The sequence below is a fragment of the Somniosus microcephalus genome, chromosome 3 (genome assembly GCF_052327205.1).
Source record: "Somniosus microcephalus isolate GS21.2 chromosome 3, FLI_Smic_1.0, whole genome shotgun sequence".
Classification (NCBI taxonomy): domain Eukaryota; kingdom Metazoa; phylum Chordata; class Chondrichthyes; order Squaliformes; family Somniosidae; genus Somniosus; species Somniosus microcephalus.
The window spans coordinates 275617491-275689579 of NC_140989.1; positions in this window are offsets into that span (position 1 = coordinate 275617491).

Genomic DNA, 72089 nt, shown 5'->3' on the forward strand with positions numbered 1-72089 from the left:
ATACCCCCTCCAACCCCCAATAAGCCCTACCTGCCAGCTGTGTTATGCAGAATCTGGCCGATTTTCCATCGCACCAGTCAGGTGAGCTTCAGCGGAGTGCCCGTTTGCCACTTGCAGCTCGCTGGTAAAATTTAAACGGGGCCCGAAGCTGAAAATGGTTTAGACCTCTCGACTGTGACCTTGGGCGGTTGCTGTGGGCACACTGCCAAAATCGTGTCCATTTTGGGCTTGACTTGAGAATCTCTCCAATATATCTTTAAGCATATCCTAATTCCTAAAAATATCACAACATTGTAGCACATTAAGTAGATAAGATTTTAGCGTGGGCCAAGAATTCACGTTATGTGGTTAAAATTGTTTACAGATGCTAGTGTAGATTTGAACTTAGACCGCCTGACGTAAGCGGGGCAGTAGCGGCCTGGAAATGGCTGTTTATGCAGGCGCTCCGGCACCCTGAAAGCGGCCATCCAAGGCGCTTGGAGTGCCCACCTGTTTCAGGTGGTATATCCTTTCAATATGCAAATTGGGGACCTATGCAGCATGTAGGACCCCGATTGCAGTGTTGATGGACAACTGGGTGTGCATGTGGTGTGCAGCTCCACCCAGGATTACCAGTTGGCACCGCAGAAGTGGCTCCACAAGAACACTGTGGGCCGCTCCCGCCCCGGGCTCCCATCACCCCACGATCACTCACGCACCCCCCACCCCACCAAGACCAACCTCCCTGCCAGTCGGATCAGCCTACGGGCTGCCTGTTATTGCGCAGGCCTGGAGTCAGCAAGTTACAGCGGGGCTAATGGGCAAATGGGTGTCCATTTGGTGGCCAGATCACCGGCAGCACAGTAATGAGGCCCGGCTCTCAAAGTAGACCAGGCCTCCCATTGGCACGGTTAGATGGCCGGCCAGCACGCTCTGCCAGTCAGCCGCCTGATAGTTAAAATCTACCCCCCCCCCCGCAAGAATTGTGCATTAAATTATATCCTGAACAAAGCACATAATAAATAATGACATCTGTTGAAATGATGCGAGTACTTTATACGATTGTTGTCAATTAAGACAACCGAATGCTACATTTCACAGGCAACTAATGAATCACACAGCAGTTAAAATACTACTCAGTCTGGCATTATACAGCCACACCAAAGTAACCAGATTTTATTTAAACCCCTTGATTATTCAATTTCCTTTGTAGTTGTCGTATTAAGGCACTTTCAATTATTTTTCTGTAATTTAACATCCTGAGCAATTAGGTTACAAACGTTAATCTGATTATTATACAAGCTGATGAGGCTAGTTGAAAGTAAGGAATCAAGTAACTTTAAAAAACAAATTGCACTTTTAAAAAGCAATGTACATCGAACGTGGAAAGTGATTGGGGGTGATTTTAACTGCGGGCGCTGGTTTAAAACGGGCAATATTGAATTAGCCGCCCATTATCCCTACCATTGACTTCAATGAAAAGGAAAGTCAAGTGTGGTGTATAATGAGCGGCTAATTCCTTATCGCCCGTTTTCCACCATCGGCCAAAGTTAACAATACCCCGACTGTTAATTTCACCAATTGAAGTATTTGTCAGCTGTGGCTCAGCCTCACCTCTGAGTCAGAAGGTTGTGGGTTCAAGTCCCATTCCAAGGACTTGTGCACAAAATTCTAGGCTGACACTCCAGTGCAGTACTGTCAGAGGTGCCATCTTTTGGATGAGACATTAAATTGTTAAATCGTCTGCCCTCTCAGGTGGATGTAAAAGATCCCATGGCACTATTTCAAAGAAGAGCAAGGGAGTTATCCCTGGTGTCCTGGCCAATAATTATCCCTCAATCAACATCACTAAAAAAAATATCTGGTCATGATCACATTGCTGTTTGTAGGTGTTTGCTGTGCGCAAATTGGCTGCTGCGTTTCCTACATTGCAACAGTGACTACACTTCAAAAAGTACTTCATTGGCAGTAAAGCGCTTTGAGACGCTGGTGGACGTGAAAGGCGCTATATAACTTCAAGTCTTTCTTTCTATTATCTGAAGCAATTCCACAGTACCTACTGCATGGCATGAATTGTCTAAGTGAATGTGATTTGCACTCATCCCACTGCCACCATTGGTCAAACTTGGAATTTCCTGTGAGGGCGTAATCGGAAAGAGCCCATTTTGCCAACGGCAAATTACGCCCAAATTATCTGTGCTCCTAAGTTGACTACGCCGAAATGTAAGAATCAGTGTAAAAAACAGCGTGATTTAAACGTAACCAATTGGGCCCCAAAGAAACTTAGGCAGAGCTCTATAAAAGGGACAGGGGAATTAATCTTCAGTGGTAGGCTGGGGAGTGCAAGGTAAGTGGCAGACAGATCGCTCTCTTTAAACTTTCCTTAAATTTATTAATTCCTCAATCCAGAGAGTCTCCATTATCTCAATTTTTCCTCCTCCCCACAAATGAATGATAAAAGCGGGCTGAAGGATCCAAAGAAGAGGACCTGCAGTTTTGTGGAGGGTCCTGCATGCCCTTCTCGATGGGATACAGGGGAGATGGGTCCAGCTCCTCACCCTCCCCATGTTGCAGCTGACAGGAGGCATGCACGGAGGGAGGTGGCAATCCGAAGAATGACTTTAAGCGCAAATGAAATCAGCAAGATTCTTCGGTACTCTTGACGCGTGTCTGTATCTCAAACAATTCTATTCACTAGCCTTAGAAGGGCAGCTCCAAAATATGTCAGTGGTTCCTGGCTGTTCTCCAAAACCAGTTCCATTTTCTTCCATCTTGAAGTAAGTTTTAGGAATCTGGTGTGAGTACTATCCACACTGGGCATACCACCTAGATGATGCATTCCTCCCTCCCCAAATTGAACTAGTTATTTAAAGCCTTTGATCGACATTCCACCAGCTTTACAACCTCAAAGCAGATGGGTCCTTACTACAATAGCAAAATACTGCAGATGCTGGAAATCTGAAATAACAAAGGGTTCGACCTGAAACATTGACTCTGTTTCTCTCTCCTCGATGCTGCTTAACCTGCTGAGTGTTTCCAGCACTTTCTGTTGTTATTTTGGGTCCTTACTACAACCTGTTGGGTCAGACACTTGCTCAGTATACTGTTCTCCACACACCCTGAACATATCCTCATCAGTCATTGGCAATGGACGACAAAAACCCTTTTGACCATGATGGACATCAGAATTTAACCACCAGAAAAATGATTTAAGATCATTTTTTTGCAATTGTGCAACCTTGTGGATAAACACAACTCACTAACTTCTTTATTTCACTGATGACCATCCTGGTGTCACAACGTGTTGCATCCACCTTTGCATCAGCTCTTGGCTGGTGCAAAGAGGCTTTAACTACCATTTTAAAGGCTCTTTGTTGTCGCCTAAAGCTCTTCTTCCCTTTGCATTTCCTTTAACAGGACCCTCCTTAGTGGCTGAGTGGTTAGCATGTTCTAGCTTCAGTTTGTTTCTGACTTCAGCTGATGGAGGCATTGGCCATATAATATGTTGTTGACTCTTCCCTACCAGTAGTCATACAGACCAACAACAACAACAAAATTGCATTTATATAGCGGCTTTAACATAGTAAAATGTCCCAAGGTGCTTCACAGGAGCATTATCAAACAAAATTTGACATCGAGCCACATAAGGATATATTAGGACAGATGACCAAACGCTTGGTCAAAGAGGTAGGTTTTAAGAACATAAGAACATAAGAATTAGGAACAGGAGTAGGCCATATGGCCCTTCGAGCTTGCTTCACCATTCAATAAGATCATGGCTGATCTTCGACCTCAACTCCACTTTACCGCCCGATCCCCATATCCCTTGATTCCCTTAAAGTTTAAAAATCTATCTATCTCAGATTCACAACCCTCTGAGTGAAGAAATTCTTCCTCATCTCAGTCTTAAAAGGCCGACCCCTTATCCTGAGACAATGCCCCCGAGTTCTAGACTCTCCAGCAGGGGAAACAATCTCTCAGCATCTACCTTGTCAATCCCTCTCAGAATCTTATATATTTCAATGAGATCACTTCTCATTCTTCTAAACTCCAGAGAGTATAGGCCCAATCTACTCAATCTCTCCTCTTAGGACAACTCTCTCATCCCAGGAATCAATCTAGTGAACCTTCGTTGCACTGCTTCTAAGGCAAGTATATCCTTCCTTAGGTAAGGAGGCCAAAACTGTGCACAGTACTGCAGGTGTGGTCTCACGAAAGCCCTGTACAATTGTAGCAAGACTTCCTTACTCTTATACTCCAACCCCCTTGCAATAAAGGCCAACATGTCATTTGCCTTCCTAATTACTTGCTGTACCTGCATGCTAACTCTCTGTGTTTCCTCTACTAGGACATCTAAATCTCTCTGAACACCAACATTTAATAGTTTCTCACCATTTAAAAAATATTGGGGGAAAAATTCAGTTGGTAGCACCACCCGTTAGTGCCTTAAGAGGGCACTAAGTGGGGTGCAAACCAACTAGCGCCTGGGCGCGGCACTGCCCACGCCTCCCGCAAAATTCAGCGGGAAGTTAGTGGTGGCGCTAACCGGTAGTGCCCTGTGGCGCTGTGCCGCTGGCGATGACGTCATTAGTGTGCGCAGCACCCCACTCACGCCCCGGCCACGATCTTCGGGAGCGCCCCCTGATTTACCGCCGGACGCTATGTCCGACAGGGTCAGGGGGGCGTACCTGCGGCCGGGGAAGCGGAATTTAAAGGTGAGGTGCGGGGCAGCCATTTTTGTTGCTGGCCGCCTGCCAGCACCTGCCTGCACTCCCGTCCCCAGCCTCCTGAACCCCCTGTGGAGTGCCGGCTGCGCTCCAAGAGCCCAGCACTTCTCTTGGGTGCTGGGCTCTTTTGCCTGCACTCCCGATCCCTGGGGGCCCCAGGTCGCGCTGCACAAGGCCCCTCCCCTTTAAGAAGGGGAGGAAGGCCTGCAATACCGCGACATGCCGCAGCGCGTAGCGCCACGATATTCACTCGCAGTGCCCCAAGAGGGAGGCGGGGCGCTTCCAGTAGCACCCGCTTCCCTCTTGGGGCGCAACCACTCAATTTCTGGCGCGGGGGTGCTAATTTTTCCGGGGCGCTACTTTTAGCGCCCTGGCGAAGTTAGCGCCTCAATTGGGGCGCTACTCAATTTTTAGCCCATTCTGTTTTTCTATCCTACATACCAAAGTGAATAACTTCACATTTCCCCACACTATACTCCATCTGCCACCTTATTGCTCACTCACTTAACCTGTCTATATCCCTTTGCAGGCTCTTTGTTTCCTCCTCACAGCTTACTTTCCCACCTAACTTTGTATTGTCAGCAAACTTGGATACATTACACTCAGTCCCTTCATCTAAGTCATTAATATAGATTGTAAATAGCTGAGGCCCAAGCACTGATCTTTGCGGCACCCCACTATAGTTACAGTCTGCCAACGTGAAAATGACCCGTTTATCCCCACTCTCTGTTTTCTGTCCATTAACCAATCCTCTATCCATGCTAATACATTACCCCAAACCCCATGAGCCCTTATCTTGTGAAACAACCTTTTATATGGCACCTTATCGAATGCCTTTTGGAAATCCAAATATACTACATCCACTGGTTCCCCTTTATCTACACTGCTAGTTACATCCTCAAAAAACTCGAATAAATTTGTCAAACATGATTTCCCTTTCAGAAAACCATGTTGACTCTGCCTAATCATATTATGATTTTCTAAATGCACTGTTACCACTTCCTTAATAATGGATTCCAGCATGTCCCAACAACTGATGTCCGGCTAACTGGCCTGTAATTCCCTATTTTCTCTCTCCCTCCTTTCTTGAATAGCGGGGTTACATTTGCTACCTTCCAATCCACTGGGATCATTCCAGAATCTAGGGAATTTTGGAAAATCATAATCAATGCATCCACTATCTCCGCAACCACCTCTTTTAGAACCCTAGGAAGTAGGCCATCAGGTCCAGGGAATTTGTTGGCTTTTAGTTCCATTAGTTTCTTAAGTAATTTTTCTCAACTGATATTAATTACTTCAAGTTCCCCACTCTTATTAGCCCCTTGGTTCCCCACTATTTTTGGCATGCTTTTTGTGTCTTCTAATGTGAAGACAGATACAAAATATTTGTTTAAAGTCTGCCATTTCCTTGTTCCCCAACATAATTTCTTCTGTCTCAGCCTCTAAGGGACCAATGCTTACTTTTGCTACTCTCTTCCTTTTTATGTAATTATAGAAGCTCTTACAATCTGTTTTTATATTTCTTGCTAACTTACTCTCATTCTATTATCTCCCTTTTTATCAATTTTTTGGTCATCCTTTGCTGGTTTCTAAAGCTCTCCCACTTATCAGGCTTACTACTATTCTTTGCAACAATATAAGCCTCTTCTTTTAATCTAATGCCATGCTTAACTTCTTTAGTTAGCCACAGATGGATCACTTTTTCTGTGGATTTTAAGGAGTGTCTTAAAGGAGGAGAGAGGTAGAAAGGTGGAGAGGTTTAAGGGAGGGAATTTCAGAGCTTAGGGCCTCGGCAGCTGAAGGCATGGCTGCCAATGGTAGAGCGATTAAAATCGGGGATGCACAAGTGGCCAGACTTTGAGGAGTGCAGAGATCTTGGAGGGTTGTAGGAGGTTACAGAGATAGTGAGGGGCGAGGCCATGGAGGAATTTGAAAAAAAGGATGAGAATTTTTAAATCGAGGCATTGCCGGACTGGGAGCCAATGTAGGTCAGCGAGCTATGACTGGATAAATAGGAATGGAACCAGGCGAGGGCAGTCCCACCAAGTTGGATGACGGAGGAGAGGTGTTGCAGGAGGATGGTGTGGTCAACTGTGTCAAAGGCTGCAGGTTGGACTAAAAGGATGAGGAGGGATAGTTTACCACAATCACAGTCACATGGTATGTCATTTGTGGCTTTGATAAGGGCTGTTTCAGTGCTGTGGTGGGCGGAAACAGGATTGGATGGATTCAAATATGGAGTTGCTGGAAAGACCCGGTGTGGCTGAACACCTTAGCACGATTGCTGATTGCACAGAGCAAGCCAACCACTCTGACCTAGCAATCACTAAAGCATGTAAAATTTACTTTGGCACTCTCCCAATTTCACTAGATTTCTTTTTCCCTTATTTGGATCCAGATACAACAGTCAGTGGAGACTCGATTGACTCTCTCTGCTGCCTTCATCCATGCAGCTTGGATAACTGCTTTCAGTGGAGGATGGCCTTCTGCTCCAGAGTGCCACCCTCATTTGCTGCAGCAACCGAATTAAAAGTTACAATACTTCTTCCTGAAAAGGGGCAGTTCTCCCCTTATTGCCCCTAGGCTCCACTGCGGCTTCCACCTAAATATATCTCCAAATTCAGAAAGAGCCATTCCCCTCTTAGGGTGAGCAGCAGCCCCTTTAAGAATTGCTGCCGCACTGAAAATCCCTCCTGGCACGACCAGTCCTCATTGCCATGCCTGTTCGCCAGCCCTGAGGGCCTATTACAATCCTGGGGATGGACGAAGTTTGCAATTTCCGACAAGGTCAGCCTTCCCTGCTGCCACCGTGGGCATATCAATGCCACAGGACGGGCAGAGCACTGACATTGGCAGAAATACAATTTCAGGCCTCATTTGTTTTCTCAGGTGGTACCTAAATAGTGGCCCTGGCAAATATTAATATTTACATAAAGGCCTTACTGCCCACACCAGTAAACAGAGGGACACTCTGGTTTATCCGGCTGACGGAAAGGACTGTCCATTGGAACATCGGTGCTTGGGTCTTTTTTGAAAGGGCAAAGGAGAGAAAAAAATTGTAATTGAAAGACTTTTTTTTTAAAACAGTAAGGCCGATAAAGCCTCAGTATTTTTAATTATATAAAGTCAATTCTACCCGCTGTCTCTATTATTGACACAAACTTAGAAAGGAAGGGAATGAGGCAAATGTTTCCGTAAATTGTTTTTTTTTTACCAAATAATGAAATTGGATCAGAAGATTGTTTTTCCTCATAAAAGGATCTGCCATTGAATAGCAGTCTCTGTTGCTGGTGGTATTAACATCAGAAGGAATCACACATGACTGGAGCAGTCTAACAAGCTAATCTAATCCAGTCTATTCCGGGCAGTAGTGGCACGTCTCTCCTGTCACAGCATTAACATTATTCAAGGATTCAACATGTGAACCACAAAACTGAGCTATTTAAATAATTCACAGCAAGCTGTATCTGCAGATGTTACAACACATTCAAAATTTTCCATAAAAGTATGAAATCATTTCCCTTCTTATTTTTTTGTAATTTTTTTATAATGACATTATAGTAAAGCAAATAATCTACATTATTATCAGAACAGTGCATAAAATTCCTGTCACTTAAAGCAAATATGTGTAGGCTGCATATTATGCCATGTACCATGAAAAATATAATATTCTCTATCACCCTTCACTGAGCTTCCTTGAGACTGTAGATTGATTGCCTCAATCATCTTACTAACTAAAAGCTTCCCCATTCAAAATAAATGGCAGTTGAAGATCAGGTTTTGTATTTAAAAACTTACTGCCACCTAGGTTAACACTTTACTGTTCTAACACTTAAAGAGATACCAGCCTAGAAATCAAGAGTAAAATGGACGCTAAGCATCCAATCTTCTTCTTAGGCAGTCCCTCGGAACCGAGGATGACTTGCTTCCACACTAAAAATGAGTTTGTAGGTGACTGATGAGTCCAATGCGGGACCTACAGTCTCTGTCACAGGTGGGGCAGACGGTGGTTGAAAGGGCGGGTGGGTGGGGTGCTTGGGTTGACGTGCGCTCCTTGTGCTGCTTGCGCTTGGCTTCCGCTTGCTCCCGGCGAAGAGACTCGAGGTATTCGGCGCCTTCCCGGATGCTTCTACTCCACTTTGTGCGGTCTTGGACCAGGGATGCCCAGGTGTCGGTGGGGATGTTGCACTTTTTCAAGGAGGCTTTGAGGGTGTCCTTGAAGCGTTTCCTCTGCCCACCTGGGGCTCTTTTGCTGTGTCAGAGCTCCGAGTAGAGCGCTTGTTTTGGGAGTCTCATATCGGGCATGCGGATGATGTGACCCGTCCATCGGAGCTGATCGAGCGTGGTCAAAGCTTCGATGCTGGGGAAGTTGGCCTGAGCAAGATCACTGACGTTGGTGCGCCTATCCTGCCAATGGATTTGCAGGATCTTGCGGAGGCAGCGTTGGTGGTACCTCTCCAGTGCTTTGAGGTGCCTGCTGTACATGGTCCATGTCTCTGAGGCATACAGGAGGGCGGGATTCACTACTGCTCAGTAGACCATGAGCTTAGTGCCGGGTTTGAGGTCCTGGTCTTCAAACATTCTCTTCCTCAGGCGACTGAAGGCTACACTGGCACATTGAAGGCGGCGTTGGACTTCGTCATCGACGTCTGCCCTTGTTGACAGTAGGCTCCCGAGGTATAGAAAGTGGTCCATGTTGTCCAAGGCGTTCACATTCTGAGCCACCAGTGCGCCGCCCGCCACACTGGTATAGCCATCAAAGGAGGTGTCCAGGGCCCATGCCTGACACAGGCGTAAGGCACTTTGCGATAAGAAATAAGGGGCCTGTTTGATGCCCACTTTAACAAATTGGTTTGCCTTGAATGCAGGTGGCACCAGGCCGAGTGAGTTCAGGAAAAACAGGCCTACATGTGGCCTAACCAGCAGTTCTTAAAGAGACCGCTGCAGGCCGCCAACAAAAAGGTAGGTTTTTTAAAAGTGCTTAGCTGAATTAAAAAAAAAGTTTTATTTATTCATTTACAGGATGTAGGTGTCGTTGGCAAGGCCAGCATTTATTGCCCATCCCTAAATTGCCCTTGAGAAGGTGGTGGTGAGCTGCCTTCTTGAACCATTGCAGTCCGTGTGGTGAAGGTACTCCCACAGTGCTGTTAGGGAGGGAGTTCCAGAATTCTGACCCAGCGACAATGAAGGAACAGCGATATACTTCTAAGTCAGGATGGTGTTGACTTGGAGGGGAAATGGAGGTGGTGGTGTTCCCATGCACCTGTTGCTCTTGTCCTTCTAGGTGGAAGAGGTCGCGGGTTTGGGAGGTGCTGTCGAAGAAGTCTTGGCGAGTTGCTGCAGTGCATCTTGTAGATGGTACATACTGCAGCCATGGTATGCCGGTGGTGGAGGGAATGAATGTTTAAGGTGGTGGATGGGGTGCCAATCAAGCGGGCTGCTTTGTCCTGGATGGTGTCGAGCTTCTTGGAGCTGCACTCATCCAGACAAGTGGAGAGCATTCCATCTCACTCCTGACCTATGCCTTGCAGGACTGCAGAGCTTTGATCTGATCCATTGGTTGTGGGATCATTTAGCTCTGTATATAGCATCTATTTAGCATGCATGTAGTTCTGTGTTGTAGCTTCACCAGTTTGGCACCTCAGGTATGCCTGGTGCTGCTCCAGGCATGCTCTTTTACACTTCTCATTGAACCAGGTTTGGTCCCCTGGCTTGATGGTAATGGTAGAGTGATCGATATTCTGGGCCATGAGGTTACAGATTATGATGGAATATAATTCTCCTGATGCTGATGGCCCACAGTGCCTCATGGATGCCCAGTTTTGAGCTGCTGGATCTGTTCTGAATCTATCCCATCAGCTGAAGGAGGGCGGTCGGTGGTAATCAGCAGAAGGTTTCCTTGCCCATGTTTGACCTGATGCCATGAGACTTTATGGGGTCCGGAGTCAATTTTGAGGACTCCCGGGGCCACCCCCTCCCGACTATATACCACTGTGCTGCCACCTCTGGTGGGTCTGTCCTGCTGGTGGGACAGGACATACCCAGGGATGGTGATGGAGGAGCCTGGGACATTGGCTAATGATGCTGAATGTTCTCGCCCCCCACCCCCGCTCCCCCCCTCCCCAACAGGCTCAATGTACCGGCCGGTTACATGCAGAAACTAGCCAACTTTTGACCTTCCAAAACTCATGATTTGCAACGGAGTGTCCGTTTGGTGTCCGCAGTGCGCCAGTTAAATTTAAACATGGTATTGGGCAGGCGACGTGGACACACCACCAAACTTACGTCCATTTTGGGCCAAAGTTAATAACTACCCCCAGTCTCGCACTGCTTGAACTTTTCACCAGTTGCAGGATATATAACTCCCACACAGTGTGAGGCCACATTTAAAAAATATCCATATGGCTCTTTGGACTTCTCGTGAACTTCATCAACTTATTTTTCAATCTTTTTAATGTTAGGAGAAAGCAGAAGCTCTCACCAGCTCCCACTAACATTAAATGCGAGCCATCCAGGAGCAGAGCTCCACTCATTCATCCAAGCATCTAAAACGGTACCAATGGTATATAGTTCCCTGATATCCAAATATTTTTAAATACAATCATAAAACGGTAACACCAGAAGAAATTAGCAGAGAATCATGTAAATATAGTATTACTAAACAGTACTTAAAGTAGATGTTTATGTGTTCTGAATATTACAATTCACTGGCAGGACATGGGTTAGCCTTGAAGCATGTACCATGAATAAAACATTACCCATATCATATACTGGATATAGAATTTCCCTGGAATTCACTGCACATTATTTCAGTGTAAACTCTGTTAGTGCTGCCACAAACATCCTCAGACAGATGATTTTTTTCCATAGTAATGTCCTCTCTCCTCTCCTGAAGGTGGGCACTTTCTGGCAATCTTTCTATCCTCCTATCATGATGGCATTGAATCTGTTTCCCATGGGCGCAGGGCATTGCCCAACATGTGAGCCTTGACAGAGTGTCAGTTGGTGATTTAACTGTGATGGGTGCCCAATCCTGCCCTCAACTAACGTCCACTCAACCCAATCAGGCTCAGAGTCTGGCTGATTTCCGCCTCCATAATCCCAGGCACTGAGATCAGTAAATGCACCCCAGCTGAGATCAGCTTACTCAGCTCAGTTCAAACTTGGGGCTTTTCTAGGCTTTGTGAATTCTGTTTACCAAAGAGACCTGTAAGGGACAATCTTGCTACAAGCAGCAAATCCAATCCAATGCATTTCCTCATTTTGTTATGGCCAAGAGTAAAATGGGAATTGTCAGTATTGTTAGTTTTCAAGTTCTAATATGTATACTGTTGTGTATGTACCTTTAAGAGAATAACTGGTCTCAGACTGCAGTACCGGCAGTGACCACCCCTGTATAAAAGGCGCTAGAGAGCCTCGGTTGTTTAGTTTCGTTTATGCCTTTCACCGGTAAAGATCTGTTTGTTTTCTCTCCTGCTAGTCCGTGTCTCAATCATTCACGGACTTAACACTGGCGACGAGTTAGAAACGAACTTACCTGCAACTCAGCAGCAGCTCCGACGACGTTGTTGAAGGTCAGAGCCAGAAGAAAGAAGAAAAAAAAAAAATAGGCCATTGAAACTCGAGAAACGGGCGTCGACCGTCAATCATCGATTTCAAAACTTGCAGGAGAGACTGTCCAGAGCCAGGCTGGGTTCCTCGGTCCGTGGTTTCCCAGCTAATCGGGCTGGTGGCAGGTAGTGCTCTGATCCTTCCTGGGCTGCGGCGGGCTGAAGCTCGATCGGGTGGCTTTTCAACGGGGCCGGGCAGCGAGTCAGGAAGCAAGGAGAGAGAGAGAGGGTGGAGCACACAGGGCGCGGCCGGTGTTTCGAAGCTGGGCAGCGTTCGGACCTCAGAAGAGGGAGGGAAGTGTCCCAGAGGGTCCGCTCCATGACAGGAAAATAATAAAAGAAAAAGAATACGCGCAAGAAACCGTGGAAAGCAGCGCTAACAACAGCAGGGAAGAAGGCAAAGCGCGGGAGGCGCCATTTTGTTAAATCGGAGAAGAAGGCAAAGCGTGGGAGGCGCCATTTTAGATTTGCAAGATGCCGAAGACTGGCTGTATCACTGCTTTTGATAATACATTAGAGGACTGGACCATGTATGTGGAAAGAGTCGAGGTATATTTCGAGGCAAACGATATAGCGGAGGGGAAAAAGGCATCGATATTGTTAAACTTAATGGGCGCTAGAACGTACGGCCTATTGCGGGACCTGATTACTCCAGCCAAACCGAAGGCGAAGAGTTTTAACGAAATTGTTGCTGTTCTACAGGAGCACTTAAACCCTGCACCGCTGTTGATAGCAGAAAGATTTAAATTCCACAGGAGAACTCAGCATAAAAATGAGAGCAATGCTGATTACCTTACGGAACTACGCAAGCTATCAAAGCACTGCCAGTTCGGAGCAGGACTGGCAGATACCCTACAGGACAAATTTGTCTGTGGACTCCTGAGTGAAGGAACACAGAAAAAGTTACTCGCAGAAAAAGAGCTGACGCTAGATAAGGCTTTCAGCGTGGCAGTATCGTATGAAGCAGCAGCCAGGGGAGCTGCAGAAATTCAACAAAAACCACAGGAATACGGCACCCACGAAATGACACGGGGATTTGCAAAATGTTATCACTGCGGCAGAACTAACCATGACCAGAAGGACTGCTGGTCCAAAGACAAAATATGCAGACAATGCGGGAAGATTGGACACATTGCACGAGTTTGTAGGTCTGGGAAGAAGACCAGCGACAACAAAAAGGCTACTAAGGAACCGTACAAGAAAGTACAAAAGATGACAGACAGTAGTTCCAAAGACCAGATGAGCGATAGTGAATCCGGAAACAGGAGACTAAGCTGTCTCAAACTTCACAATGTAATCGCAAAAGAGGATCACCGAACCATTTGGGTCACTCTCACGATAGCAGGGTCCCAAGTTAAAATGGAATTGGATACAGGATCAGCGCTAACCGTCATGAATTGACGAGACTACGAGCGGCTATTTTCACACATACCCTTGAGAGAGACATCCATCGTCTTGACAACGTATACGGGGCAAAAAGTATACCCCAGAGGAAAAATAAGGGTGCCTGTCGAATACAATGGCAAGAAAATACGGAAATTGTATCTCTACATACTGCCAAATGGTGGACCACCGTTATTGGGACGGGAATGGATCAGGAAGATAAACTTAGATTGGCATTCCATTCATGCAATGACGGTGGACAGTAAAAAAGATGAAGACGTCATTCCTGGACGATTGTCAACAATCTTAGCTAACGCCAAAGAGGTATTTCAACAAGAACTGGGCACGCTTAAAGGCGTAACCGTCTCGTTAAAAATAGAAGAGCATGCAGTTCCCAAGTTTTTCAAAGCGAGACCGGTACCATATGCAATTCGCCCAGCCGTCGAGGCAGAGCTGGAGAATCTGGAGAAGGCGGGCGTGTTGTCTAAGGTCGACTGGAGCGAGTGGGCGACACCCATCGTTCCTGTCATGAAGAAAACGTTAAGCAATAAGTCCGGAGAGCCAAGGAAGATTCGCATCTGTGGGGATTTCAAGGTGACGGTGAACCCTGTCCTTCGCACAGTACAATATCCTCTTCCAAGGATAGAAGACATCTTCGCCTCGCTGTCTGGAGGGAAGCGTTTTACAAAAATTGACCTAGCACAAGCATATTTGCAGATGGAGGTTGAAGAGTCCTCTAGGAAGTATCTTACGATAAACACTCACAAAGGTCTTTACCAGTATCATCGATTGGTATTCGGAGTAGCATCGGCTCCGGCGATATGGCAAAGAGCGATGGAACAAGTCCTGCAAGGGATTCCGGGGACTAAGTGTTACTTGGACGACATCCTTGTAACAGGTGAAGATGACAGTGAACACCTTAACAACCTAGGACAGGTGCTCACTAGACTACGGGAACATGGGCTGCGAGCCAACCGCCCCAAGTGCGAATTTTTTAAGAAACAGATATCGTATTGTGGCCACGTGATTGATGAAGAGGGGTTACATAAGTCCCCTGACAAAATTGAAGCGGTTGTTAAGGCCCCAGCGCCTGAAAATGTGTCGCAACTGAGGTCATTCCTCGGGTTGGTGAATTACTATCATAAGTTTTTGCCGAATTTGTCAACAATTCTGCACCCACTGAACGCCCTGCTACGAACGGGGGTAACATGGAAATGGAGCGATGATTGTAAACGTGCTTTTCAGAAGAGTAAGGACTTAATCACTTCGAAGGAAGTATTGGCTCACTACAACCCAGCAGTGCCAATCAGGCTGGCGTGTGATGCGTCTCCCTACGGCATTGGAGCGGTACTGTCACATAAATTCCTTGATGGTTTGGAGAGGCCGATAGCTTTTGCGTCACGCTCGTTAACTTCTGCCAAGCGTAACTACGCCCAGATTGACAGAGAGGCCCTCAGTGAGTCGGAGCCCGGTATAAAAACCGGAGAGAGGCGAGGCCCGAGACCAGTCGGGACCAGCGGGAGCAGTGAGTCGGAGCCCGGTATAAAAACCGGAGAGCGGCGAGGCCCGAGACCAGTTCGGACCAGCGGGAGCAGTGAGTCGGAGCCCGGTATAAAAACCGGAGAGAGGCGAGGCCCGAGACCAGTCGGGACCAGCGGGAGCAGTGAGTCGGAGCCCGGTATAAAAACCGGAGAGAGGCGGCGCTTACCAACTCAGCAGCGGGGAGAGAGGTAAAAAGTAATCAGAGTGTGACGTCACCAGGGAGCAGGTAAGTGATTGGTTGGTGAGTATTTCTCTTTTTTAAACTTTAACTCTGTAGTTTATAGTTACCAGGGTCTTTCTGGTGTAGCAGGGATTGTTGGTAGACTATACAAGCGCCTTAGAGATATCTTTAATTGGTGATAGTAAATTAATTTAAATTAAGTAAAGGGAAGGTCATGCCAGGTGAGCCCAGCCCCGTGATATGCTCCTCTTGCTCTATGTGGGAATTCAGGGACCCCGGTGCCCCTGATGACCACGTGTGCCAGAGATGCATCCATCTCCAGCTACTAGCAGACCGCATTGAGGCGCTGGAGCTGCGGGTGGATGGGTTGTTGAGCATTCACGATGCTGAGAGGTTCGTGGATAGCACGTTTAGTGAGTTGGTCACACCGCAGGGAAGGGCTGCACAGGAAGACAGGAAATGGGTGACCACCAGGCGGAGCAATAGAAGCAGGCAGGTAGTGCAGGAGACCCCTGTGACCATTCCCCTCTCAAACAAGTATACCGCTTTGGATACTGTTGAGGGGGATGACTCACCAGGGGAAGGCAGCAGCAGCCAACTTCCTGGCACTGGGGGTGCTCCTGCTGCCCAGGAAGGGGGGAAAAAGAGTGGGAGAGCAATAGTGGTAGGGGATTCTATAGTAAGGGGAACAGATAGGCGTTTCTGTGGCCGTAGACGTGAATCCAGGATGGTTTGTTGCCTCCCTGGTGCCAGGGTCAAGGATATCACTGAGCGGCTGCAGGGCATTCTGGAGGGGGAGGGTGAACAGCCAGAGGTCGTGGTCCACATTGGTACCAACGACATAGGTAAAAAGAGGGATGAGGTCCTGCAGCAAGAATTTAGGGAGCTAGGTGAAGGATTAAAGAGCAGGACCTCAAAGGTTGTAATCTCTGGATTACTCCCGGTGCCACGTGCTAGTGGGTATAGGAATAGGAAGCTAGAACAGATGAATGCGTGGCTAAAGGGATGGTGCAGGGGGGAGGGCTTTAGTTTCCTGGATCACTGGGTCTGCTTCTGGGAAAGGTGGGACTTGTACAAGTTGGACGGTTTACACCTGAACCAGAGGGGAACCAATATCCTTGCGGGGAGGTTTGCTAGCACTGCTGGGGGGGGTTTAAACTAACTTGGCAGGGGGATGGGGTACAGAGTGGAGCTATAGTAGGGGGTGATTTACAGCCAAATACAGAGGAAAAAACAAGTCAGCTGGGAAGGCAGAGCAAATATGTGAAGGCAAAAGGGAATATGGCAGGGCTGGAAGGCATTTATTTTAATGCAAGGAGTCTTGCAAATAAGGTGGATGAACTGAAGTTGTTGTTGAGCACATGGGAGTATGATATTGTTGCTATCACGGAGACATGGTTGAGGGAGGGTCAGGACTGGCAGCTCAATATTCCGGGGTATAGAATCTTCAGGCGAGACAGAGGGGGGTGTAAAAGGGGAGGGGGTGTTGCAATATTAATTAAGGAGTCAATTACTGCTGTAAGGAGGGATGATATATTAGCGGGTTCCTCTAATGAGGCCTTATGGGTAGAACTTAAAAACAAAAAGGGGGCAAGCACTTTGCTGGGAGTGTACTATAGGCCCCCAAACAGTCAGGGGGAGATAGAGGAACAGATATGTAGGCAAATCTCAGAGAAGTGTGAAAATAATAGGGTAATAATAGTGGGGGATTTCAACTTCCCCAATATAAATTGGGATAGTCAGAGTGTGAAAGGCTTAGAGGGTGCAGAATTCTTAAAGTGCATCCAGGAGAGCTTTTTGAGCCAACATGTAGAAAGTCCTACAAGAGAGGGGGCGGTACTGGACCTAATTCTGGGGAATGTAGCCGGGCAAGTGGTGGAAGTATCAGTAGGAGAGCATTTTGGCGACAGTGACCATAATTCGGTGAGATTTAAGGTGGTCATGGAAAAAGACAAAGACGGCCCGGAAATAAGGGTTCTAAATTGGGGGAAGGCCGATTTTAATATGATAAGGCAGGATCTGGCCAAAGTGGACTGGGAGCAGCTACTTATAGGAAAATCCACATCAAAGCAGTGGGAGACTTTCAGAAGGGAAATAGAGAGAGTACAACGCCAACATGTTCCTGTAAAGGTCAAGGGTGGGACCAACAAGCAAAGGGAACCTTGGATGACAAGGGATATACAAAAATGCATTAGAAATAAAAGGGGGGCTTTTGGCAGTTACAAAAGACTAAAGACGGAAGAAGCCCTAGAGGAGTATAAAAAGTGCAGGGGCATACTTAAAAAAGAAATTAGGAGGGCGAGGAGGGGCCATGAAATAACACTGGCGAGCAAAATAAAGGAAAATCCTAAGATGTTTTATAAGTATATTAAGGGCAAGAGGATAACCAGGGAAAGGGTAGGGCCCATTAGGGACCAAAGTGGCAATCTGTGTGTAGAGCCAGATGATGTAGGCGGGGTTTTAAATGAATTTTTTGCATCTGTGTTCACTATGGAGAAAGACGATGCGGACATAGAAATCGGGCAAGGGGACTGTGACATACTTGAACATATTAGCATCGAGAGGGAGGAGGTGCTAGCGGTTTTAGCAGGCCAAAAAGTGGATAAATCCCCAGGCCCGGACGAGATGTATCCCAGGCTGCTGTGGGAGGCAAAGGAGGAGATTGCAGGGGCTCTGACACAAATTTTCAGAACCTCTCTGGCCACAGGGGATGTACCAGAGGACTGGAGAACAGCTAATGTAGTACCATTATACAAGAAGGGTAGCAGGGATAAACCAGGGAATTACAGGCCAGTGAGCCTAACATCTGTGGTAGGGAAATTATTGGAAAAAATTCTGAGGGACAAAATTAGTCTCCACTTGGAGAGGCAAGGATTAATCGGGGATAGTCAGCATGGCTTTGTCAAGGGTAAATCATGTCTGACAAATCTGATTGAATTTTTCGAGGGGGTGACTAGGGGGGTGGATGAGGGAAATGCTGTGGATGTGGTTTACATGGACTTCAGTAAAGCTTTTGACAAAGTCCCGCATAGGAGACTGGTCAAGAAGGAAAGAGCCCATGGGATCCAGGGTGCCTTGGCGCGTTGGATCCTAAACTGGCTGAGTGGCAGGAGGCAGAGGGTGATGGTCGAAGGTTGCTTTTGTGACTGGAAGCCTGTGTCCAGTGGGGTACCTCAGGGATCGGTGCTGGGTCCCTTGCTGTTTGTGATCTACATAAATGATTTGGATGTGAATGTAAAAGGTATGATCAGTAAGTTCGCAGATGACACGAAAATTGGTGGGGTGGTAAATTGCGAGGAGGAAAGCCTCAGGCTACAGGACGATATAAACGGGTTGGTCAGATGGGCGGAAAAGTGGCAAATGGAATTTAATCCTGAAAAGTGCGAGGTGATGCATTTTGCACGGACAAATAAGGCAAGGGAATACACAATGAGTGGTAGGACCCTAGGAAGTACAGAGGGTCAGAGGGACCTTGGTGTACATGTACATAGATCCCTGAAGGCAGCGGAACAGGTAGATAAGGTGGTTTAAAAGGCATATGGGATACTTGCCTTCATTAGCCGAGGCATAGAATATAAGAGCAGGGAGGTTATGATGGAGCTGTACAAAACGCTGGTGAGGCCACAGCTGGAGTACTGTGTGCAGTTCTGGTCACCTCACTATAGGAAGGATGTGATTGCTTTGGAGAGGGTGCAGAGAAGATTCACCAGGATGTTACCTGGGATGGAGCGCCTCAGCTATGAAGAAAGACTAAACAGGCTGGGGTTGTTTTCCTTGGAGCAAAGAAGGCTGAGGGGGGACCTGATTGAGGTGTACAAAATGATGAGGGGCATAGATAGGGTAGACAAAGAGGGACTTTTCCCCTTAGTAGGGGGGTCAATAACAAGGGGGCATAGATTCAGGGTAAGGGGCAGGAGATTTAGAGGGGATTTGAGGAGGAACTTTTTCACCCAGAGGGTGGTTGGAATGTGGAACTCAATGCCTAAAAGGGTGGTAGAGGCAGGAACCCTCACAACATTCAAGAAGCATTTGGATGAGCACTTGAAATGCCATTGCATACAAGGCTATGGACCAAATGCTGGAAAATGGGATTAGACTGGACAGGGATGGATGGGCGGCGCAGACACGATGGGCCGAAGGGCCTCTTTCTGTGCTGTAAAACTCTATGACTCTATGACTCAGCCTAGTGTGGGGGGTGAAGAAGTTCAATCACTATCTGCACGGTCAAAAATTTACTCTACTAACCGATCATCAACCTCTTGTCTCCATTTTGAACCCTCAGAAGGGCGTACCGATAATGACAGCACAACGGCTGCACAGATGGTCCCTTTTCCTAGGGGCACACCAATATGACATCGAGTACAAAGGAACTAAACAGCATGGAAATGCTGATGGATTGTCACGTCTACCGTTGCCGACGGTGGAAGAAGAAGACCTTGCAGTGGATCCAATGGAGTTATTCCACTCGACCATAGTCGAATGTCTCCCTGTGACGAATGCAAACATAGAAAAGGAAACACGGAATGACCCGACACTATCACGGGTCTATGATTTAATGGTGAAGGGATGGCCAGCACATGGCGAACCACTGCTGCCAGCATTTTCGCCAAGAAGAGAACAGCTGTCAGTGTGCAGAGGAACCTTGATGTGTGGATCCAGAGTAGTAATTCCACCTAAGTTGATGGATAGAGTGCTCAATGAGCTTCATGAGGGTCATCTGGGTGGGGTAAAAATGAAGAGCTTAGCCAGAGCGTTTGTGTGGTGGCCGGGAATCGATAGAGAAATCGAAGAGGTGACCAAGAGCTGTGCAGGATGCCAGAAGGTCCAAAACGCCCCACCACAAGCTCCTCTGCATCCATGGGAGTGGCCCTCATCTCCATGGCAAAGGGTGCACATTGATTTTGCTGGTCCCTTCATGGACTCGATGTTTTTAATTGCGGTGGATGCACATTCAAAGTGGCCAGAGGTAATAAAAATGTCCTCAACCACCACGGAAAAAACTATCACAGTTTTACGAACCATATTCGCCAGGAATGGGCTGCCTGAACAGATTTGCTCTGACAATGGCCCACAGTTTGTGTCTGAAGAGTTCCGGAGGTTCTTAAAGAACAATGGTGTTAAGCATTACACATCTGCACCATATCATCCAGCCACTAATGGATTGGCCGAGAGGTTTGTCCAAACATTCAAGAAGGCTATCAAGGCAATGTGTAATGAAGATATACCCCTACAACACAAGGTGGACAACTTCTTGTTTGCCTACCGGAATGCGACACATGCGGTTACCAACCAAACTCCAGCCATGATGTTCTTCAATCGAAGACTACGATGCCACTTGGATTTGGTTAAGCCAAACGTCCGAAGAGATGTGGGGAACAGGCAGTTTCAGAATATGAATGAAAGGCCGACCAGGAGTTTTAAGATAGGTCAACCAGTTTTGGCCCGGGACTACCGCACTGAGAAATGGCAGCCAGGAACGATTTGTACACGACAAGGACCTCTCATGTATACCGTGGACGTTGGGGAGAGCATTGTAAGACGCCATGCTGACCAGATTCTAGAGTCACTGGAAAATGTCAACTCCACACCACGATCTGATACACCTGGTAATGAAATCGACGTTCCAATTGCAGCTACCGCAGAACCGGTAATATTGGAAGCAGATGAACCAAACAACGACATTGATTCCGACTCAACATTGCCAGAAGAACCTGTTACCCCAAAGAGGCGTTATCCAGACAGAATCAGGAAGCCTCCTCAAAGACTGAACTTATAATTGCTTAAACTTAACCACTGTATCTAGTAACAGTAATTGTGATTGTAATTCGTTATCATTTAATTGTTAAATGAATGTTATGTACTGTTTATCTAAAAGGGGAGGAATTGTTGTGTATGTACCTTTAAGAAAATAACTGGTCTCAGACTGCAGTACCGGCAGTGACCACCCCTGTATAAAAGGCGCTAGAGAGCCTCGGTTGTTTAATTTTGTTTATGCCTTTCACCAGTAAAGATGTGTTTGTTTTCTCTCCTGCTAGTCCGTGTCTCAATCATTCACGGACTTAACATATGCTGAATAGCATTTCGACATTATTACCATACAATGTAGTGGCCAAGTCACCATAAATACCTGAGAGGATCGAAAGGTTTGGCTTTAACCAAAAATGTCTATCTGCTATTTACTGTCCCCCTCTCCAGGGCAATCAAACCACAACTTTTACAGAGAAGGGAGAAAAATCCAATACGTATTCACGTAAGGGTAAGAATTCCACTGTTCCATTTCTAGTGAAATTGTAAACATGTTTTAGAAAGTCTTTACAATTTCTTTACAGTAATCATAGGAAATCCTCCCATGATGTTTGTGAAGAGGATGTGCCTGATGGTTTTGCAATGTACTGACAATTTTCAACATGAATTATCCACTGCATTGGGTGTTTACAAACAAGAAAGATTTGTCAATCAAAACTGAGGAGTGATGATGGAATCCCTCTAAAAGGTTCGGTCCAATTAAACTAAATCAAGCAGTACAAGGTTAAGGTCACCAATCCTGTCACCATCACTGGCTCTATCGCAGGAACTTGGAAACCATTCAAAACGAGCAGTTTAAGCAAATAACCTTGAAAAGCATTTGCCAAGTGTTGACGTCATTATTCAAATGAATATGGAAGTGATCAGTCAAAATAAACAACAGAGAGAAGCTTAGTTAAATTATTTTTAGTCCTTGTCATTGAATTGGTCATTCAAAATGGGCATTGTTTTTATGAAAAACTGGCAATCTTTTATTTTGTTTAAAGAAAAACTTGTATTTATATACTGCCTATCATGATCTCAAGATGTCCCAAAGCCAGTCGGGGTAAAGGTTAGTTTGCGTTGCACTCATTTTTAGGGTGTAAAACAAGCACACAATGACAAAATGAGCACTGGGACGGCCCGCGCTCAATCTGCACGGGCTTTTGGGCCACTGCTAAATTCATCTGGCCCATTTGTTAGGCATCTCCACTGAAAACCTAAAACAGCATTAGGCTCCTTGCATATGTTAATGAGGGGCCTACTGTCTGTTTAAGAACCCCGCCAGGAGAAGCAAGATTGCTCCCCCTGACACCAAAGTATCCCGATTGTCCCCCCTTCTTTCACCTCATTGCTGTTTACCCCCGCTCCTCCCGGGACTTACCTTCGGGCTGTTGCCTTCGAGGCCAATGAGTGAGCTGCCTGTGGAGGCGCGACAGGTCCTGGCAGATCGCCTAATTAATTTTAATGAGGTCTGAGGCTTAATTTCGGGCCTCCCAGTTTAGGTGTTCAATGTAGCTGTATTGCAGCCTTTGTGCTCCAAAGTGGGCACTGATTAATTTCTACCCCAATTAATGACGTTTTTAAATGTAGACACTGATATTATTTAGGCAAACATGGTAGTCAGATTGAGCACAGCAAGATGTCACAAACAGCAATTGAAATGATGATCGCATAATTTTTAAGCAGAATCATCATCTAATCTGTTTTGGTGTTGCTCGTTCAGGAATGAATGTTGGCCAGGACACCAGGTGAACTTGCTCTTTGAATAGTGCCATGGGATTTTTTGCATCCACTTGCACAGGCAAATGATTTAATGCCTCGCTAGAAGACAGCACCTCTGACAATGCTACACTGCCTCAGGCTGCAAGAACTGTCAGCCCAAACTATAAGTTGACATCCTAGAGTAATGCTTGAACCTACAACTTTCTGACTCAGGCAGGACTGTTGCCACTAAATCAAACTGACACATTGCTAAACCAAGCTAACGCTTCAAAAGGAAAGAAAAGGCAGGAGAGCAGTATGTCATTAGCCATTTTTATACTGGAGCTCATTTAATTTGGATACCAGGGTGGAGAAATCCGTGTAGTGCCAGAAGCCGCCGGAATATGGGCGTCGTGACTAGAACACGCGGCCAAAGATGTTAGTGCAAGCCTCGCTGGAAATTGGGCCTCGGTCCTCATTTCCATAAAACTGCCGAGCTGTGGATGGCAATCGGGTGTCCCAGTGCAGTTCGTCAGTCAGGGCCTCAAGGCCTCAGGAGATTCAGCTGGATCCCATGCCGAGCTGGCCCGCAGGTAGATCCGGGGGGAGGGGGTAAGAGATGAAACGGAGGGGAGCAAGACCAGGATGGCAGTGGCCTGCAGTATTTTGATGCAGCCAGGAGGAGCAGCTGTAGAACCGGAAAAACTGAGCAGAACAAGAGCAGTGCATGCTCCGCACAGCTGATGACGGTTTTTGAGTGGGGTCTTAAAACAGATAGGTAGGTAATTTCAGGGACTTTGATTCAGCGCCGATGAAGGACGCTGAGTGAGCTGGAGGGGAGCTTGCAAAACAATCTTGCTGCTTTGTCCTTTATGGTGGTGGAGGTCACGGGGCTGGAAGATGCGGTTGAAGTAAGCAGAAAGTCCAAGGAAATTTAGGGCCCTTGTGGAGTTTTACTTAGCTACCTTTGGGAAGCAGGGTGAAACTCTGCAGTACTTTCCCTCAGGAGGTTAAACATCCAGGGTAAAATCTGTGATAGAACAGATTGTACAGGGTCTCTGAAAGGAGCTGAATGGCCGATTGTAATTCCATGCTATCTTATTTTCTCTTGACAACCCACAGCAGTACCACATGCAGCCATTATAGAATGAGGTCCCTAACTCCCACACTCAACTTTAGCCTTCCTTGCAGTGCGAGGTTGGGGGCATTTTGTTGGCAGATCAGAGTTAAATGCATGGCTCAAAGAGTGGTGTGGGAAGAAGTGGTTTCAATTCATGGGGCACTGGCACCAGTACTGGGGAAAGAGGGAGCTGTTCTGACGGGATGGGCTCCACTTAAACTGGGCTGCGACCAACGTCCTGGCAAATTGAATAACTAGGGCTGTAGATAGGGCTTTAAACTAAAAAAGGCGGGGGGAGAGGTCAGGTGAGGGGAAATGTAGAAATTTAAAGAGAAAGGTCAAGGCAATAGAACAGTGTAGCGATTTGGGTAAAAATAAGCAGAGTGTGACAGGAAGGGACAGAGAGTTTAATGGTTGCAGTGCAGCAGAGAATAAGGTCAAAGCAGGGACTAATGGTAAAAAGCTTAAATTAAAGACTCTGAATGCATGAAGCATTCATAACAAGATAGACGAACTAGTGGCACAAATAGAGATAAATGGGTTTGATCTAATAGCTATTACAGAGATGTGGTTGCAAGGTGACCAAGGTTGGGAACTAAATGTTCCAGGGTACTTGACGTTTTGAAAAGACAGGCAGAATGGAAAAGGAGGGGGGTAGCCCTGATAATAAAGGATGACATAAGGATAGTAGAGAGAAAGGATCTTGGCTTGGACAGGCTGGGGTTGTTTTCCTTAGAGCAGAGAAGGATGAGGGGGGACCTGATTGAGGTGTACAAAATTATGAGGGGCATAGATAGGGTAGATAGAAAGGAACCTTTCCCTTTAGTAGAGGGGTCAATAACCAGGGGGCATAGTTTCAAGGTAAGGGGCAGGAGGTTTAGAGGGGATTTGAGGAAAAACGTTTTCACCCAGAGGGTGGTTGGAATCTGGAACTCACTGCCTGAAAGGGTGGTAGAGGCAGCAACCCTCACAACATTCAAGAAGCATTTAGATGAGCACTTGAAATGCCTTAGCATACAAGGCTATGGACCAAGTGCTGGAAAATGTAATTAGAATAGACAGGCCTTGATGGCCGGCACAGACACAATGGGCCGAAGGGCCTCTCTGTGCTGTATAACTCTATGACTCTATGACTATCAGGAAGTAGAATCAGTATAGGTGGAGATAAGGAATAACAAGGGGCAGAAAACACTGGTGGGATTAGTATATAGGCCTCTTAACAGTAGCTATACCGTTGGACAGAATAGTAATCAAGAAATAGTAGGAGCTTGTAACAGAGGTAATGCAACAATCGTGGGGGACTTTAAACTTCATATAGACTGGACAAGTCAAATTGGCAAAGGTTGTCTGGAGGACAAGTTCATGGAATGCATTCGGGACAGCTTCCTAGAACAATACATCATTGAACCAACCAGGGGGGCAGACTATATTAGATCTTGTATTGTGTAATGAGACGGGGTTAATTAGCAATCTCATAGTAAAGGATCCTCTGGGGCAAATGTAACACCGCTATTCAAGAAAGGAGGGAAGAGAGAAAACAGGGAACTACAGGCCAGTTAGCCTGGCATCAGTCATTGGGAAAATGCTGGAATCCATTGCTAAGGAAGGTGAACCAGTGGATGTAGTATATTTGGATTTCCAAAAGACATTTAATAAGGTGCCACATAAAAGGTGTTGTGAGTAATATACTAGCATGGATAGAGGATTGGCTAACAGAAAGAAAACAGAAAACAGAGAGTAGCAATAAACAGGTCTTTTTCAGTTGGCAGGCTGTAACTGATGGGGTGCAGCAAGGATCAGTGCTGAGGCCTCAGCTATTTACAATCTATATTAATGATCTAGATGAAGGTACGAGTGTAATGTAACCAAGTTTGCTGATGATACAAAGCTAGGTGGGACAGTAAGCTGTGAGGAGAACACAAAGGCCACGATTTTGCCGACCGAGGCAGGTCCAGGGCGGCCGGGGTCAGTGTCGCGGTCCCAGCCCACTGCCTACTGTAGCCCGCACTCACCAAGTGATTTTTCATTGATTGGGCTGGTTAAGCCCACTCTATGAAGTTCTCGGCTAATTAATAGGAAGTGGGTCTGATGACGTAATTTGATGACGCGTCATCAGCCAGTTTCCTTAAAGAGGCCATGTCCAAATTGATCTTGACAGTTCTGTTGTCAGTATTCTACAGCATTGAGGTGCTGCAAACACTGACAAGCACTGCACAAAGGTGAATGGCTGTACCCAGGCTCTCCCATGATTTCTCCATGTGCTTATGGAGGGAGTCATAGCATGCAGGGAGGTTCTCTTCCCTTCTCATAGGCGGAAGAGACCTCCTCAAGAGATCAACATAGCCTGGTTGCACATTGCACAGGAGGACCAGGCTGCAGTGGGGCAAACCTTTCAATGATCTGAGCAGATCACGAAACGTTACTGCCAAACCACACTCAACCTCATCCTGCTGTGCCACTCATCACAACCACATCACTCTGCTTTCCCTACCCTACTCTTGCACATCTTTACTCACACCAACTTACCTTGCATCTCCACCCATCCTTCTCTATCTACATTATCACTTCTCCATCTCACTAGCCACACCTCACACTCACCTTCAACCTACTGCAAGCATACGAACTAACAACACACAAGGGTAGGCACCTGGGTGGTTTAGCCAATGTTCATGTGAAGTTTCTGTTAATGTGTTGTCAAATATTGAAATCTATATTTTCAACCTTATTGGATAGATCTGTCCTCACCTTTGGAAATGTCTTAGTGAGTTCCAGTGAATGTTGAGACATAACTTCCTCCCCTCACCCCAATTGTGATGAGCGTGAAAGGAATGGCTTGGACATTGTAGGGTTGCTTTATGGTGCTGGTGTGGGGTGGTGTCAACCTGGTGCATCATGTGGCAGCCAGGGTGTACAGCGTCAAGGAAGTAAATCTGTCCATGGCGATGCCATCGCTGGCCTCCCGGGCAACAATGTTGTTGGGTGCTGATGCCCTGTGTCCTGTGCAGCTTCAGGTGATTGCGGAGAAGGTTGGTATTGTTGTTGGTGTGCCTGGTGATGTTGGTGCTGGGGCTGATCGTGCAGGGTGAGATTTTTTCAAGGGCACCAATGTTGCTGGAATAGATGGCAGCTGAAGTTGAGATGACAGAAGCGATCTGTCAGTGGTGAGAGAGCTTGCTCCAAGGAGGTGACAGTGGATAGAGAGTTTACTCCAAACACTTCCAAGCTGCATAAAGCTCTAAAGTGTCTTCCAAATCCTGAAGGCTCAAGCTTCTGACATTGGAAAGTGAACAGCTGTGAAATGGTAGCTTTCACACCACTTTTGCAGCTGTCACCTATTCACAGCAATGGGGAGACATAGTGAACCCAACCTGCTTACCTGGTGTGATCTCCAAACAACGTGAACCGCTGTAAAAAAGTGGGAAAATAGAAAAAGGCTGGCAAAATAGAAGTTAACAAGTGTTTAACAAGCATTTAACTATCTTAAATGCCTCCCCCGCCGCTTGGTGTCGGGTCTGTTCTGAAATCGCAGACCTGACACTTTGGAAACTTACATGGAGGCGGGTTCAGAGCGGGTTCCCAACCCGCTGTCAATCATTTTGATTTTAACAGCAGAACCACTTCCAAACCCGCCCTCTGAGTGCCGGCAAAATTCAGCCCATAGAGTCTGCAAAGGGATATAGACAGGTTGGGGGAAAAATTCAGTTGTTTGCGCCTCCCGTTAGCACCTTAAGAGGGCGCCAATTGGGGCACAAAGCAACTAGAGGCTGGGCGCGGCGATGTTTGCGCCGCTCGCGAAATTAACTAGACATTTTACGGTGGTGCTAAACACTACCGCCACGATCTCCTGCGACGGCAGATTGTGATGTCAGTCGAGTGCGCAACGCCCCGTTAGCGCCCCGGACCAGATATTGAGTGGCACCCCCTGCCTTACCGCTTGCCGCTAGCAACGACAGGTTGAGGGGAGCGTTATGCTGTCAGAAAGGGACTAGGGGAGCGCTATTTAAAGGCGACCGCTTCCTGCCTTTTTCTGTCGGTGACATTTTTGCACCACGCATTCTGAGAGAGAGAGAGAGAGAGAGAGACTTCTGGAGAGATTCAACGCTGTGCGAAGGAGTTTTGAGTACTGAGCATCACTTTGCAGGTTTATTTTGATTTGCCCTTCCTTGCTTTGCCAGCACTCTGAGGTAGCGCCTCACTTCTCGGCCTTTGCGCCTTAAGACAGGTGTGAAGCACCTGATTTAGCGCTCCAATCACCTCCAGGGGCGATAAAAGCCAAGTTTGCTGTCGGAGGCGATAATTAGCGCCAGGCGCTAAACTTTGCGCACGGCTGATAACGGCGCCCCAAATAGGGTGATACCGAATTTTTCCCCCTTTAAGTGAGTGGGCAGTAAGGTGGCAGATAGATTATAATGTAGGGAAATGTGAGGTTATTCACTTTGGTAGGAAGAATAGAAAAACAGAATAGGCAGGATTTTCATTGCTAGTTTCAAAGGAGGTGGATACCCGACCTGTGCTGGGACCCACCTCCCCGAGGCGGGAAGGGGATTAGTGCCAATTAACTGCCTGTTAACAGGTAGTTAACAGGCAGTTTTTAGCCTAATCCCTATTTTTATCCCTGAAGTGTGGGATTCCCGACGGCTCCAAATCATGGCAAGTTAGTGAGGCGGGCCGTCGGGATGAAGGGCTTGGAGGGGTCGAGATGTCCGGTGTTCAGGTGAGTGATGGGTGCATGAGTGCAGAGGTAAGTGTGTTTGGTGTGTGTAAAGTGTTTAAAGAAGTTGTACTAACATGTACTTACCTTTACAGCCTTCCTTCCTTCAGGTCTCGGGAGTCCCTCATCTCGCCGGCACAGAAAGCAGAATGGCCGCGATCTGTCAAAAGTTCCAGCATTCGGCTTTCTGTTCGGGGGAGATCTCTAAATCATCCTGACAGGAAGGAATTAACTTGCAGTGCAGATTGTCAGTGTTTGACAGCTTCAAACAGCTGTGAAATGCTGATATTTCATCTGCCAAAAGGTCTCGACAGATGAAATATCAATCTCTGATGTCATCTGTTGCTGGGTGACCTTTAATTGGCCTGCTGAGCCCGCTGGACGGGCTCAACAAAGTCAATCAAGTCAAAATTGCGTGGGTTGGCTAGAACTCGATGGAAGCGGGACTACAACCCCAAAAGTTGTAGTCCCACCTCCTACCCAACTCCGCAATGAAAATCCAGCCGAATATTTTTTAAATGGTGAGAAACTTTTAAATGTTGGTGTTCAGAGAGATTTGGGTGTCGTAGTACAGGAAACACAAAGTGTTAGCATGCATGTACAGCAAGCAATAAGGAAGGCAAATGGCATGTTGGCCTTTATTGCAAGGGGGTTAGAGTATAAGAGTAATAAGGAAGTCTTGCTACAATTGTACAGGGCCTTGGTGAGACCTGGAGTACTGTGCACTGTTTTGGTCTCCTTATCTAAGGAAGGATATACTTGCCTTGGAGGCGGTGCAGCAAAGGTTCACTAGATTGATTCCTGGGATGAGAGGGCTGTCCTATGATAGAGATTGTGTAGAATGGGCCTATACTCTCTGGAGTTTAGAAGAATGAGAGGTGATCTCATTGAAACATACAAGATTCTGAAGTGGATTGACAGGGTAGCGGTTGTTTCCCCTGGCTGGAGAGGCTAGAACTAGGGGGCATAGTCTCAGGGTAAGGGGTAGGCCATTTAAGACTGAGATGAAGAGGAATTTCTTCACTCAGAGGTTTGTGAATATTTGGAATTCTCTGTCCCAGAGGGTTGTGGATGCTGAGTCTTTGAGTATATTCAAGGCTGATAGATTTTTGGGGCTCGATTTTGCCAGGCTCGAGGAGGCACGTGAGGTGTTAAAATCGCAAAAACTGGCGGGCGGGCCCGATCCCGCTTCCGAGCAATTTTCCCACATGCGAGTTTTCTGACTACATCTCCATCCCGCCTCCAAGAGGCGGCATAGGCCCTTAAGGCCCTTAACAACCAGTTAAGTGCCTTTATAATCCCATTTTGAGAGGCCTTTCTGATTTTAACAGTTTTCCCACGTGCTGCACGCCTCCTCTGAAAAATGCCAGTGAAACCTGGCGGCAGCACAAGTGGATTGCTTACTAACATAGAAACATAGAAACTAGGAGCAGGAGTAGGCCATTCGGCCCTTCGAGCCTGCTCCGCCATTCAACGAGATCATGGCTGATCATCCAAACCCTTAACACCCGGTCCCTACACCGACAGCCATCCCACCCAAGCCCTATCCCCGTAACCCCATAACCCCACGTATTTAATCCCCCCTAACACTAAGGGCCAATTTTTATCACGGCCAATCAACCTAACCCGCACATCTTTGGACTGTGGGAGGAAACCGGAGCACCCGGAGGAAACCCATGCAAACACGGGGAGAATGTGCAAACTCCACACAGTCACCCGAGGCTGGATTTGAACCCGGGTCCCTGGCGCTGTGAGGCAACAGTGCTAACCACTATGCCACCGTGCTGCCCAGCTACAGCTCCACCATTAAAAAGGAGTTTGCACCAATCATCATTTGCAGGTGGCAGAACTTTGTTGTCTCAGGTCTGGGGGAACTTTTAACAGGCCTACTCATTGTTGTGGAAGTTTGGAGCCTGACACCCATCTCCAGTGTGACCCCCTGGGAAACCCCTCTCCCCACCTTGAATGAGCGCTTCCTCAACTGAGGTATATACCAGAAGAATGGGAACCATTTATTTCCTTTCATCCTGGACATCAGATTCAGATGAAGACCAGCGGCGGCAACAGCAGAACCCTGACCAATAGCAGCACCAACTGCAGGAGCAACAGCAGGAGCTCCAAGCTGCTGCTCACCCACCTGAAGCTGCACAGGCCAGAAGGCGCCAGCACATGGAAGCACGTTGGCGCAGGAGATACCCCCCAAACAGGGTCTACAGACAGAGGATCAGCTACCTCAACATGGCTGAGCAGCAGTGCCAAAGGAGGCTCAGACTTTCGCAAGAGGTAGTGGGTGACATCTGCGCAATGCTGCAGCAAGACCTGGAGCCCAGAGGAGCAGGTGGACACCCCTTATCAGTGGCTGTCAAAGTCACCACCGCACTCAACTTTTTTGCTTCAAGCTCATTCCAGGGATCAGCAACAGACATCAGTGGCGTCTCCCAGGCGGCCGCACACACTTGCATCACGCAGGTAACCGATGCCCTCTTTGCCATCGCGCACAATCACATCCATTTCTCCAATGGTCAAACCAGTGTAACTGCGCGTTCGGTTGGGTTTGACAATCTGGCAGGCTTTCCAAGGGTGCAGGGCGTCGTTGACTGCACACATGTGGCCCTTAAGGCACCCCATCACAATCCAGGTATTTTTGTCACCGCAAGGGCTTCCACTCCCTCAATGTACAGCTGGTGTGTGACCACAAGAAGGACATTTTGCATGTTTGTGCCAAGTACCCTGGCAGTTGCTGTGACTCCTTCATCCTGCGCCAGTCTAGTGTGCCTCTGCTCTTCAGTCCGCCAGACCAACTTAACGGATGGCTACTTGGAGACAAGGGCTATCCCCTGAAGACGTGGCTAATGACGCCGTTGAGGAGCCCATCGGACGAAGCTGAGGAGTGCTACAACTCGAGCCACATTTCCACCAGATCCATAATCGAGCAAACCATCGGCTTGCTGATGATGCGCTTCAGATGCCTGGACAGATCAGGTGGAGCCCTGCAGTACTCAGCAGCCAGGGTCTCCAGAATTGTCGTGGTTTGCTATGCACTTCACAACATGGCACAGCATCGTGGCTTGCAGATGCCTGAGGAACAAGTGGCTCATCACATAGCCTCCTCAGATGAGGAGGAGGAGGAGGAGGAGGAGGAGAGCGACAACGACCAGCTTGCAGAGGCGCATCAACCAGCGCCAGCAGCATGCGAGCACATTGCTGGCCGGGATGCAAGGCATGCACTCATCTTGGCCAGATTTGCTTAGCCTAGCCAATCAAGCACTTTTGCCTCGCAGCTTCTTACCAGAGCATCGGCAATGGCCAAGAACCTGCGGTTCCTACCACTCTGACTACCATACTGACGATTGCAATTCATCCTAAGCCCTCAATGTGGAAGTCCCATTAGCGAAATGACACACACCACAACTGCAACAGTTGACATCAGAATTTTTAATGACAATAACCAACTGATGGCTTTTCAACATTAAACATAACATTTCACCCAAGTGACCACCCTTGTGACTACTTGTGCATTATCTTCCTCTTACGCGTGCTCTTACGTGGTGCTTCCCCTGTGGCTTCAGCAGATGTGGAGGCCCCTTGCTCACTTTCCTGCTCCTGTCTCGACACCTTTGGCAGGCGTCCTCTGGGGTTGCGAACCTGTGAGGGCTTGGCAACAGTCTGCTGCTCCTGCGGCTGTGCAGGGGTTGAGATGCCAATCTCAGTTGGGTGGGGACTCTGGTGGGGCTCTGACCGCGCACTCTGCAGTGGCATGGTCGTGTGAGCGCTTGGAGAGGAGCCCCCACTTCCTTGTTGTATGCCACCAACATCCCTCTCATGGGTCAGCCCTACTTCAGAGCTAGCAAGTGGCTTGACAGCACCTTGCTGCAATTCAGGGGGGCCATGAGGACCCGTTTCTGTAATGGAAGTCCTACTTGTCTGAAGGTTTGGTTTGTTTGCTCAAGAGCTGACCATCGCTCCTCAAGAGATGTCAGTCTATTCTGAACAAATACCATATTTTCCATACCCTGGCGACTAAGCTCCTCCATGGACGTAGCCATCCTCTTCTCTACCGTAGCCATCCTCTCCTCTACGGTAGCCAGCCTTACCATGGAGGTAGCCATCCTTTCCGTGGTGATGCGTTCATGCGCCAACGCCTCCACAAAGGCTCTGCTCATGTTAGCGATGGACTCCTCCATTCGCTCCACACTCGCAGGGACCCTGGAGACAAAACCTGCCAGAGACTCCTGCACCTCTTCCTGGAGTTCCAGCACCACTCTTCTTCTGGATGGACCCGAAGGCAGAGGGTCGACATGCAGCTGAGCTGAGCTGGCAGAGTCCTGCGCCTTCCGACTAGGACTCTCCACTGCTGTTCCTGTCTCCACCATCTGCTGATGCTCACTTGTGAGCTGAGATACACCAGGTGACAACACTGCACTATCTTGCAAAGGTACCACGAGGTGTGAGTGTCTGCGCTGGTGCTGGGTGCGGTGAATTCTGCTGACGCTGCACCCTCAGAAGTTGCAGCTTCCTCTGAGGAGTCTTGAGGCTTAGGCTGTTCCTCCTGGATAGTGGGGACGGGGGCTTTCGATGGTCCTGTGGGGGAGTAAAGGAAAGAGTCAGAGATGTGAGGCCAAGGTTACATGCACATTGAATATTGCAGATGATCAAAAGTCGATCTGTTAAAGCATCAGAATCATTATCAGTGACTCATGCAATGTCAATGAGAAAGATGATAAACTATTCTGTCAACAGCTTGCTTTGATGCACCCGTCTGTCTGTCCCCCACTTGCGCATCCTCCTCCACTGCCACGATCTCCAGGGGCCGCCTCCTCCCAGGGGGTGAGCTGAGCTACTGAGGGTGGCCCTCCTCCTGTCCTCGCTCTTTCCATATCATTGATGGTTAGAAGGAGACAAAGATGGAGTGAGGTGGCAAGACCAAGGGCCCTCCCTGTGTGTTGTAAGTTGTTTTCATAGCATCACAGCGATAGGGAGTGTGAGGGCTGCATAGTCGAATAGTTAGGTGAATGTGACCATAGGGAGAGAGGGAATGGGTAAGGCTGCAGGGATGTCAGTGTCAAGTGGGATGTGGAGGAAGAGATTGTCAAAGCTGAGTGCTGGTGAGGAGAGGCAATGGGGATCAGATTGAGGGTGATGGGAAAATCATACTCACTTTTCCAGTGCGCAGAAGGTCATGAAACCACTTCCTGCACTGCAGCCAGGTTCTGCGGCACATAGACAAAGAGTTGACCTCCTGGGCCACTTGCATCCACACAGCTTTTGTCTGCTGGGGAGCTTCTTCCTCCCTGAGGAAGGGAAGAGCACCTCCTTATTTCCTCTTGCTCCCTCCACCAGAGCTTGCAGGGCGGCGTCATCGAACCTTGGTGCAGACTTTGGCCTACTGCTGGACATATTGGCTGGAGGAATCTATCACAGCAAAGGGCATAAGGTCTGCAGAAGAAGCAAGGCTGCTTGCAGGCCTTAAATCCAGCAGCAATGATGACATCATCGGAGGCGACTTTCAGGATGGAAAGATTAAGTGGGCCAGGGGGTTCCCACACGCTGGAAATCAATTGCCCAATTAGGGGAAAATCGCATATTTTTCCCACATCAAATTGGAGTCGGGTGGCTAACACGAAAAGCGGCTGACCCGCCCCCAGCCCGCACCAATGGCAAAATTGAGCCCTTGGACTCTAGGGGCTGGATTTTGATACTGGAGGCGTGTAGGAGGCAGGACGACAACTTTTGGGGTTGTAGTCCCGCCTTCATTGAGTTGTGGCCAACCCAGGCGATTTTCACTTGATTGACCTTGTTGAGCCCACCTAGCGGGCTCAGCAGGCCAATTAAGGGCCACCCGGCTAACAGGTGACATCACAGATTGACATTTCATCTGTCAAGAGCTTTTGACAGATGAAATATCAGCGTTTGACAGCTCTTTGAAACTGTCAAACACTGACAATCTGTAGACTAAGTTAATTCTTTCCTCTCAGGCTGATTTAGAGATCTCTCCAGAACAGAAAGCTGAATATTTCAACTTTTGACAGCTCGCAGCCATTCTGCTTTCTGTACCGGTGAGATGAGGGACTCCCGAGACCTGAAGGAAGGAAGGCTGTAAAGGTAAGTAAAGGTAAGTAAAACTTATTTAAACACTTTACACACACCAAACACACTTACCTCTGCACTCATGCACACATCACTCACCTGAACACCGGACATCTCGAACCCTCCAAGCCCTTCAGCCCGACGGTCCACCTCGCTAACTTGGCGTGGTTTGGAGCCGTCGGGAATCCCACACTTCAGGGATAAAAATAGGGATTAGGCTAAAAACTGCCTGCTAACTACCTGTTAACAGGCAGCTAATTGGCACTAATCCCCTTCCCACCTTGGGGAGGCGGGTCCCAGCACAGATTGGCTATCCGCCTCCTTTGAAACTGGCATGGAGGTGGGTTGGGGGCAGGATGGGTTCGTGCCCCCCGATTTCACGATTTTAACCCCCCACACGCCTCCAATCCCGCCTCCACAGCCCAATGAAAATCGAGCCCTAGGCCTCTAGGGGATTCAAGGGATATGGAGATCAGGTGGGAAAGTGGAGTTGAGGTCGATGATCAGCCATGATCTTATTGAATGGCCGAGTATGGCCTACTCCTGCTCCTATTTCTTATGTTCTTATGTTCTTGCAGTAATTCTTATGACACTGCCGAAGAAATGCAAAAACACATTCATTCTTGGGGATAAGTACTTCCCTGATTCTGTAAAGTCTCAGCAGAGTCTGTATAAAATAGAAAGAAATCACATTTTGCTCTTTTCATGGTAAAGGTATTGCAGTTACAAGACATCTTTTGTGCACTTTGTGTGATATACGGGCCTCAATTGCAGTTTAGTCTCATTTCAAAAATATGAAGTATGCTGTTAATCTCTGCAATAATGCAATGAACAGGAGCCATGGGAGACTATCTCCTCTAGATTAAACCTGAACATAATTAAAATACCATCATAAAATATTTATAACACAGGCAAATTACTATTTTGAAGATTTAGTACCTGATAGTCGACATTGTATATAAATGATACATTACGTATTCCTACCATTGTATAAAGTAAAGAATTTCTACATTAAATTAGGTCAAAATTAAATTTTGATTTTGACCACAGTCAACCACTGGTTAGTCAATTTCTTTTCAAATAGTTTTATAAAAAGATACAACAATGTGGGGTTTCTGTGATTCTGTGATTCTGATAACAAATAAGAAACCTCAGGATGTGCACACGAGTCAAATGCACCCTCAGACAATTAAAAATAAAGCTCCTGCTGCTTTACTAATGAATGTTGCTAGTGCACGGGTGATTTTGTCAATGTATTAGCATTAATTGCAAAGAAAATGCACCAGCAAGAGTAATTCAGACCAAATGTATGGCTCTCATCTACACTAGGCCTGCTTCTGTGCATAACTTATCATTGAACTGCATTGCATTTAGCTGTATGTGGGACAATCAATACCACAGCCAGAGCCATGACTCACCCTGTGCTAAATAATAAGGCATTAATGAGGTGACACAGGTACACTTTAAAATGATTTGTGCTAGCTGACATTTGGAAAAATTATACAGTAATTTTTTTTAAATGGTCAAACTGAACAGAGTTGGAAGATCAAATGGTTTTGTTTTTTAAAGGCTAAGGGGGAGAAATTCGGTATCGCCCCGTTTGTTTATCGCCTCCAACTGCAAACTTGGCTTGTATCGCTCCTGGAGGTGATTGGAGCGCTAAATCAGGCGCTGCACATGTGTCTTAAGGTGCAATGGCCGAGGAGCGGGGCACTAACTCAGAGCTCGGGCGCAGCACAGGTGATGTCAGTTAGCGATGGAACACAAACACACTGGCGCTGAACGGTTCTTAAAGGGGAGGGTCAATCTTGCTCTCCAGCCACACCCTGCTCATTGGAGCCTTGAATCTCGACCTGGAGAGACCTGTGACTACAATTTCCAGCCAAGGACTATGGAAAGGGTGAGAGAACAAGCTCAGCGCTTCAGCGAGCGGGCCTTGGAGGCTCTGGTTGGTGCGGTGGAGCACAGAAGATCTATACTCTACCCTGAGAGTGGCAGGAGGCCTTTGCCGCGCGACTACAGAAGAGTGTGGAGGGAGGTGGCTCAGCACATCTCCTCCAGGAGCATGGTGCCCAGGACCCATACTCAATGTCACAAAAAGTTCAATGACCTCACTTGGGTTGTCAAGGTGAGTGGCTTTTTTTCAATACCTCTCCATCCCTCCACTTCAACCTCACTCTATGGCCAGAGGGTCTTAAAACCCCAATGCCCAACACTCATCCAACACCTATGGCCCTCTCATGAAACACACATGCACATTCCTCTCCTTGCATAAAGTAAGGGATATTCAACTATGGGAGGCACATCAGGCAAGACCATGGCTGCATATAGTAAGGGTTATTCAATTATGGGAGGCACATCAGGCAAGACCATGGCTGCATACATTAAGGGCTATTCAATTATGGGAGGCACATCAGGCAAGACCATGGCTGTATATTTACTTAGATGCCGTCCTTTTTCTTGCAGGCCAAGCTATCTCATAACAGGAGACAACAGCAATGGACAGGTGGAGGGCGGCTTCAGCTGCAACCCCTCAGCGATCTTGATTGTGGCAAGCCAGGTGATCAGTCCCGTCGCCCTTGGAGAGGCCGACCCCATCCGGGACAACAATGGTAAGGTCATCAGCTTTCTCTCCTCCCTCATTCCACTTGTCCCTCATAACACCAGCCTTTGACACTTTCAATCCAACTTACTAAATCGCTCCAGTCCTTGCTCCCTTACTGTCCCTCTGTCCTGATGCTAATGCCACTCTTGTACCTCCCTGCTTTCAGATGGTGATTCACCAACTGAGGAGACGGGCCCTCAAGCTGCCAGTGGGAGCGAAGCCGCAGGCGAGGAGGAAGAGGAAGCCAGAGCATTAGCGCCACCCTCTCCTGAGGAAGCCCATGCTCACACTAGGACCACGTCTTCCCTGGAGGGGAGCAGGGGGGAAGGGTCTGATGAGGGTGAAGCTCCGGAACCCAGCGGGCTGCAGCAACACGATGTGGCTAGGGAAGCTCGGGGGCCTTCTCTCCGGAGGGAGAGTAGGCCAGCGAGTCCTGCTGCACTGGACACAGAGGAGGAGCGACTCATCGCTGAAATGAACACACAGGTGGTGGATATGCACACTCAGCTCATGGGTGCAGTGGGAAGGGTGCCCGAATGCATTGATGCACTGGCAAGGAGCGTGGAACACTACGCCGTAGCACAGGAAGATGCCACGCAAATGCTTAGTGCTGCAATTCAGTCACTGGCTGCCGTGATCCAATCTCAGACTGGTCTCATGCAGACTCAGATTGAGGCCACGCAAGTCTGACTGCTGCCATTGTCGCTGGTTCGGACACATTTCCCTGGGGCTCTCACCGCGTCGCAGCAGGCCAGCAATCTGTGCTCCAGCAGATTGCTCCGGATGCTGAGGTGCTGCCCCATGGGAGTGTCAGTGTGTTGAGTTGCTGTCCTCTCTCAAGACGACAGCATTCCTGCTGCCACCACTGTCACTTCCCCATTGCACTTGCCACCACCTGTAGCACAGACTGCTGCCGCCCATGCAGAGTTGGTGCAGTCTGCAGCCAGGCCCTCCAGGCCCAGAGCTGGTCAAGGCCGTTGTGATGAAATATTCCATTCATCACTCATCAGTATTTCTCTGCCTGTGACTGTGGTTGGTTTCAGTTTCACTTCCATTGTATTGTACTGTGTGTAGGGCTCCGCCCATACCTGGCTCCTATGTAAGCTGGCCCAGCCTGCAGCACATCCAGTACGGCAGACCTCTGGATGGAAGATACATTCTCCTCTGTGTGTTACCTTCTAAGTCAATAAAAGCCTTGTTTTGTTTCGCTAACATCGAGTCTCGGATTTATTGAGGCACATCAATTTTATTGACTTAATTTTCAACACAATGGATCAACTCTTGAAACCTGAACGTTTGGATTTGGACCAGCATGCTTCGGACGCATCGGCACGCTTCGGACACTGGTTTATGTGTATGGAATTCTTCCTGGACAATTCCGCAGCCGTCAAAGACGCTACGGACGCTGCGAGTATGAAACTCGGAATTCTGCGGAATTGGGTAAGCCACCGGGTTTACCCCCTCATCCAAGACGCCGACACGTACCCGGCCGCCTGCGACATCTTAAAGGCGCTTTACCAGCAGCCTACGAATGAGGTGTATGCTAGGCATCTGCTCGCTACTCGCGCACAGCGACCTGGGGAATCGGTGGAGGAGTTCCTAGGCACCCTGAAAACGCTTGGCAAAGACTGCAAGTGCCAAGATGTAAAAGCCGCAGTGTACACTGACGAGCTTGTTCGCGATGCCTTTATCACAGGCCTCAGCTCCACTTACATCCGGCAGAGACTGCTGGAAAAAACGGGATTGGACCTGAAACAGGCTGCGGACACAGCACGATCCCTGGAAGTGGCCCAGAGAAACTCGGACGCCTACTCTTCAGCCCGCGCCGTCCATGCCGCCACGTGTGCACCAAGGGCACCGCCATCTTGGAAGGCATCTTCCCCGCCCGGCAGCCCGACACCGTCGGGGCCCCGCTCTCCCCTCAGAAGCCCTACGACAGCCGCGACGCGTCGGGGACCCAACTGCTACTTCTGCGGGCAGCCGAAGCACACCAGAAACCTGTGCCCGGCGAAAGGCACCACCTGCTTTAAGTGCAGTAAGAAGGGGCACTTCGGGAAGGTGTGCAGAGGGAACCCCACCGGAAAACCCGCCACCGCCGCGTGTGCGCCATGGGAGCGGCCATCTTGGACGCCATCTTGCCCGACCTCGTGGGGTCCGCCATCTTGTGAGCAGACAGCGTGGACGCCATCTTGTCTCGATCAGGGCCCTACAGTGGCATCGGTCACAGTGGACCAGACCAGGCTGCACCCGCTATCCAAATCAATGGTGGACATCGAGGTAAACGGGTGCAGGGTTAAATGTTTAATTGACAGTGGAAGCACGGAGAGTTTTATCCACCCTGAACTGGTACAACAACTCTCCCTAAAGGTGGTCCCTACTCGGGGTACCATCTCCATGGCTGATAAAACCCAGACATCGACCATTATGGGTTACTGCACGGTACAATTGTCCGTTAACGGAACTGTATACGATAATTTTAAAGTATTAATCATGAAGAATCTATGTGCGAGCGTGATCTTGGGCCTGGATTTCCAGTGCTACCACCAAAGCATCACGCTCAATTACGGTGGGTCCCAGCCGCCCCTCACAGTGTGCGGTCTGGCTACCCTGAAGGTAAAGCCGCCTTTGCTATTCGCGAACCTTACCCCTAACTGCCGGCAAATAGCGACCAAAAGCAGGAGGTACAGCTGGGAGGACAGGCGGTTTATCGCGACCGAGGTAGGCAGGCTCCTGAAAGAGTGCATTATTGAACGCAGCAATAGCCCGTGGCGCGCCCAAGTGGTGGTGGTAAGGGGTAGCGAGAAGAAACGGATGGTGATCGACTATAGCCAAACGATCAACAGGTACACCCAACTAGACGCCTACCCGCTACCCCGCATATCAGAAATGGTGAACCAAATTGCCCAATACCGGGTGTTCTCCACCATCGACCTCAAGTCAGCGTACCACCAGTTCCCTGTCAGACCAGAGGACCGCCCGTACACCGCCTTCGAGGCGAACGGACGCCTCTACCAATTCCTCAGAGTCCCCTTTGGGGTGACGAATGGGGTCTCGGTCTTCCAGAGGGAGATGGACCGCATGGTCGATGACCACCACTTGCAGGCAACCTTCCCCTACCTCGACAACGTCACCATCTGCGGTCACAACCAGCAGGATCACGACTCGAACCTCGAGAGGTTCCTGAGAACCGCACAAAAACTCAACCTCACCTACAACGAGGACAAGTGCGTTTACAACACCACGCGCCTCTGCATACTAGGCAGCGTGGTGGAGAATGGGGAAATCGGACCAGACCCCGACCGATTGCGCCCCCTACGGGAGCTGCCCCTGCCCAACACTCCCAAAGCCCTGAAAAGGTGCCTGGGGTTATTTTCTTATTATTCCCAATGGGTCCCCAACTACTCCGACAAAGCCCGCCCCCTTTTGAAAGCATCCTCTTTTCCGCTCTCTGCTGAGGCCCATGCCGCCTTCAAAAGCATTAAGCAGGATATTGAGCGGGCCACGCTACAGGCAGTGGACGAGAACACTCCCTTTCAAGTGGAAAGTGATGCGTCTGACTTTGCCTTGGCGGCCACCCTCAACCAGGCGGGGCGGCCCGTAGCTTTCTTCTCGAGGACCCTCCAAGGGCCCGAGATCAGACACTCCTCCGTAGAAAAGGAGGCCAAAGCCATCGTGGAGGCAGTGCGCCACTGGCGCCACTACCTAGCCGGCAAACGCTTCACCCTACTTACCGACCAGCGGTCGGTAGCGTTTATGTTCAATAATAAACAGAGGGGGAAGATTAAAAATGATAAGATTCTCAGGTGGCGGATCGAGCTCTCCACCTTCGATTATGACATCATTTACCGGCCAGGGGCCCTTAACGAATCCCCCGACGCCCTCTCACGAGGGATGTGTGCCAGCGCCACCGGGGATCGGCTACAGACCCTCCACAATGACCTCTGCCACCCAGGGGTCACGCGGCCGGTCCACTTCATAAAGTCCCGCAACTTACCCTACTCGATTGAGGAAGTTCGGTCCCTGACCAGGAACTGTCGCACTTGCGCTGAGTGCAAGCCTCGGTTCTACCGCCCAGATAGAGCCCACTTAATCAAAGCTACACGGCCCTTTGAGCGGCTCAGCTTAGATTTCAAGAGCCCCCTCCCGTCCGTCGACCGCAATGTTTACTTCCTGAACATTGTGGACGAATACTCTCGTTTCCCATTCGCCTTCCCCTGCCCAGACATGACCAGCGCCACGGTCATTAAATGCCTCAACAGCCTGTTCTGCCTGTTCGGTATGCCGAGCTACATCCATACGGATAGGGCGGCGTCCTTCATGAGTGAAGAGCTACGCCAGTACATGCTGTCCAGGGGGATCGCCACGAGCCGTACCACCAGCTACAACCCCCGGGGTAACGGTCAAGTGGAGCGAGAGAACGGGACAGTATGGAAAGCAGTCACTCTAGCTCTAAGGACCAAAGGCCTCCCTATCTCCCGCTGGCAGGAAGTCCTCCCAGATGTGCTCCATTCGATACGGTCGCTATTGTGTACTGCCACTAATGCCACGCCCCACGAGCGAATGTTTGTCTTTCCCCGGAAATCCACCTCAGGCGTATCCATGCCATCATGGCTCTCCACCCCAGGTCCGGTATTCGTGCGAAGGCATGTGAGGGGCCACAAGACGGACCCTCTCGTGGAGTCAGTGCACCTACTCCACGCCAACCCCCAATACGCGTATGTCCGGCACGCCGACGGAAGGGAGGACACCGTGTCCATAAAAGACGTCGCCCCAGCCGGTAACGACAACAACCACGACAACAGCAGCAACAACGACCACAGCAACTCTTACCCACCCACTACTCTTTCATCACCCCCGGAAGAACATCGACCAACGGTACCCCCACCAACTACCCCTTCAACAACCCTGGCGGCACCCCCGGCAGAGACCCAGGAGGCCACCGGGGACACCCAGCCGACACCCGCGGCACCACAACAGCCACGTCGGTCGCAGAGGACTATCAAACCCCCGAACAGACTAAATCTATAGAAGGGGTGAATGTGATGAAATATTCCATTCATCACTCATCAGTATTTCTCTGCCTGTGACTGTGGTTGGTTTCAGTTTCATTTCCATTGTATTGTACTGTGTGTAGGGCTCCGCCCATACCTGGCTCCTATGTAAGCTGGCCCAGCCTGCAGCACATCCAGTACGGCAGACCTCTGGATGGAAGATACATTCTCCTCTGTGTGTTACCTTCTAAGTCAATAAAAGCCTTGTTTTGTTTCGCTAACATCGAGTCTCGGATTTATTGAGGCACATCAGCCGTCCCTCAAGGGCATCTGTAGTCTCAGGTTCTGACAATCAGCAGCCTTCCACCAGCCTTGCTGCAGCCACTGTGGCCCCATTACGGAGGAGCAGTAGAGTGGGAAGGGGGGAAGTGCACAAGGGAAGGAGATCACCCTCGAAGGGCAAAAAGTAGGAGCCTATTAAAGGCCAAGTTTCGTGTTCAAACTTTTGTTTAGTGTTTTGGACATTACCTCCAGGTTGTGAGAACCAGTTATATCAATTAATGATTTTTTTGTGTTTGTTTCTATTAGTTTGTCATGAAGAAATGACACACACAGAGTTTGTAAAATAAAAAAGTTTTTGTATTCAAAATGTACAGATTTGGCCTTTGGAATCATTGCTGCCTTGGCCAGATTTGGGGTTGCGGGTTGCTTTCATTCATGTTGTTCTCCATGCCAGATGCCATTTCCTCAGTAGGGGCTGAGAAGCGGCTTGTTATCAGTCGTTGACGGCCCTTGCAGTTTCAACATTGTGGGCCTCCCTCCCGCCTTGGTGCTGCTGCTGATCATCCTCCTCCTCTTCCTCCTCCTCTTCCCCCTCCTCCGGTGGTGCTCCAAGGCCTGGTGGCATTGGCTGTGTCCTGAGGATTGCCAGGTTATGAAGAATGCAGCACACAACAATGAAGAGGGAGTACTGCAGGGCTCTTCCCGAGTGGTCCAGACAGCGGAACCGTTGCTTGAGCACGCCGATTGTCTGCTCAATGATGTTCCTGGTGGTGAGATGGCTCTCATTGTACTGCAGCTCAGCAGGAGTGTTGGAGTTATGGAGCGGTGTCATCAGCCAGGTGCAGAGTGAATAATCCTTGTCCCCGAGGAGCCAACCACTTGGCTGATGCGGTGCCTGGAAAAGTTCTGGCACACCAGCCTAGCACAGGATGAAAGCATCGTGGCTGCTGCCAGGACAGCGGGCATTGACAGTGAGTATCAGCTGTCTGTGGTCACTGGACGTTTAAGGAGTGGAACCCCTTGCGGTTTCGGAAATCCTCTGCATTCTCATGCGGTGCCCGCAATGTCACATGCGTGCAGTCAATGGCGCCCTGCACCATGGGGAAGCCCGCTATCCTTGCAAAGCCCAATGCGCGTTCATGCTGTTTGGCCTGGGTCATTGGGAAAGAGATGTACTGGCGTTACCTTTTATAGAGGGCATTTGTGACCTGACGGATACAGCAATGGACCGTGAACTGGGAGATATTGCCGATGTCCCCAGTAGCTGCTTGAAAAGAGCCGGTGGCATAAAAATTCAGAGCCACTGTGACCTTCACTGCCACCGACAGCGATGTCCTGGTCCTCAGTTGAGGCTGCAGATCTGGCTGCAGCAGGTGGCAGAGCTCAGTGACCACCTCCTTGCTGAAGCACAACCTGCGCAAACACTGCTCCTCAGACAAATTAATGTAGGAGAATTGTTCTCGGAATACCCTGTGAGGGTAAGGTCTCCTGTGCAGAGGCCTGTTGGCCCTCCTCCGTCTGGCCATGATTGCCACTCTCTCTCTGCATCTCTGTTGCTTCCAATTCTGCAGGTGCAGGACGACGCCCCAAATCAGTGCAGCCCCCATAGTCTCTTGGCAATCGAAGTAATGAAGGTCAAATCCAAAAGTACCTGCAAAGTGATGCTCAGTAGCCAAAATTACTTCACACAGCATTGACTCCATGCAGAAGTCTCTATCTTTCTCTCAGAATCTCTTTCTCTGTCAGAATGAGTGGTGCAAAAATGTCTACCACAGAAAAAGCCAGGAAGAGGGCGCCTTTAAATAGCGCCCCCCACCGCCCCCCCCCAGCCCCTCTCTGACTGGGAAACATTCCAATGTCCCTGTTGTTGCTTGCGCCAGGCGGAAAGGAGGGGGGGCGCCACTCAATATCCAGCCCAGGGCGCCACCAGGGCGTTGCATGCTCGACTGACGTCACGATCTGCAGGCGCAGCAGATCGGGGCGGTAAACTTTTGCGCTGCCGCAAAAAGTCTAGTCAATTTCGGGACCGGCGCAAACATCGCCGCGCCTGGGCGCCAGTTACTTTGCGCCCCATTAGCGCTATCTTAGGGCGCTAACGGGAGGCGCAAACCAACCAAATTTTTCCCCCTAAGAGTTCATTTTGAATATACTTTGCTTATTTTTATGTTTGTTCCCTGGATGCTAGCGGTGATGGCAAGGTCACATTTATTAACCATCTCTACTTGTCTTTAGAAGAGACCATAATCGAACCATTTACTAGTGGCACGTTTTAGGCCTAGAAATTGGCCCACTTACCGCCATGAGTTTTCGCCACGATCCAATCTAAAAATGGCGGCCATCACTCTACCACCCTTCTCATAGAGTCATAGGAGGAAAAATTCAGTTGTTTGCGCCTCCCGTTAGCGCCTTAAGAGGGCGCTAATGGGGCACAAAGCAACTAGCGCCCGGCCGCGGCAATGTTTGCACCGCTCGCGAAATTAACTAGACATTTTGCGGTGGCGCTAAACTACCGCCACGATCTCCTGTGCTGGCAGATCGTGATATCAGTTGAGTGCGCAATGCCTCGGTAGCGCCCCAGACCGGATATTGAGTGGCGCCCCCTGCCTTACCGCCTGCCGCTAGCAACAACAGGTTGAGGGGAGCGTTTTGCAGTCAGAAAGGGACTGGGGGAGCGCTATTTAAAGGCGACCGCTTCCTGCCTTTATTTTTGGTCACATTTTTGCTCCACGCATTCTGAGAGAGAGAGAGAGACTTCTGGAGAGATTCAACGCTGTGTGAAGGAGTTTTGGGTATTGAGCAGCACTTTGCAGGTTCATTTTGATTTGCCCTTCCTTGCTTCGCCAGCGCTCTGAAGTGGCGCCTCGCTCCTCGGCCTTTGCGCCTTAAGACAGGTGTGAAGTGCCTGATGTAGCGTTCAAATCACCTCCAGGGGCGATAGAAGCCAAGTTTGCCGTTGGAGGCGATAATTAACGCCAGGCACGAAACTTTGCGCACGGCCGATAATGGCGCCCCAAATGGGGCGATACTGAATTTTCCCCCCATAGAGCCATAGAGTTATACAGCACAGAAAGAGGCCCTTCGGCCCATCGTGTCCGCACCGGCCATCAAGCCCTGTCTATTCTAATCCCATTTTCCAGCACTTGGTCCGTAGCCTTGTATGTTCTGGCATTTCAAGTGCTCATCTAAATGCTTCTTGAATGTTGTGAGGGTTCCTGCCTCTACCACCTTTTCAGGCAGTGAGTTCCAGATTCCAACCACCCTCTGGGTGAAAAAGTTTTTCCACAAATCCCCTCTAAACCTCCTGCCCCTTAGCTTGAAACTATGCCCCCTGGTTTTTGACCCCTCTACTAAGGGGAAAAGTTCCTTTCTATCTACCCTATCTATGCCCCTCACAATTTTGTACATCTCAATCAGGTCCCCCCTCTAAGGAAAACAACCCCAGCCTGTCCAGTCTCTCTTCATAGCTGAAGCGCTCCAGCCCAGGTAACATCCTGGTGAATCTCTTCTGCACCCTCTCCAATGCAATCACATCCCTCCTATAGTGTGGCGACCAGAACTGCACACAGTATTCCAGCTGTGGATCTAACTAGCGTTTTGTACAGCTCCATCATAACCTCCCTGTTCCTATATTCTATGCCTTGGCTAATATCCCATATGCCTTTTCAACCACCTTATCTACCTGTCCTGCTGCCTTCAGGGATCTATGTATATGCACACCAAGGTCCCTCTAATCCTCTGTCCTTCCTAGGGTCCTATCAGTCATTGTGTATTCCCTTGCCTTGTTAGTCCTCCCAAAATGCATCACCTCACACTTTTCAGGGTTAAATTCCATTTGCCACTGTTCTGCCCATCTAACCAACCCATCTATATCGTCCTGTAGCCTGAGGCTTCCTTCCTCGCTATTTACCAATAGTCGTGTCATCTGCGAACTTACTGATCATACCTCCTACATTCATATCTAAATCATTAATGTACACTACAAACAGCAAGGGACCCAGCACTGATCCCTGTGGTACACCACTGGACACAGGCTTCCAGTCGCAAAAACAACCTTCGACCATCACCCTCTGCCTCCTGCCACAAAGCCAATTTTGGATCCAATGTGCCAAATTGCCCTGGATCCCATGGGTTCTTACCTTCTTGACCAGTCTCCCATGTGGGACTTTGTCAAAAGCCTTACTGAAGTCCATGTAGACTACATCAACTGCACTACCCTCATCCACACACCTAGTCACCCCCTCGAAAAATTCAATCAAATTGGTTAGACATGATCTCCCCCTGACAAAGCCATGCTGACTATACTTGGTTAATCCTTGCCTCTCCAAGTGGAGACTAACTCTGTCCCTCAGAATTTTTTCCAATAATTTCCCTACCACTGATGTTCGACTCACTGGCCTGTAATTCCCTGGTTTATCCCTACTACCCTTCTTGAATAATGGTACTGTACTACGTTAGCTGTTCTCCAGTCCTCTGGCACCTCCCCTGTGGCCAGAGAGGTTCTGAAAATTTGTGTCAGAGCCCCTGCAATCTCCTTCCTTGCCTCATACAGCAGCCTGGGATACATCTCATCAGGGCCTGGGGTTTTATCCACTTTTAAGCCTGCTAAAACCGCTAGTACCTCCTCCCTCTCAATGCTAATTTGTTCAAGTATATCACAATCCCTCTGCCTGATTTCTATGCCTACATCGTCCTTCTCCATAGTGAACACAGATGCAAAATATTCATTTAAAACCTCACCTACATCTTCTGGCTCTAAGCACAGATTGCCACTTTGGTCCCTAATGGGCCCTACTCTTTCCCTGGTTATCCTCTTGCCCTTAATATACTTATAAAACACCTTGGGATTTTTCTTTATTTTGCCCGCCAGTGTTTTTTCATGCCCCCTCTTCGCTCTCCTAATTTCATTTTTAATTACCCCCCTGCACTTTCTATACTCCTCTAGGGCTTCCACTACTTTTAGTCCTTTGTATCTGCCAAAAGCCTCCCTTTTTTTCTAAATCCATTCTTGTATATCCCTTGACATTCAGGGTTCCCTGGGCTTGCTGATCCTACCCTTGACCCTTTACGGGAACATGTTGGCGTTGTACTCTCTCTATTTCCTTCCTGAAAGACTCCCACTGCTCTGATGTGGATTTTCCTACAAGTAGCTGATCCCAGTCCACTTTGGCCAGATCCTGCCTTATCATATTAAAATTGTCTTTCCCCCAATTTAGAACCTTTATTTCCAGTCCATCTTTGTCCTTTTCCATGACTACCTTAAATCTCACCGAATTATGGTCACAGTCACTAAAATGCTCTCCTACTGACACTTCTACCACTTGCCCGGCTACATTCCCGAGAATTAGGTCCAGTACCGCCCCCTCTCTTGTAGGACTTTCTACATGCTGGCTCAAAAAGCTCTCCTGGATGCACTTTAAGAATTCTGCACCCTCTAAGCCTTTCACATTCTGACTATCCTAGTTAATATTGGGGAAGTTGAAATCCCCTACTATTATTACCCTATTATTTCTACGCGTCTCTGAGATTTGCCTACATATCTGTTCCTCTATCTCCCACTGACTGTTTGGGGGCCTATAGTACACTCCCAGCAAAGTGCTTGCCCCCTTTTTGTTTTTAAGTTCTACCCATATGGCCTCATTAGAGGAACCTGCTAAGATATCATCCCTCCTTACAGCAGTAATTGACTCCTTGATTAATATTGTGACACCCCCTCCTCTTTTACAACCTCCTCTGTCTCGCCTGAAGATTCTATACCCCGGAATATTGAGCTGCCAGTCCTGCCCCTCCCTCAACCATGTCTCTGTGACAGCAACAATATCATACTCCCATGTGTTCATCAACACCTTCAATTCCTCTGCCTTACTCGCAAGACTCCTTGCATTAAAATAAATGCCATTCAGCCTTGCCATACTCCCTTGTGCTGTTACATACTTGCTCTGCCTGCCAGGCTGACTTGTTTTTTCCTCTGTATTTGGCTGTGCATCACCCCCTACTATAGCGCCACTCCGTATCCCATCCCCCTGCCAAGTTAGTTTAAACCCTCCCAACAGTACTAGCAAACCTCCCCGCAAGGATGTTGGTCCCGTTCCGGTTCAGGTGCAACCTGTCCGACTTGTACAGGTCCCACCTTCCCCAAAAGCAGACCCAGTGATCCAGGAAACTAAAGCCCTCCCTCCTGCACCAACTCTTTAGCCACGCATTCATCTGCTCTATCCTCCTATTCCTATACTCACTAGGACGTGGCACCGGGAGTAATCCAGAGATTTCATAGAAACATAGAAGATAGGAGCAGGAGTAGGCCATTCGGCCCCTCGAGCCTGCTCCGCCAGTCAGTGCGATCATGGCTGATCATCCAAATTCAGTACCCTGTCCCTGCTTTCTCCCCATATCCCTTGATCCCTTTAGCCTTAAGAAATATATCCAACTCCTTCTTGAATATATTTAATGAATTGGCTTCTACTGCCTTCTGTGGTAGAGAATTCCACAGGTTCACCACTCTCTGGGTGAAGAAATTCCTCCTCATCTCTGTCCTAAATGGTTTACCCCTTATCCTTAGACTGTGACCCCTGGTTCTGGACTCCCCAACCATCGGGAACATCCTTCCTGCATCTAGTCTGTCTAGGCCTGTTAGAATTTTATAAATTTCAATGAAATCCCCTCTCAAAATTGACGAGTTGACGGTACAAATAACTACACATGGGTACGATCTGGTGGCCATTACGGAAACATGGCTGCAAGATAATCATGACTGGGAACTAAACATACAAGGGTATTTGACAATTAGGAAGGACAGACAGGAAGGAAAGGGAGGTGGGGTTGCTATGTTAATCAAGGATGGAATCACTGCAATAGTCAGAAATGATATTGGGTCAAAGGATCAGGATAGTGAAATAGTTTGGGTGGAGATAAGGAATAATAAGGGGAAAAAGTCACTCGTGGGCGTAGTCTATAGGCCTCCTAACAGTTGCAACTCTGTTGGTCGGAGTATAAATCAGGAAATAATTGGGGCTTGTAATAAGGGAACAGCTATAATCATGGGGGATTTTAACTTTCATATTGACTGGACTAATCAAATTGGGCATGGCAGCCTTGAGGAAGAGTTCATAGAGTGTATTAGGGACGGGTTCCTTGAGCAGTATGTAACTGAACCAACCAGGGGACAGGCAATCTTAGATCTGGTCCTGTGTAATGAAACAGGATTAATAAAAAATGTCCTAGTAAAGGATCCGCTTGGAATGAGTGACCATAATATGGTTGAATTCCAAATTCAGTTTGAGGGTGAGAGAGTTGGATCTCAAACCAGCATACTGAGCTTAAATAAAGGAGACTATGAAGGTATGAGAGTAGAATTGACTAAAGTGGGCTGGGAAAACAGATTAAAGTGTAAGACGGTACAAGAGCAGTGGTTTACATTCAAGGAGATATTTCACATCTTTCAAGATAAATATATTCCACTGAGGAAAAAGGGGAGTAAAAGAAAAGACAGCCATCCATGGCTTAGCAAAGTAATAAAGGATAGTATCCGACTGAAAACAAGGGCATATAAAGTAGCCAAATCTAGTGGGAGGATAGAAGATTGGGAAGCATTTAAAAGCCAGCAAACAATAACTAAAAGATTAATTAAGAAAGGGAAGATAGATTATGAAAGTAAACAAGCAAAAAATATAAAAACAGATAGCAAGAGTTTCTACAGCTATATAAAAAGAAAAAGGGTGGCTAAAGTGAACGTTGGTCCCTTAGAGGATGAGACCGGGAAACTAGTGGTGGGGAACATGGAGATGGCAAAGACGCTGAACAAATATTTTGTATCAGTCTTTACAGTAGAGGACACTAAAAATATCCCAACACTGGACAAACAGGGGGCAATGGGGGGGGAGGAGCTAAAGACGATTAAAATCACTAAGGAGATGGTACTCAGTAAAATAATGGGACTTAAGGCGGATAAATCCCCCGGACCTGATGGCCTACATCCTAGGGTCTTCAGAGAAGTGGCGGTAGGGATTGTGGATGCATTGGTGATTATTTTCCAGAACTCCCTGGACTCAAGAAAGGTCCCGGCAGATTGGAAAACTGCTAATGTAACACCCTTATTTAAGAAGGGAAGTAGACAAAAAGCTGGAAACTATAGACCAGTTAGCCTAACATCTGTGGTTGGCAAAATGTTGGAGTCCATTATTAAGGAAACAGTAACAGAGCATTTGGATAAACATAATTTAATAGGACAGAGTCAGCATGGTTTTATGAAGGGGAAGTCATGTTTGACAAATTTGCTCGAATTCTTTGAGGATGTAACATACAGGGTGGATAAAGGGGAACCAGTGGATGTAGTGTATTTGGACTTCCAAAAGGCATTTGACAAGGTTCCACACAAAAGATTACTGATCAAGATAAGAAATCACAGGATTGGGGGTAATATACTGGCATGGGTGGAAGATTGGCTATCTAACAGAAAACAAAGAGTTGGGATAAATGGTTCGTTCTCGGGCTGGCAATCAGTAACTAGTGGTGTTCCGCAGGGGTCAGTGCTGGGACCCCAACTCTTTACAATCTATATTAACGATTTGGAGGAAGGGACCGAGTGCTACATATCCAAGTTTGCCAATGATATAAAGATGGGAGGGAAAGCAGTGAGTGAGGAGGACATAAAAAACCTGCAAAAGGACATAGACAGGCTAAGTGAGTGGGCAGAGATTTGGCAGATGCAATATAATGTTGGAAAGTGTGAGGTTATGCACTTTGGCAGAAAAAATCAAAGAGCAAGTTATTATCTAAATGGAGAGAAACTGCAAAGTGCTACAGTACAAAGGGATCTGGGGGTCCTGTTGCATGAAACACAAAAAGTTAGTATGCAGGTGCAGCAGGTGATCAGGAAGGCCAATGGAATCTTGGCTTTTATTGCAAGGGGGATGGAGTATAAAAACAGGGAAGTCTTGCTGCAGTTATACAGGGTATTGGTGAGGCCACACCTGGAATACTGCGTGCAGTTTTGGTTTCCATATTTAAGAAAAGATACATATACTTGCTCTCGAGGCGGTTCAGAGAAGGTTCACTCGGTTGATTCCGGAGATGAGGGGGTTGACGTATGAGGAAAGGTTGAGTAGGTTGGGACTCTACTTATTGGAGTTCAGAAGAATGAGAGGCGATCTTATCAAAACATATAAGATTGTGAGGGGGCTTGATCGGGTGGATGCGGTGAGGATGTTTCCACTGATGGGTGAGACTAGAACTAGGGGGCATAATCTAGGAATAAGGGGCTGCCCTTTCAAAACTGAGATGAGGAGAAACTTCTTCACTCAGAGGGTAGTAAATCTATGGAATTTGCTACCCCAGAGAGCTGTGGAAGCTGCAACATTAAATAAATTTAAAATGGCGATAGACAGTTTCCTAGCAGATAAGGGAATTAGGGGTTACGGGGAGAGGGCAGGGAAGTGGACGTGACTCTAGATTCGGATCAGCCATGATCCTATTGAATGGCAGAGCAGGCCTGAGGGGCCGTATGACCTACTCCTGCTCCTACTTCTTATGTTCTTATGTTCTTATGTTATGTTCTTATTCTTCTAAACTCTAGCGAGTACAAGCCCAATCGACCCAATCTCTCCTCATATGTCATTCCTGCCATCCCAGGTATCAGCCTGGTGAATCTTCGCTGCACTCCTTCCATGGCAAGAACATCCTTCCTCAGATAAGGCGACCAAAACTGCACACAATACTCAAGACGTGGTCTCACCAAGGCCCTGTACAACTGCAACAAGACATCCTTGTTCCTGTACTCAAACCCTCTCGCTACGAAGGCCAACATACCATTTGCCTTCTTAACCGCCTGCTGCACCTGCATGCTTACCATCAGCGACTGGCGCACAAGGACGCCCAGGTCTCGTTGCACTATCCCTTCTCCCAATCTATTGCTATTCAGATAATAATCTGCCTTCTTGTTTTTGACACCAAAGTGGATAACCTCGCATTTATCCATGTTATATTGCATCTGCCATGCTTCTGCCCAATCACCCAACCTGTCCAAATCATACTGGAGTTTCTCGGCATCTTCCTCACAGCACACATGCTCACCCAGCTTTGTGTCGTCTGCAAACTTGGAGATATTACATCTAGTTCCCTCGTCCAGATCATTAATATATATTGTGAATAGCTGGGGTCCAAGGACCGATCCCTGCGGTACCCCACTAGTCACTGCCTGCCACTCGGAAAAAGAGCCGTTTATTCCAACTCTTTGCTTTCTGTCTGCTAACCAGTTCTCTATCCAAGTCAATACCTTGCCCCCAATCCCATGTGCCTTAACTTTACACGCTAATCTCTTATGCGGGACCTTATCGAAATCCTTTTGAAAGTCCAAATACACCACATCCACTGGTCCACTTATCTATTTTACCAGTTACATCCTCAACCTTTGAGGTCCTGCTTTTTAATCTGCTACCTAGCTCCCTAAATTCTTGTTGCAGGACCTCATCCCTCTTTCTACCCATGTCGTTGGTACCAATGTGAACCACAACCTCTGACTGTTCACCCTCCCCCTTCAGAATGCCCTGCAGCCGTTCAGTGACATCCTTGACCCTGGCACCAGGGAGGCAACATACCATCCTGGAGTCATGTCTGCGGCCACAGAAACGTCTATCTGTTCCCCTTACAATAGAATCCCCTATCGCTATTGCTGTACCACTCTTTTTCCTCCCCTTCTGTGCAGCTGAGCCACTTGTAGTGCCACGGACTTGGCTCTTGCTGCATTCCCCTGAGAAACGATCTCCCCCATCAGTATCCAAAACGGAAAATCTGTTGGAGAGGGCATGGGACTCGATGGCCACCATTTTGGTGAGGGCCTTAGCGCTACCGATGGCAGCGCTGGCCCATGAACTATAAATTAAGAGAGGGTGACGTCAGTCGGGGTGCACCTCAGTGAACTTGGATCTTAGCGCTGAGTTCAGCACTGGGTTCTAAGCTTGCCATGAAAACCCAGCATTCAGCAGACAAACAGAGGCGCTGTCAGCACCTCTTAAAGGGACACATATATCTTTCAGGTAAGTTTGCATTTAAGCTTTTGGACTGGATTTTTAAAATTTTATTGAAGTAGTGGCTCGGTGCAATACATGTTAAAAAGTTTTTTAAGTGTGCAGGGTGTGTTGCTGAATGCTTGCAAGGCCTCAGATGGTAACGGAAGGCCTCTGAGAAGACAGGAAATACTCAGCAGGTCAGGCAGCATCTGTGGAGAGAGAAACAGAATTCACATCTCAGGTCGAGATGCTGCCTGACCTGCTGAGTATTTCCAGCATTTTATGCTTTCATTTCTGATTTACAGCATCCACTTGCAGAGGGAAAAGGAAGACGAAAAGAGGAAGACGCAGAAGAGGATGACCCAAAAGAGGAAGAAGCAGACGAGGAGGAAGCAGAAGGAAGGATGCAACCCAGATAGCCCCTTTCTGGCCGGGATATCCGGGATGGAATAATCCGCCTGTGGTACCAGTGACCACAACCCCAATTCCCCTTTCAAAATTGTCCTACACCTTACCTTCTCTTTGTTACTGACCATCACAGCATCCTCTTGGCCACAATGCTGAAATAAAAGCCACCACAAAGCAATCTAACTTTATGCATCTATCAATCCAATATGGCATCAAGAAATCAACTCATTACCCATATGCATTCCCTTAATGACTGCCTTGCATGTGCTTTTACCCATCTTATTGATGTCATGCAGTGCTACCCCAGTGGCTGTGGCATGGCTGGTGGAAGGCTGCTGACTTTCAGTGGGGGACACTGGTCGCCCTTGAGGAGCTGGAAGCTGTGGGTTTTGAATCAAGTGATGGTGATTCTGCTTCTTCTTCCTCTTAACTCTCCTCTCCCTCATCTTAATCAACCACTGGTTCGCCAGGCTGCATTTCTTGGTTGTGTGAAATGAGGAAGGCACAAGGGTGGAGTTGTTGTGAGTGGAGGGCGGGAAAGCAAGAGGTGCATGAGAGAAGGAGGATAACGTATGAGGATACCAGCATCTTGTATCCTTTCAGCCCCACCACTGGGCAAGGTCTCAGCCATACCCCTGCCAAGAATGGGAGGTCTGCCTCATGATTGGTACAGATTGTTGGTAGGTGAGTAATTGGCGGGAGGGGAGTCGTGCACTGAGAAGTGTGTGAGTTAAGTGATGCAGTTGGTAGAAGACAGCTTTTGAAGATGCATTCACTGACCTTGACCACTGGTCTAAGGCCATGAAGATTCTTTGGGCACTGGAGTCAGGGGGTGGGGGAGGGGCGACACTGCTCGCAGTTACGGCCTCGGTGATCTGGTCCCACCTTGTTCTTTCTGGAGGGCCTCCTGGCCCCGTTGGGTAGAGGACTTCTCTTGCAGTGTTGATCCCCTGCACAAAGTTGGAGTGCTGCATGCAAGTCCCTGGGTGCCCCTTCCCTGGCTTGCTGAGTCATTTGTGTTAGTGCTGAAGCACTTTTCCCATTTTTTTTAGGTGTGGAAGGCAGTTACCCTTTAAGAGCTGATGACTCCTGACGTAAGAAAACTACTAGGCACTTGGTCTAAGCGTTAAACAAAGCTTTAATCAACTGTTTTACAACATGGAGGTCTAGTTGTGTCCTTCAGTAGTTCCTGTTAAGAATGTCCCGCGCAAGCTGGGCCCCTGCCCGAGTATTTATACTCTCCCTGGACAGCGCCATCCGTAGGCCGCTCAGTATTATTTCATAAGTCTTTCTTTCATGAATGACTGATTCATGTCCACTCCCATTTGGGAATTCTTTTTAATGTTAATTTTGTTTTCAGAAGGCAGTTGAGCTAAAAACTGCATATTTTTACATCATTTTTATTTTTATCATTTCAGAAGGCATTGCCCTTTTAAGAAAACGATAATGCATTGCCCTTTTAAGATTCCCTTGTGAAATCACAGCCTCGCTTTCAGAGGCTGTTGAAACAGCAATGTCGCTTGGGCCGTGCCACATTGGGGCCTGCTGCTGGGACGAACTCCACCAGGACGGCGTTCCATGGTGACTTTAGCGCTGGGCTAATGATAATTAGTCCCCAGTGCCAATTTTTTAGTTCTGCTAATGCCACCCTGATTGGCGGCCGTTAATCCCCAGCTGTGGTGGCACTGGCAGTTTTTGTGGCGGCCACGAATTTCTAGGCCGTAGAATAGGACATAGAGGAGTATATTCTTGTATTCCAGATATTGTCACTGAACCAGTAGAATATTCTGGAAGAATGACAGGAAAAAATATTGAAGAGAAGTTGATCTCATCCATGCCTCTGTTACCTCTAGACTTGACTATTCCAATGCACACCTGGCCAGCCTCCCATGTTCTACCCTCCGTAAACTTGAGGTCATCCAAAACTCTGCTGCCCATGTCAAAGTCACAAAAGTCACAAAAGACACAAAAGGCATCAAGGGGTATGGGGAGAGAGCGGGAATATGGTATTGAGATAGAGGATCAGCCATGCTCATATTGAATGGCGGAGCAGGCTTGAAGGGCTGAATGGCCTACTCCTGCTCCTATTTTTCTATGTTTCTAAGTCGTACCAAGTTCCATTTACACATCTCCCCTGTGCTCGCTGACCTACATTGGCTCCCGGTTAAACAACGCCTCGATTTAAAAATTCTCATCCTTGTTTTCAAATCCCTCCATGTCACAGACACACAGAAACCCCACAGTGCAGATAGAGGCCATTTCGGCCCATCGAGCCTGCACCGACACATATCCCACCCGATCCCCGTAACCCCTACATATCCCACCCGATCCCTGTAACCCCACGTATTTAATCCCCCTAACACTAAGGGTCAATTTATCATAGCCAATCAACCTAACCCGCACATCTTTGGACTGTGGGAGGAAACTGGAGCACCCGGAGGAAACCCACGCAAACACGGGGAGAATGTGCAAACTCCACACAGACAGTCACCCGAGGCCGGATTCGAACCCGGGTCCCTGGTGCTGTGAGGCAACAGTGCTAACCACTATGCCACCGTGCTGCCCTCGCCATTCCTATCGCTGTAATCTCCTCCAGCCCCACAACCCCCCCGAGATATCTGCACTCCTCTAATTCTGGCCTCTTGCGCATTCCCGCTTTTAATCGCTCCACCCTTGGTGGCCGTGCCTTCAGCTGCCAAGGCCCTAAGCTCTGTAATTCCCTCCCTAAACCTCTCCGCTTCTCTACCTCTCTTTCCTCCTTTAAGACAGTCCTTATAACCTACCTCTTTGACCAAGGTTTTGGTCATCTGCCCTAATATCTCCTTATGTGGCTTGGTGTCAAATTTTGTTTGATAACGCTCCTGTGAAGCGCTTTGGGACATTTTACTACGTTAAAGGCGCTATATAAATACAAGTTGTTGTTGTTGTGTTAATTTAGCCAATCTGCAATAGGACCGTACATAGAATTGCACTGAAATTACAGTGCAGAAGCAGGCCATTCGGCCCAACTTGTCTATGCCAGTGTTTATACCACACACAAGCCTTCTCCCACCCCCCTCATCTAACCCTATCAGCATAAACTTCTGTTCTTTTCTACCTGATGTACTTATCTAGCTTTCCTTTAAATGCATCTATGCTATTCACCTCAACTACTCCTTGTGGTAGCGAGTTCCACATTCTAACCATTCTCTGGGTGAAGGAGTTTCTCTGAATTTTTTATTAGATTGGTTAGTGATTATTACCTTATATTTATGAGCTCTAGTTTTGATTCCCTTACAAGCTGAAACATCTTCTTTACGACTACTGTTCAAACCCATTTGTAATCTTAAAGACCTCTATTAGGTCACCATTCAGCCTTCTTTTTCCTGGAAAAAAGAGCCCCAGCTCTTTCAATTGGCCTCATTGTCCCCAAATTAAAGGGTTGGGGTCACCAGCCAATCTTCCATACCAGATCATAATTTAGAAAACAGTTGCTGAAAGACTGTGAGGCTGATTTTAACTTTGCCAAACTCAGCGTTAGTGGAGCAGGCAACAGACCAGCTGGCACGCTCTGCTGATCCACTGCCCAAATGTTAAAACCTTCCTGTGCGTGTAGATGCTGGAGGATGCGCAGCAGTCAGCTACACACACACACACACACTAGATTGTTTGCTCTAAGTCCGGTCGTAAGTCCAGCCCTGCCTCCAACTCATTGGCTGACCCAGTGCAACTCATTGGCTGACACAGTGCAACTCATTGGCTGTCGCAGTGCAACTCATTGGCTGTCGCAGTGCAACTCATTGGCTGACACAATGGTGTCAATGGACACTCTGCAGATACATGCACAGACACACAAACACACTCTCAGTCAGTCCCAGATATATTCAGATTTTCCTCTCTACAATTTCAATTCTGGACTCACCTCATTTGTACTTTGTCCTGTTAGTTAGATAATACTGCAGCTAATTAGTTTTCCGGAATCTATGTGGGAGGGAGACCTGTTCTGTGTAGTGCAGGAGTTCACTATTACCTCAGGATATGTAACAATGAAGACAGATGCCAAAGATAATTGCTACACAAAAGAAACTACAACTCTCAAGTATTCTTATTCAATGCTGTGCTTGCAGCCACAAGCATTTCTCATCTGGGAATAGCTATAGGCATGTTCATGGAATTTATTGCACTGTGTAAACAGTTATTTTTAAGCACGACAAAATAATTGATATCAATACAATTACTTGTTTTGCACGGTAAGTTTTGAACACAAATAAAAACAGATTTAAAATGTAGTGCAAAATGGCCATTTTCATGTACAGCTAAAGAAATGGTATATACCAATTCATATCTCCAAGCGTATGATAAATTACTTTTGAAATACGGTGGCTGTTGTTGTGGAAGCCATTTTGCACGCAGTAAAATGGCTCAAACAGCAATGAGATGGTGACCAGTTCAACTGCTTTTGGTGATATTATTTTACGTGGGTATTTTGACTTTCTTTGAATAGTGCCATGGGATTTTAACATCCACACAAATCAACAGAACATGGAGATGGGCCTCAGTTGAACACCTCACTTCTAACAATGCAGCACTCCTTCAGTAGCGCACTGGAGTGGCAACCTAGATTATGTAGACACAGCCCTGGAGTAGGGCTTGAACCTACAACGTTCTGGCTCAGAGACTAGCAGAAAAGCTCAGTTTGGTGAAACTTTGATAAGAAGAGCTACTATGTTGGTCCCCTTGAGTTCATAATAACAAAGTTTGACTGCAGTTAGAACTGAATGATTACATTGCAGAGGTAATTTCACTTTGTGCAGATAAAGAAAAATTCCAAAAGCCGAAAATCTGTAATCAGAACAGAAAAAGGACCATTTTCTGACTTTGCACCTGTAATGTATACAACATTGAAGGGACTACTTTGTTTTGCGGATGTACATCCTTAGTTGCGAGTGTATATAACAGACGCGTATCGATTTGTATAGTCAGTGCCGAAGTTCCAGTTAACCAGTAAAGATCACTTAAAGTTACTCTCAGTCTCTGCTGCTTTATTATTTTATGTAGTTGTGTATAGCGGTACAAACACAACAGCACCCATGGCAGGAATTCCGGCACAGCAGGCACCTGAACACCCAGTGTGTGCTCCCGGTGGACAAGCCTCCCTGCCAGCAGCAAAAAATCAGAAAATTACCCCTAAAATATTGAAAGGTTAAAAAGAAAGATAAAGAAAGAACTTGTATTTCATTGGTGCCTTTCATGTCCCAAAGCGATTTACAGCCAATGAAGTACTTTTGAAGTGTAGTCACTGTTGTAATGTAGGAATCGCTACAACCAATATGCACACAGCAAGATCTCACAAATAGCAATGCGATAATGACCAGATAATCAGTTGAGGGATAAATATTGGCCAGAACACCAGGGAGAACTCCTCTGCTCTTCTTCGAAATAATGCTGTGGGATCTTTTACATTGTGGGTTTGACGCATCATTGGGATTGATAAAGATTTCTCACCAGAAACTTTAACCAAACTTTCTCTTTTCAGATACTGATCGATCGGCTGTGTATCTCCAGCATTCTCTGATTTGACGGATTTGGGAAACAAAGGTGTCGATTTTAACTCACTGAAATCGGTGTTAATGGATGGTAACAGCCTCACAATGGTGTCTCTAGGCTTACCGCCCCGTTAGTGTCGATGCTTTGGCCTCCACCATTTTTACAGGGGCCTACCATGGAGATGTGGGTGGGGCAGGCGGAGGGCTTTGGTAATGGCCAAGGTGTCACCACCCGAGAGCCAAGGTTCAGTCAAAGCCAGGATGTTAATGCAATCATCCACAATAAGGTCATGAATGGCAAGGGCTTTGTTCATGTGTAAACGGACATTCTAGAGTGATTTTTATTGATCCACTGGCAAAGCCTAAGGAGGTAGTGTTCAGTGGGTTGAGCAGGGTAGGAAGGTGGCTGGCGAGTTTAGCCCCAGAGGGCAAGCTGGTCAGGAAGGTTGACAAAAGAGGAGGATGTCTCCAATGGATCCTCCGGGGAATGTCAAGAGAAGCACAGAGGGTCGCCGATGGCTTATTCAAGGAGGATTCAAGGCAGGAGAGTAGGAAGACAGAGGCGTAGTTATGGGTTGAGGCAGGTACTTGGGTGGGCCAAAGCACCCAACAGGGGAGAAATTAAAGGTGACGTGGCTGGGTGACAGGAAGGGGAGGAGACAGGAGAGATGGGGCCCAAGAAGAGCAAGAGAGTAAAAATGGAGCTCGAAGTAATTGGCTCAGGTCCAGAGCAGCAGCCAAATATGCATGTGATTAGACACATGGGGAATTCGGGTTATGTCGGCTTGGCAGAGATTGGAAGAGACATGTCCTGGTCGTAAACAGAGGATCTTTCTCCTTACTCCAGGTGCCTTGTATTGGATGGATCAAAAATTGGTACTTAGTACACTCGGTGCCCAAACATTACAATAAAATGTTACAAAATCTGACCAACTGTCAGCCCACAGGTGCAAAACTTCACTAAACACTCCACAAAGCAAGGCCCAGAAATTCAACAGAAGTTGTCCTTTTAGGTGAGTAAAGGTGCCAATTCCTGCTCTGTCCTATTTCCCTGATGATTTACTGTGTAAAAGCATTGATATCTGGTCTGTGCTGAGTTTCCAATGGTTTAGTGACTAAATATACGAATATGTCTAATCCTTTGCTGGTGCAGGTTCCCTTTGCTTTAAGAGAAATACAATCTTAAAAGCTGATCATCCCATGCAATTGTTTTTGCAATAGTCAGCAACAGTGAAAATGCAAGATTCTCAAAAAGAAAAAACACCTTCAGTGGAGACAATTTTGAGAAACGGCTTTGTTAAAAAAAAAGTTGCTCCTACGAAGAACTGATGATAATATATCAATAAAGAGTGGTGGTACATTATCTTAGGTGAGAGCTATTTTCATAAATTATGGCATTGTATTAATAACTTTCTCTTTCATCTCTAACTTTATGATTCTGTAAATTCACAGATAGCTGGTGAAATGCTGACTGTTGGGAACTGGCTGACTGTAACCTGATTTGTGCTATGTGTTCAGCTAGGGTTGACATTCCTCTGTGAACTATTTTTAGCCCACTGGTTAACTTATCCAGGTCAAATTCCTGTATGAACTATTTTAACTAAGTCATTAATCCATTTTAAAAAATAGCATTAAATTCCCAAGTGCCCTATTTTAACAAAGTTGTTAATAAAATAAAGCACACCTAAATTTGATGCCGGTGTGTTACTCAGTGCCCTGAATAATACCTAACAGAAAAATGTCAACCCCGTGTGTCATCTTGGCTCATTGGTAGCACCTCTCCCGCTCAGTCATAAACATACAAGTTCAATCAGCACTAAGACTGAAGCACTTAATCTAGGCTGATACTTGGGTGCAGTACTGAGGGAGCAGCTGCTGCATTGCTGGAGGGGCTGTCCTTTGCATGAGATGTTAACCGGAGCTTCCACGTGTCTGCTCAGGTGGACTTAAAAGATCCCACTGCATTATTCGACAAAGAGCAGGAAGTTCTCCCAGTATTCTGAAATAAAAACAGAAAATGCTGGAGATACTCAGCAGGTCAGACAGCATCTGTGAAGAGAGAAACAGAGTTAATGTTTCAGGTCGATGATCTTACGTCAGAACTGGCCCCAGTTCTGACGAAAGGTCATCGACCTGAAACGTTAACTCTGTTTCTCTCTCTTCACAAATGCTGCCTGACCTGTTGAGTATCTCCAGCATTTTCTGTTTTTATTTCAGATTTCCAGCATCTGCAGTATTTTCTTTTTGTCTCCCAGTATTCCGTCCAATATGGCAGGGGGGGCGATCAGGAGGGAGGGTAGTGGCCGGGATCGGGAGAGTGGCGGCAGCAATCGGGGGGGCAATCAAGGTCACAATCGGGGGCGGGGGGGGCATTCCTGCTCCACAGTCAGGTAAGTATATTTTAAACACTAGGGGCTAGATTTTCAGTTGCTTGCGCCAGCAGTTAGCGCCTTAAGAGAAGTGATTTTCGGGCGCTATTCGTGTAGCGCCCGGGCGCAGCGCAGTTTGCGCCCCGCCCCAAATTAAGTTGCCCGTTAGCGCCGGCGCAAAGTTTAGCGGCCGCCCGGATGCGCGCGCAGAAAATGACATCACAACCTCGTGCAACGCCCTTTGGCCGCCCCGAATCCAAACTTCAGTCGGACCGCCCCATTCTGCGGCTGGCGTCCAGAGCGTTTGTAAAATGGAACGCAACACACCCTGGGGAGCGCAAATTAAAGGGCACTCCTCCTGCACTATAAACGGCAGTCTGCATGTGTTGTGTGGAAGGATCCAGTGTGTTGTTGTGAACGGTGTATTTATGTTTCCGGCCACCACCACCTCCTCCTCCTCCTCCTCCTCCTCCTCCTCAAAAAACACATGCACCCTTCCCCTTTAAGAGCTCACTGGCACCAGAGTGTCTGCCGTGCGCTGCGCCCGAGCTCGGGCGCTGCGCTCTGCACCGCCGGCTTAGCGCCTAAAGATAGTAGTGGAACGCCTCTTTTAGCGCTCCACCAACCTCTTAGGGCGAAGCCACTGAATTTCCGGCAACGGGGCGCTACTTCGGGCGGGCGCTAAGGTTAGCGCCCCAAAACTGTCTATACTGAAAATCTAGCCCTATGGAGCTTAATTAATGTATATAGTCAATGCAGAAGCATCCTTAGGATAATGCTGATGAAGGCTCTCAAGTCTCATGATTTTGCAATGCTACACACAGATTTGAGGTATACAACTTGGTAACCTTGTTTTACTGGATTTTAAAACCAAAATAAGAAAAAGATAACTTTTAAAAAATGTTAATTAAAATATAATTAAATTATATTGAGCTACACAGACCATGTTTGGTCTGTATGGAGTTAGGTGATCTCAGCCAGGCTTGTGATAACAATGCTCCAATTGGCCATAATGCCCTGGGTTAGGAAGTGAAAATACAGGCCAGAGCTCCTGCTCCTGATCATGGTACAGCACCCTGCTGTAAGTGGGTGGCAGCTGAGAACAGGATCAGAGTTGCTTGTGATTTCCTACACAGTCAGATAGGTTGCCAACACTCACAGCCAAGGGTCATCCACGGAGGTGGTTTCGGAGGTCAGGTAGTGCTGGTGGAACCCTGGACCAGTGAGAGAGGCAATGACTTCAATGTAGGAAGAGAAGGGAGAAAACAGAAGAACGCTGCAGTGAAAAACTGATTTAAAAAAAAATTCCACAAATTGCAGATAAGGGAATTCAAAGCCAAGCAGCCCTAACCATCTGGAGGCTGTCTGCAGAGGGAATCATTCATCACACCGATAAACACAATGTGAAGAAAATTGCTGCCTCTGCATATCCAATCTATTCTATTTAGAGAACTCATCATCTAATATAATACTGAGCCAGCCTTGCACAGCCCATTTCCTGGTCTGGATAATAGATACAAAACAAACAATACCACTGGTATCCTACGAATGCTTATTTACAGAGAGAGAGTGGCCCCGATATTTACTCAGGGCCGTGAAGAGAGCAGGGGGCAGTGGGAGGATTTCCAGACGGGAAATATGGAAGTAAGGATTTCCCGAATGTGCTGCAGCATTTAACATCAGGCCATATTTGACAATTTTTCGGTAAGTTTCCCGCCTGAGTAACAGGCTGGCTGCCGGTCGGGCAGGAAAGCAGCCATGGAGTGGATGGCAGGTAAGTGGGGGAGGGAGGGAGTCGGAGATCGGGTTGTGGGGTTAAAGCAGTATTGCCAACTCTCGTGAATCCATCACGAGAGACGCGATTTCTGAGTGAAATAAAGCACCGCTCATAATCTCACGATGGAACTCCTAACTCTTGGGCTTTTTTTTGGATTCGCGCCGACCGCCTGATGACATCAATTTGCTGATTTGCGCATGCGCGGAAAAAAACGGCGATTTGTGCATGTGCGAAAAACACGCCAAAAGATCGGGGCTCTGCAAATTGTCACTGGCTTAATACTATTTTTTTGGTAGCTCTTTCTTGATGAAAGGCATTCGGAAATTTCGTAATGAATCCAATTTATTTTAACAGTTCTCAACAGCCAAAAGCAGCCGAGGAGTGTAAGTCTGGGGAGCATTATACACAGGTACTACATTTATTGAAGATACTGACCACCGGAGAAATGCAAAAAAAAATTAGGTGAGCAAATCTCTTTCCAGGAAGGTTAGTTTTCTTAACCAATGACTGGGAATGTATTGATTGTGTTCAAGAAGAACAAAGTAATAAAAGCCAAATCCAACGTATCAAAGCTATGCTTAGAGAATAGAACAGGAAAGCTAGTAGCATACCAAGTGAAGTGTGCGTATTATAACATAGTGTAAAAACATGCAGATACACTGCTGTAAGATACAATTATGTAAAATAAGTCATCCACTGGGATGCATGCAGAAAGTTTATAAAATGTAAGCTCTGCTCTCCTGTTAAACATCTCTATGAAACTATTTGTCATAGATGTGAATTAACTTGACAAATCATTTACAATTAAAGATTTTTCCTAATTAAACTGGTGGGTGAGATGGGGGGGGGGTTGGTGCCATCAATGGAAAGTGCGCGCGCCATGTGGCATTGGAGGGTGGTGGGGGAGGGGCGCAGAAAGAAACAGACTTGACAGTCTCTGGGCCTGCAGCAAGGCTGTAACCCTGTTGGGGTTTGGCATTGAGATAAGAGGAAACAGGGTCTTCGAGACCAATTGTTGCATCACTACTGTCACCCATGTTCAGTTCTGGTAACTCAGCATAGGCCAGGGATCGAACACATTTTCAGATGCAGTAATATAGGCCTAGAAACTGGCCCACTTATCGCCACGCGTTTTCGCCACGATCCGGTCTAAAAATGGCGGCCACCACTCTAGTGTCCTTCTTTGGCGCAGGACTCGGCGGCCACCATTTTGGTGCAACGCCGACTTAACGTCACCTCAGTGAACTTCGACCTAAGTGCTGAGTTCAGCGCTGGGTCCTAAGCTCGCCATGAAAACCCAGCGTTCAGCAGACGGACAGAGGCGCTGTCAGTACCTCTTAAAGGGACACACACATCTTTCAGGTAAGTTTCCATTTAAGCTATTGGCCTGAATTTTTAACATTTTATTGAAATAGTGGCTTGGTGCAAAACATTTTAAAAGTTTTTTAAGTGTGCAGGGTGTGCTGCTGGACTCATGAAAGGCCTCTGATGGTAAAGGAAGGCCTCTAAGACAGAAAGTGCTGGAAATACTCAGCCGGTCAGGAAACAACCGTGGAGAGAGAAACAGAATTCACGTCTCAGGTCGAGATGCTGCCGGACCTGCTGAGTATTTCCAGCATTTTATGCTTTCATTTCAGATTTACAGCATCCGCTCGCAGAGGGAAGAGCAAGACGCAGAAGAGGAAGACACAGAAGAAGAAGATGCAGAAGAGGAGGAAGCAGAAGAGGAGGAAGCAGAAGGAAAGATGCAACCCAGACAGCCCCTTTCTGGCCGAGATATCTGGGGTGGAATCATTCGCCTGCTATACCAGTGAACACAACTCCAATTCCCCTTTTAACATTTGTCCTACACCTTACTTTCCCTCTGTTTCTGACCATCACAGTGTCCTCTTGGCCACAATGCTGAAATAAAAGCCACCACAAAGCAAACTTTCCAATCCAACTTATACATCTATCCATCCAATATGACATCAAGAAATCAACTCATCAGCCTTATGCATTTCCTTAGTGACGGTCTTGTGTGTGCCTTTGCCTATCCTACTGATGTCATGCAGTGCTACCCCAGTGGCTACAGCATGGCTGGTGGAAGGCTGCTGACTTTCAGTGGGGGACACTGCAAATGGCCTTGCTGGTCGACCTTGAGGAGCTGGTGGTTGGGAGTGTTGAATAAAGTGATGGTGTTTCTGTTTCTTCTAATTCTTCTTCATTTTCCTCTCCCTCTTCTTGGTCACCCATGGCTGGGCAGGCTGCATTTCTTGGGTGTGCTGGCAGGTGAGTGATTGGGGTGATGGTGGGGTAAGTCATGTATTGAGAAGTGTGTGAGGCTAGTGATGCAGTTGGTAGGATATGGCTTTTGAAGATGCATTCACTAACCTTGACCATTGGGCTGAGGTCATGAAGCTTCTTTGGGCACTGGAGCCAGGTCGTGGGGGCAACACTGCTGGCAGTGATGGCCTTGATGATCTGGTCCCACATCGTTCTTTCTGGAGGGCCTCCTGGCCCCTGTGGGTAGAGGACCTCTCTTGCAGTGTTGACCCCTGCACAAAGCTGAAGTGCTGCGAGACCCTGGGTGCCCCTTCCCTGGCTTGCTGAGCCATTGTGTTAGCGCTGAAGCACTTTTCACATTTTTTTAGGTGCGGAAGGGAATTCATTTTAAAGAGCTGATGACTCACATTTGGGAATTCTTTTTAATGTTAATATTTTTCAGAAGGTAGTTGAGTTGTAGGGGCTAAAAACTGCAAATTTTTACATCGTTTTTATTTTTATCATTTAAGAAAACGACAATGCATTGCCCTTTTAAGATCCCACAATGCTTTGTGAAATCACAGCCTCGCTTTCAGAGGCTGTTGAAGCAGCAACCTCACTTAGGCCACGCCACATTGGGGCCTGCTGCTGGGATGAACGCCACCAGGATGGCGTTACACTGAGTTTAGTGCTGGGCTAATGATAATTAGTCCCCAATGCCAATTTTTCGGTCCTGCCAGTGCCACCATTTTCGGTGGCCGTTAACCCCCGGCCATGGTGGCACCGGCAGCTTTTGTGGTGGCCACAAATTTCTAGGCCATAATTTTTGTAAAGACCTGATATAGATTAAATAAACCGCTAATGAAGTTTATAAATTAACTGCCAATCTATATTGGCTTATGATTGAAAAAAAAGCAACTCATGATTTCTATACTAAATCTCATGATTTTTAAGAACATAAGAACATAAGAACATAAGAAATAGGAGCAAGAGTAGGCCAATCGGCCCCTCGAGCCTGCTCCACCATTCAATAAGATCATGGCTGATCTGATCCTAACCTCAAATCTTCTATCACTCTGCATCCACCCGAACCCATGTGATCTCCCGGGAGAGGCGAAAAACCAGATAAAGACCCAATGGCCAATTTGGGAGAAAAAAATCTGGGAAATTCCTCTCCGACCCATCTAGGCGATCGAAATTCTTCCAGGAGATCACTCTGTCCCTATATTTTCTACAGTACTTACCTTCTGTAAAGACGATCTCCACCCCAGCCAGGAACAGGAATAAAACCATCTCCTGAAATCTAACAGAATTAGAACACAGTAGGAGCAGAACAAGGCTACACGGCCCCTGGGCCCGCTCCACTACCCACAGGGCCATGACCATTCCGAACCCAGACTCATGTCCAATTTCCTGCCCGCTCCCCGTAACCCTTTATTCCCTTTACTTCTAGGAAACTATCTATTTCTGTTTTAAATTTATTTAATGATGTAGCTTCCACAGCTTTCTGGGGCAGCAAATTCCACAAACCTACCACCCTCTGAGTGAAGAAGTTTCTCCTCATCTCAGTTTTGAATGAGCAGCCCCTTATTTTAAGATTATGCCCCCTAGTTCTAGTTTCACCCATCATTGGGAACATCCTCACCGCATCCACCCGATCAAGCCCCTTCACAATCTTATATGTTTCAATAAGATCGCCTCTCATTCTTCTGAACTCCAATGAGTAGAGTCCCAATCTACTCAACCTCTCCTCATATGACCACCCCCTCATCCCCGGGATTAACCGAGTGAACCTTCTTTGTACTGACTCGAGAGCAAGTATGTCTTTTCTTAAGTATGGACACCAAAACTGTATGCAGTATTCCAGGTGCGGCCTCACCAATACCTTGTACAACTGCAGCAATACCTCCCTGTTTTTATATTCCAACCCCCTAGCAATAAAAGCCAACATTCCATTGGCCTTCTTAATCACTTGCTGCACCTGCATACTAACTTTTTGAGTTTCGTGCACCAGGACCCCCAGATCCCTTTGTACTACAGTACTTTCCAGTTTCTTGCCATTAAGATAATAACTTGCTCTATGATTTTTCCTGCCAAAGTGCATAACCTCACACTTTCCAGTATTGTATTCCATCTGCCAAATCTCTGCCCACTTACTTAGCCTGTCTATGTCCCTTTGCAGGTTTTTTATGTCCTCCTCACTCACTACTTTCCCTCCCATCTTTGTATCATCTGCAAACTTTGATATGTTACACTCGGTCCCCTCCTCCAAATCGTTAATATAGATTGTAAAGAGTTGGGGACCCAGCACTGACCCCTGCGGAACACCACTAGTTACTGGTTGCCAATCTGAGAACGAACCATTTATCCCAACTCTCTGCTTTCTGTTAGAGAGCCAATCCTCCACCCACGCCAGAATATTACCCCCAATCCCGTGATTTTTTATCTTGAGCAATAATCTTTTGTGTGGCACCTTGTCAAATGCCTTTTGGAAGTCTAAATACACTACGTCCACTGGTTCCCCTTTATCCACCCTGTATGTTACTTCCTCAAAAAACTCAAGCAAATTTGTTAAACATGACTTCCCCTTCATGAAACCATGCTGAGTTTGCCCTATTAAATTATGTTTATCCAAATGTCCCGTTACTGTCTCCTTAATAATGGACTCTAACATTTTACCAACCACAGATGTTAGGCTAACAGGTCTATAGTTTCCAGCCTTCTGCCTACTACCCTTTTTAAATAAGGGTGTTACATTAGCAGTTTTCCAATCTGCCGGGACCTTTGCTGAGTCCAGTGAGTTTTGGAAAATTATTACCAATGCATCCACAATCCCTACCGCTACTTCCCTCAAGACCCTGGGATGCAAACCATCAGGTCCAGGGGATTTATCCGCCTTGAGTCCCATTATTTTACCAAGTACCACTTCCTTAGTGATTTTAATCGTATTTAGTTCCTCCCCCCCTAGAGCCCCCTGTTTGTCCAGTGTTGGGATATTCTTAGTGTCCTCTACTGTAAAGACTGATACAAAATAATTGTTCAGTGTTTTTGCCATCTCCATGTTTCCCACCATTAATTTCCCGGTCTCATCCTCTAAGGGACCAACATTTACTTTAGCCACCCTTTTTCTTTTTATATAACTATAGAAACTTTTACTGTCTGTTTTTATATTTTTTGCTAATTTACTTTCATAATCTATCTTCCCTTTCTTAATCAATCTTTTTGTTATTTTTTGCTGTCTTTTAAAGACTTCCCAATCTTCCATCCTCCCACTAGATTTGGCTACCTTATATGCCCTTGTTTTTAGTCGGATACTATCCTTAATTACTTTACTTAGCCACGGATGGCTATCTTTTCTTTTACACCCTTTTTTCCTCAGTGGAATATATTTTTTTTGGAAGTTGTAAAATAACTCCTTAAATGTACACCACTGGTCATGTACCGTCTTACCCTTTAATCTATTTTCCCAGTCCACTCTAATTAATTCCGCTCTCATACCTTCATAGTCTCCTTTATTCAAGCTCAGCACGCTTGTTTGAGATCCAACCTTCTCACCCTCTAATTGAATATGGAACTCAACCATGTTATGGTCACTCATTCCAAGGGGATCCTTTACTAGGACATTTTTAATTAATCCTGTCTCATTACACAGGACCAAATCTAAGGTTGCTTGCCCCCTGGTCGGTTCAGTTACATACTGCTCAAGAAACCCATCCCTAATACACTCAATGAACTCTTCCTCAAGGCTGCTCTGCCCAATTTGATTTGTCCAGTTAATATGATAATTAAAATCCCCCATAATTATAGCTGTTCCCTTATTACAAGCCTCAACTATTTCCTGATTAATACTCCGTCCAACAGAGTTGCAACTGTTCGGAGGCCTATAGACTACACCCACTAGTGTTTTTTTCCCCTTATTATTCCTTACCTCCACCCAAACTGTTTCACTATCCTGCTCCTTTGACCCAATATCATTTCTCTGTATTATAGTGATTCCTTCCTTTATTAACATAGCCACCCCACCTCCTCTCCCTTCCTGCCTGTCCTTCCTGATTGTTAAATAACCTGGTATGTTTAATTCCCAGTCATGGTCACCCTGCAGCCATGTTTCTGTAATGGCCACAAGATCATACCCATATGTCATTATTTGTGCCGTTAAGAGTTTGTCTCTTGATTTATGAAATGGTGGGGTTGGTATTACTGTTAAAGACATGATGGGGGGGGAGTCGGAGATCACGGGGGTTAGGGGGTGCAGAGATAAGCTTGTTGGGCCTGGAGGAAACACTCCTGCTCCTCCTGGCCCACAAGCAATGCTGTAAATGCACTTACCTTACCTTCTCGCCTTCTTTTACCTGCCATGATTCCGGAGCCCCGGGTAACCCGGCCGACATTAGTTAAAAATAAAAAACCTTTTAAAATGGAGGCACGCAGCCTCCTTAAAAGATTTCAGTGACCAACCCACCTGCTGACAGCAGATTGGTCGCCCGCCTCTGTTAAAACCGGAAGTGGGCGTGTTGGAAGCGGGATGGGGTTGGGTTTGAAATGTAAACATTTTTTTTACTTACCATCCGACCCAAACCCACCCATTCTTGGAGGTTAAAATTACCCACATTGTGTGATAATAAAAGCAAGCAAGTACACTGGGGGCAATTCTGAAGCAAGTGGGAAGTGCTGTCAAGGGAAATTGTGAAAAGTAAGTCTTATTCATAGCAGGTAGATTAACATTTACTTGTTATTTTTTTCCCTGCCAATCTAGGGTGAACTTTTAGTGGGAAATTCCAGTCCTAAAGCAATTTTAGGCGCATCTATAGGGGACGATTTTCCCACTGGAGGCGGGTTTCGGTTTGGGTGGGTTTGAAACCCGCCTCCACTGATAGTTTTCAAAAAATTGCAATTTTTCCCTGATTGGCCACTTGATTTCAGAGGTGTGGGATGCCCTTGGTCAATTAGTGTTTTGAGACTGAATCTCGCCTCTGCTGACATCACTTTTCCAACCTGATTTTAGGGCTTCTTGCTGCCTTGGATCATTCCACAGGATTTCTGCCTATGCTGCACCACCTGCAACATGTTCTGAGAAACCACTATGTCCAATTCCAAGGCAAGGCCCTCCCCGAGGCTCTCGGATGAGGCGCTGCAAATGTTGTTTGAGGGGGTGACAGCTAGCAGGGAGGTGCTCTTCCACTCATCTCCCAAAGAAACCAAGGTTGTGTGGGTCCAGCTGACAAGGGATATAACGTCCAGATCTGTGTGCAGATTGGGTGAATGTTTCTGTGTATTGATGAAATGCCATCCCTGTTGGAAAGCATTAAAATGATTTGATGCCAAAATGTTGGCATTATGGCATCTGTTCTTTTGCCTTAGGCAGCTCCACATTGCGGGCTCTGCCACACTTGCGTTGTCAGGTTGGTGGCCAGAGTGAAAGGAGGCCAGAGAGTCATGTCCATTGTTAATGATGTCTTAAGATGGAGCCAAGGACATGTGCCAACTTGGGCAACCTATGTAAATCTGGCCAGGATAAGTTCATCCCTTGCATCCCGGGCAGCCATGTGCTCGCGTGCTGCTGCTGCTGCTGGTTGATACACTGACGTTCTGACCTCCTCCTCCTCCTCCAGATCCTGCTCCTCCTCAGCCTGCTCCTCCTCCTCCTCCTCCTCCTCAGCCTCCTCCTCATCCTCATCCAAATCTGAGGTCCATGGTGAAAGAAAATGAATGGTTCCCATGCTGCTTGCAGATGCGTCTGTTGGGGAAGCGCTCATTGCAAGTGGGGAGAGGGTCTTCCAAGGAGGTCCCATAGTTGATAGATTCAAGCGGCAGCACCTCTGACTTCGGAAGGCGTTCTAAAAGTGCTCAAAGACCTTTTAAAGCAAAGTTCTGCCACCTGCAACTAATCCCTGATGAAATTAATGATTTAATGTTGGACCTGCAGCTGTGAGGAGACCACCCACTTGTCAACCCGCCAAGTTTAGCTGGCGTGGTTTAGAAGGGTCGTGGAACATGCCGAAATGGTCGAAAAATCACGAGGGCCTCTCAAAATAGGCTTAGAGAGGCCCTTAACGAGCA